At 39.5% G+C, this 72,089-nt stretch overlaps 1 protein-coding gene across 1 annotated transcript; it reads right to left on the reverse strand.

Moving 5' to 3' along the window:
• Nucleotides 1-9,794: 9,794 nt before the first annotated feature.
• On the reverse strand, nucleotides 9,795-28,416 carry TRHR (thyrotropin releasing hormone receptor). The gene is made up of 2 exons (XM_065752986.1): nucleotides 27,622-28,416; nucleotides 9,795-10,202 (listed from the first exon to the last, which is right to left on the reverse strand). The coding sequence occupies exons 1-2, from the start codon at nucleotides 28,414-28,416 to the stop codon at nucleotides 9,795-9,797; spliced, it is 1,203 nt and encodes a 400-aa protein (XP_065609058.1).
• Nucleotides 28,417-72,089: the final 43,673 nt, after the last annotated feature.

Genomic DNA, 72,089 nt, shown 5'->3' on the forward strand with positions numbered 1-72,089 from the left:
CCTGCAGAACAGCTTTCTGGAATAGAACAGAGCTCTATTATCCCAAATAGCTCACTGTATTTCCTCCAGGCTCTGGGAGCTGGCTCCTGCTACTATTTATTTGCTTTCATATAGTTATTGTCCAATTTGTTATAAGTCGAAAAAGAAATCTCTGTGTGGACAGGATAGTTGCATTTCATTGTCACAGGACCTCTTTCTTCTGTAGAGCTGTCAGGGGAACTGTATCGTTGTGTTCTAAAATTGGTATAAACTCGAGGTATGCCCATCACAGACAGGAACTATCATGCCTCATAAATCATCCTTGTTGGATGGATGACATTTATTTTAGATGCTACTTGCTTTCTGTCCTTGTTTGTTGGGTTTTGTTTTGTTTTGTTTTGTTTTTCTTCACTTATATCTATAAAACAAGTTGTAAGAACTGTAATCTTATTTCCATTATTCTCTATTTAGATGTATTCAAATTATTGGATTTAAATAGTGGCTAACAATGAGAAGGAGCATTTATGTACCACTCCAAATAAATCTATTGCATGAGATTACTACTATTTTTGTTATTCTTTGCATTCTATCTGGCCCCATGCTTTGGTCTTTGGAGCTTTTCTCATCTGCACCTCTGTGTTAGAAATGTGTACACAGCAGAAATCTCACCAGCTGATGGAATACAATGCATTCAGGATACAGAATTGCCAACACAGAAGCAGCTTAGTTTTTCCTTAGTACTTCTTCTGGTTAAAATTCAAGCACTAAATTTCAGAGTAAGCCCAAGGGTTCTTTGGATAAAGTGTGGCAGAGTTCAGTGCACCTCTTCATAACGGAAAGGGAAAAGCTTCATCAGGCAGGTTCAATCAGTGTAGGTCAGCATCTTTGCCTGAGTATATTTCCATAGAGTGTTTTGTGATATACCACAGTATCACTTTTAAAAATGATATCAAATAGTGCGTGAAAGTGCCTTTATTTCAGGAGGGAAACTCAGCAAGGTACAGTGTAAGACATGGGGTTACCTGTGTCTGAAGGATGCTGAGGCCTTTGGGAACCTGTCTGCAGCTGATGCTCAGTGCCCTGCCCTGCACTGCTGAGCACTTGCTCCCTCGATTCAGTGTGGGACCCTCAATCCAAGTTATGGTCACCTCTCTGTGCTGTCATCAGGCCAAGGTACCTCAAGGTTTCAGTAGTCTGTAGCTCTGCCTGTATCTTAGTTCCAAATATCTAATGATTCACTGTTTTCATGTAAGTGGTGTAAAAGTGTGCATCTTTCAGTGCCTGTAGGCGCTGTTTCTAAATGAGCTTGAAGTTCTGGCTCCCTGTCCCATGAATGATTTAAAGATAATAATACGCTTTATAAATTACATTAAGGACAAACCACAATTCATGTCACAAATAGAAATGAAGTCAAAGAGAGAAGGCAGGCTGTACTCTGAACAGTATTTGGCACTTATGACTTCATATCCTCTTTCTGAAGTACCACTCGTTTTAATTAAAGTGCTTCTCATCTTATGTACATTCTTTTGTTTTCATGATGTGAAAACATCATTTAGTGACTGCACTCACCTCTCTGCGCTGTCATCAGTAACTGCAACTGAAGCTAAGTGCTGTTAATAACTTTTACTTGCCTTTATTTGTATTGATGTCTGCCCAGATGTTCCATCCAGCAACATTTTTCTAACACTGACCATTTCCAACCGAGCAGGAAGACTATTAGGAACAAAGAAATCAACAAACAAATAAAAAAGAAGAAATAGCAATGACCTTATACCAAAAAATACCAAAAACCTGGCAAAAGGTACTTGATTCATAGAATCACAGAATATCCCAAGTTGGGAGGGATCCACAAGCATAATTTTGTCCAATTCTTGGCTCCACACAGGACCCCCGAAATTCAAACCCTATGTTTGTGAATGTCCAAGCACTTCTTGAACTCCAGCAGCTTGGGGCCATGACCCTAGGGCCTGTTCCAGTTCCTAACCACATTATGGTAAAAATCATTTTCCTAAAACCCCACTTGACCCTCACCTGTATTAGCTTCATGCCATTCCCTCAGGTGATCTCTGGACAGTTGATGGGCAAGGTCCTCTTCCTTCTCTTTAAAATGTTGCCTAGATGACTCAACTACCAGTATGTCCTCTCTGATCTCATTATAGGAGACGGTTCAGAAATCCACCATTCCTCAAGACTCAGTGCTCACTCTCATAGTAAAATCAGAAAGTGATGTATATCCTAAGCAATTCGTATTCTTTATTTTCCCTGTTCTTCTTCCTAAACCTGTACTGTTGTACTTCCCTTTCTCTTTTCCCCAAGACTAAATGTTTCCCTCTCGTTATAGTTCATTCCTCTTTGTCCAACCTTTTCATGCTTTTCTTTTAATCACATTCCTCCACCTGTTGCATACAACACTAGAAAACATGCATGCTTTTTGTTAAAAAAATCTTGAGTACTAGCCAGATTTTATGCTCACAATATAACAATTTTGCAAAACAAGCAAGCACTAATTACACAGAGGCAAATTGTGGTGCAAATTCTTTCCCCCATCTTGTGTCAAGTATCATTTGTAAATGAATTTGTGATGCATGGAGTCTAGTTTTCCTGGTAGCTCCATTTCCCCTTCAGCAATTCAACAGATCTGAAAACAAATTGGCCAGAAATTCCTTCAGCTTCTCAGGCTGTTGATGCGCATTGCGACCCAGTTTATTTTATGAGGTTTAGAAATACACCATTACTTTTGCATCCTGTTCCAAGCTCTCTCTCCAGAGGTGCAGTAGATGGCCAGCAGTGCAACCAGGAGCAGTGCCAGAGTATAAAATAAACAATTCTGAAATCCGCAGAGAGTTTATCTGCATTTCAGGATGTACTGCCTTGAGTGGTTTGAGAAACCAGTACTTCAAAGCTGTTCTGTACTGCCATGGACCACACCAAAGTCCAGGGCATACAAAGTAGTCAGAATAGAAGTTAGAAAAGTAGTTAGCAGATGTTGCAAAGTTATAATAATGTCTAATATATAGTCTCTATTAGGTTGTTATTTCATTTCATTATTTTATTTCATTTCATTCATTTTTTATTTGGAAGTTGTAGTATTTTTTTACTAGGTGACAAAGACCTTTAATTACTATTATTTAATGCTATTTATTATTTTAGACAAGAACAGCAAAGAAGCTATAGGGGAGCTCTCCTCTGTGTACAAAGGCACAAAGCTAATTCTAAGTCTAAGGAACTTCAGATATGAGTGATAAATGGAGAGAGAAGATAGCCAGAAGTAAGGGCACACCTGGCTGAGGCTGGGTGCAGTAGATGAGATGCTTCTGTACACCATGAGGAAACAGTTTCCTTGAGTCTGATTGGGGTCAGGTTTACTTTCTTTATGGAAACCCATATGGTGCTGTGTTTTGGATTTGTCATTGTAACTGCATTGATGGCACACCAGTGTTAGGCTACTGCTTCCACTGGGACAGATGACCTGAACTGGCCAAAGGGACATCTGATATCTCATAACATCCTGCTCCGCAATACAAACTGAGGGTAGAAAAGGAGAGGGTTGCACTTTTGGCATCCAAAGTGTCTGCTTCTCATCAGTCTGCTTTTGGGATTTGGAGAGTGGTTGGCCGCATTACATGCCTTTTCACCTTCCTGTTCCTTCACCTGTCAAAATGTCTTTACCTCAACCCTCAAATTTTCTCATTTTGGTCCTCCTATACTCTCCCCAGTCCCACTGGGGCTGTGGGATAGAGTGAGCAATAGTCTAGATTGGCTTAAATGCTGGCTGGGGTGAACCCACAACGCTGTACCACAAAACACACAGAGCATATGTAATAATGCATTAGGTATTTGATTCATCTTTATATTCAATCCAGAGAAACTTGCTATGTTAGCGAGAAGTTTACTTTGCCTGTTTAATATCTGTTTTGGGTAAAATTATTTTTTTGATGTCTGCCAATCTCCACAGATAAGCGTAGTCTAGTCCAGCTCTAAAACCATTTTCTGCATCTCCAAATTTCCTCAGAAGAACATCATTCATATCTTCACTGAAATGATCTTGATCACTGTAGTCTTACTCACTATGTGGTATACACATAGCGTACACAGAGATCCCTGTATCCTTTACAAGCCCATCCATGCTCAGCGATTTGTCTGCTCTGAAAAAAAATGTATCTGACTTTTTCATGAGATTACTTGAGAAAGACATATCTGTGACTTGAGGAGATTGAAGGGAGCTGCCCATAGTGTATAGAGACACATCTTGAAACTTATTTCTGTATCTGTTTGGGCAGGAGTGATTGCAGTATTTGGATTTTTCTCTCAGTCAAATTTATGATGAGAAATGGGTTGGAGATGGGGCTGTGCAAAGCTTATCCTGGTGTTGGATCTTGCAACCCAAATCTGTATTACTGTACTTGTTTCACTTTCTTGAAGAAAAAAATTTCTTGAGATTTCAAGTCTATTGGAATCTCTTCAGCTTCCTGCACTTCTATCTACTGCATAGCACACAAACATTTTTCTACAAACGACACTTGGCTTAAGACAAGTGACTGGCAGGCAGTTTTATAAGCAAACCCCATTTCTTAGATATGGAATGTCTTTTTTTGATGTTTTTTTTTTTTTGTGTGTGTTTTGTTTTTATTTATTTGCTGTTCTTAGATCTTGTTCTGTGTCTGTTTCATTCTTTTTGTCAGTTTTCCTACTTCATGTGCTTTTATTAAGTTTTGAAGAAATCCATCTGGCTAGCTGGCCTGTTATCACTCTTTTGAGATCTTTCTGATCATCCTTTGGGAGATTTACTCAGATGTTATAAAACACTAGAGTTTCCCATTTGAGCCCATTGTGTTGTCAAAGCAATCCACTTGCTCCATGTAGCAACAGTAGCATGGTGTGTAGAGGGGACCTGAGCTTTAAACAACCAATTTAGTGCTTGTAGTCAAGGTGCTAGAAGAAGTTGTGCTTCAGTACCAGTCACTTCCAAAGCAGCCTGAACCCCACTGTACACTGCTTACATTTTTCAGTTGGAGTGCAGCAGTCTTTGGATCCCCTGTATCCTCCACTCCAAAATGCAAGGGGTCAACCTCATGTCTCCCCTGATGTTCTTTGCCAAAGACTCTTAAGTGGAGCCCTTCTCCCCAGCTGCAGTGTAAGGCAAGTTTTCTACATCTTGTCTTGTCTAGCCTGGTCCCCGGGCTATTGCATAGACTTGATTAATTTGTTCAAAGTCTTGCTGTTGCTCAAGGCCCCACAAAATCTCATTCTTTTGTATTACCTGATGGAGAGGTCTTACAATGAGACTATAATCTGGGATATGCATTCTACAGAAACTCATAACACCTAGGAAACATTGGGCTTCCTTCTTACAGTTTGGTGGGGACATAGCAGAGGATTTCTGACTGTGCTTCTTGCTGCACTGCCTGGAAACAGAAAAGAGTTCTCTCCAAATACCTGGAGTTGGAAACCACGTGGGGAGTACTGGAGGCTTCTGGGATTTGTAGTCTGTCTATTCTCAGTGTACCTTCTTCTCAGAGAGCCAGAACCCATTTAAGAATAGCTGAGACTGCCAGCAGCCAGGTGTCAGGAGGTACAGCCTCCCAGCACAGTACTCCACTACTAACAGCTGACTGCATGATGTCATGATATGGAATGCCAATGAAAAAAGGGCAAAAGTGAACAAAAAAAGTATGTACTCAACTGCTTGATAAAAATCAAAGTTGCAATATAATAACCTTGCTTGCTATTTTATTAGAATAACAAAAAAATCCACACAAATTAATCTCCACAGCTGCATGCATCAAATAATTACAAAATGTTTGTTTTGAACAACAATTGTTCTTCCTGTTTTGGAGGACTATATTTATCAGCAGTACACTTCTCAAAATCTGCAAGGAACAATTTCATGATCATATTAGTAATAACTTTATAAGCCATACGTAGTAACAGAAAGAGATCAGAATTACACTGGGTAGGTGAAAAAGAAAATCCTACTAGATCAACTGATCTTCCATAGGTTGCGTGAATACAAACTTACACAATTCAGTACAATAATAAAGAGATTCTGGTGTCTGAGTCACATAGGCTGAACATACTCATTACTACCTCGTGTTTCCCTGCAGCTGAGTTAACAACAGAAGTATCAAAACTATCTTGTATTGAAAACAACAAAACGTCAAATAAAACTCCGTCTCAAAAAGTGAAAACTAAATACTGCAAGGTCATTTTGAAATTTAACTGCAGTTTGTAACAGAACAATTGTACACAACAGATTTCATACAGTGATTGAAAAATAAATAAGTATATACAGCTGTGTTGAAAGAACAATTTAGCTTCACACACTCTCAAAATAATATGCTTCTTTTTTTTTCCATACTGACAGTGCTCAAATCTGTTTCTTGTTTGTTTGCTTGTTTGTTTGTTTGTTTTTACAATGGATATTGAAAAACAATTCAGGAAGGTATTTCTTGCAAAAGCTGAGTGGTTGATTCTGTGTAGTACAAGAGCTTGGCAACAGCTTCTGGAGTATCAGGCTCTCAGTCATATCAGGTAAAACTTATGTGAAGTGAAGCTAGTAAGAACATTGGCATTTGATTTGTGCCATTCATTTCTACAGCAGTATCATAAAACCCTCCACAATGTTATTGGAGCTGCTTTAATTTATCCCCTTAACTCTTTCCTTCAGGAGGCTGTGTACTAATTTTAACTACAATGTGTTTTAAATACTTCAAAACTCTCTCAACCACACAAGTTACCAGCACTGAAGCTGGCAACCTCTCAGCATTTCACAATAGCTCCAAAATAAAATACTAGAGCAGTATTTCTTCTGTCAGTTATTGAGTGAAATTCCAAATAACAATGCAGTAAGAACTCTTTCCCTTACATCAAAGCCATGAAATGAGGATACAGACATGGATTTCAATATAGCTGTAGTTCAGACAATTGTTTCAAGCTAAATGTTACAGAGCAACATAAATAATTATATTATTTCAATCAGTAGTTGATATCTAGTCACTTTCACATCTAGCAAAAAAGTCTGCTATAATATTAATAAACTTAAAAGCACATAAGTTTTTAAATACAGTCTCACTTATCTAATCTACTATGTAGATACAAGAAAAATGTTGATTACTGTTATAATCAGAAGAACAAACAGAACTAGATCTAAAATCACACCAGTATCTCTATCGAAGTGTTCTAGCATTAGCTGTAGGGGTTAAGTGTAAAATTGGAATGTATTTTATGAATAACATCTATAAAGTCACAACCAATTATGAACTAAAACTCCACCTGAACTTGCACCTACAATTCGTCTTTATGCACACACTTCTGTGTGCGTATTTCTTTATTTTTGTACAAATAAATATCAGCATGCAATCATTCAATTTTTTTGCTATCGCGAGTGAAGCTGAATACATAATTGTATATGTGAATTCTAGACTTCTGTTGAAATCTTACTAAGAATATGGTCTTTAAAAAGAAGTATGGAGGCACAGGCTGAGAAAGCAGAGATACTCTTGGAACAAGAGGGTAAATGGAGGATAAAATTTAAATCTGACATTGTCAACCTGTAAGAGTTCCAGTTCAACCTGATCTACTCTGAAAATGGTGCTGACAAATATATTCGTTTCCATTACTATTATTACACAACTACTTGGCTGACTAGCCTCCCTGGTAACCCTCCACTGATGCTACCGAGGGTACTCCTTTTAGCCCACACTGGATAGATTTTGAGTAGAATCAAGTTTTTTCATAGATTCTTAAATGTTGTGCACAAAAGCCGTGCAAGAAGTTCATAACAAACAACAATACACAGGCATCTTCTTGAGTTTCTGTTCTCAAAATTTTAGCACAAACACAAACAGGTCCGCAGTGATGAGAAGAGTATGCAAGTAGCTAAGCTGGCAACAGGGAAGCAGTGGTGGCTTCTCACAGGGAACTGGGATAAGCCATGGAGATCAGCACTCTCTGTAGCTGAATCAATCGTAGCCAGAGCCCAGCAGGTGAGCGCAGCCTAGAAACTCATTACCCATAACATCAGTTTCTGTTTCTGGCTCTAGATGACCAAAAAAAGTGCAAAAGGTGATAATGAAATAAAACATAACAAAGAACTTGAAATATTGAGAAAAAGTAGCAATGCTATTTGCTAAAAGTAGCAAATAGTGTTTTCTCTTAGATACCATCTGAAAAGAAAAATGAAATAAAAACCTGAATTTTTTTAGTGTTTTCCTCTTTTCCCCAGATACTGTCAAAGCTATAGACCCCTAGCAACAGCCTGAGAGTCTACTACTGAACTAAGAAAAAAGTAATGAGTAAAAGACTGTTGAATACTCTTCAATAGATATTAAGTTCAGACAAGATTTAGTAATAGCTGAAACTTATGTTTCAAGTGCTCCATCTCTAAACTAGCTTGCTGAAGAATTCTGAAAGCTTCCTACTGGCATTTTAACTTGTTTATCCCCTGCTGTTAATTGATTGAAAAGCCTTCCTATTTCATGCTGTTCAAGGTAAAAGAAAAAAATAAAGATTTAATGCTCTTTGCCATCAGATATCTGTTTCTTTGAAGTGTGCTATGATGCCTACAATTAGATCTGCACTTCTGAGGGAGGATAGAGTCAATGGAGAGCAACTACTGTCATAAGTAGTGGCTCTGGCTGTTCTCAGACATGGCCCTGATGATGGCATCCAGTGTGGTGTGAGTCTTTTCAGGACGCATAGCAGCATGTAGGAGGGCAGTTCTTCTCAGTTTCACTCTCTCTTCATCTGCAGAGCAGCCTTGCTGTTCTGAAGAATACAGTAAGAGGTGAAGTACTTGCATATTCCACTGAAGTCCACTCACCTCTTAAAGTTTTGTTCAGCGTTTCATTCAATTAGATCCAGCAGCATATTGTTTTAACACCCCAAGGAACTGTGTTTTCTTGCAGGATGCTAACAGATGCGTTATATGGTAAATTCTGCTATTTGGTGAGCAGAAATGCCTTTATATATCATACAGGTTGGTGCAGAGATCATCTGAAGGATTTGTATGACTTCATACTCAGAACAAGCTGGGTCTCAGGCCTGAAAATTAGAGAGATGAAACAAACTGAGAAATAAATAACTTTCATATCCATAACATCTGCAAGCAGAAATTAAGAAGTAAGTCTTCCAGTGAATTATATGTATTGTAAGATCTTATATATATGGACTTATGAACAGCTAAGTAATGTTGCATAAAAAAGTATCTTGAAAACAGCAACATGCATCATCATATGAAGAGCTGAGTTAGAGAGATGTGCCACATATGGGGTTGGTGCATCTAGCTGGGAAATGGGTGAGCTTTTTCAGAACAAGAGTGCTGCTGTGTGAGACATCTGTGTCTTCTCTTTGTGCCAGCTGCATGGTGCCACCAGGTTAGTTAACCCTGAAATGGAGCCAGAAGGTGACACACAAGAAAATAATGCCCCACTGCCCTCCTGCAGGCAGTCAGAGCACAGTCCCAGAGGAACCAATGAGCTCAGACACCTCCTGCCAGATGTGTACATGACCCATTGTTCCCAGGGGAGGGTATCACCACTGCCTCTGCTTGTCAGGGAGTAAGGCTATGTGTTCTCATTGTTCACTATGTCCCAGGTTCTCCTGGTTACACCATGCCCAGCACATAGAACTTTGAAACCATCAGTTTCCAGACCTTGGAAGGACAGATGAAGTAATGACATTGTCCTGTTTGATGGTATGCCAGTCATCACCACCAACCTTACCCTGTCCCTCACTGCTCTGCCCCACCTGAAAGCTATCCCAGAACCACCCAGTGCACGTCAGCATGCTGTTTTCTGAGGAATACACTGCAAATATTAAAAAGCACTAACTGTTACCTCAGATGACAAGCACGTGTCACCAATGGATGTTTTTGTAGAGGACAGATAGGTATTGGTGACAGTAATATCTTCTAGTTCACTGCTGAAGTGATCAGACTCTTTGATGACATTGTAATTTAGGGCCACACTGTAATTGGCAGGTTTCTTATCCCGTTTCAGATGGCAGTTGCAGAGTTTCCTGAAGGCTGCTCTGAATTTCTGGGACATGAGATTGTAAATCACAGGATTGATGGCACTATTTAAATAAATGCAGATTCTGCAAAATAGCAGGAACCAGTTTTCTTGGAAGGGAGTGGAGAGAAAGGAATTGACAACCACCAGTGTTCGATAGGGCATCCACAGAAACGCAAAGAGGACTACCACCACAGCCAACATCTTGGTAACCTGGAGGGACACAGAGAGACACAAGGTGAGCAGGCTCATACGCACAGCTTGAAAGGATAAACTATGTTCCTAAATCTCTAGGGCCAAAGCTATTACTCACAGACTTTTCAGCTGTGAATTTCAGAACAATATTTGATTCAAAAAGTTCTATTGTAGAAAGAAAAAACAAACAAACAAAATCCAAACACAACAGCATGTGGTTTCAATTTCCTCCTAGTTTTTGTTAAATAACTGTAGATTTTGCAGCTCCTCAAGCTGGAAGATCTCCTTTAGAATAACTCTCTGTAAACTAATTCAGTCTGAAGCCTATTTACATGATCTTATGGGTTTTCAAAAGCCAAAAATATTTTTAAAGGAATAGTTTAATTCCTAACACTAAAATCCTAATATTTAATTAGATTCTCATTATTTGATCTTCATTGTCAAATGTCCATTATCATTTACACACATAGGAATATAAGGGATTATCAGAAGACATGATTATTATATCAGTTTCATCTACCGTGTAAAACAAAAAAAAAACATCCCTGGAGAGTACTCAGGATATCTGAGATGAACAAGAATTGACTTCTTAAGATTTATAAAAAAATTCAAACCTGTAAAAGGATTCTTCCCTTATATTATAATTTACTTTCAACAATTATTGGAAATATATTGCTATATATACAGACAGTAATTGAAATCCTGATATATTTTAATACATATTGTAGATTTTAAACTCTAGTCTTCACACTAAATTATGTTTGAAAATAATTAAAACAAGATAGAAAGTACAGTGAAATGTGACTACGTGGGAAATACATTAAGATAATACAGTGGGATGACCTCACGTACATCAGGAGATGATTTCCTTAACTGTGTGTGCATGAACTGGAAAGAAGCAGCACAGGTTCTGGTGATCTATACCTGCTACTTTTGTTGTTTTTATGATTCTGTGATTCTTTTACTATTTGCCTTTCTTCTTCACATAAAGCAGTTGCTGCCTATTGACAGAACAGTTCAAAGAACTTGTTTTTACTTTTGATTCATTTATGTTATCCTTTTTCCTTTGAATCTGGGTATGTGAAGATATGCATAATGAAGCAACAACTACTGTTGCCACAGGAAACATTTTTTATATGGGCTTTGATTCACTGCTTGCAGAACTGATAGATGTAGATCGGTAAAAGATGAGTTTCAGCTGACTCCTTGGAGACAAATAATTCCACTAAAATTACTCATACAGAGATGCTACGTTTAGTTGTGCCTCTTTGAGGTTAGAATATCTAATTTGCTTTTATTTCGATGAGATAGTTCATTATACACAAAACATGCCATGTCATCACCTGAGTTATGTTTTTTTTTCTGACTACCCATACAGATACATACAAATATAATTAAATTTGTCAGTTTTGTTACAGTTATTAAAATAAAGAATGGGATGAAAAGTCAACATAGTCTACATATTAATATATATAATCTCTTTAAAAGCACAAATACAAGAGCTATAGTTTGATACTATAATTCTTGTTCTTTCTCCTCGTTTTGATTTCTGCTGAACAATTCTGTTCAGCAGGAGTAAAAAAGCAGACTGAGGAATATTATCTCCCTATTTTCTCACTTGACCAATACATCACTTTTTAACTTCTAGACTGCATTTCCTGATTGCTGTGCACAAATCATCACCATAACAGAGCAAACCAAAATACAAATGTCTCAGGTAGCTAAAAAGTGAATTTCTTTTTCTTATCTCCAAGTCAAATCTGAAAGGATCAGTTCTGTGAGCAAGGCTGCAAGGATTGCTGTGATTCAGTCCTGGCTTTCTCTGTCTCACAAAGACTGGGGATTCCTTATCTCTCCTTCCTTTCATCCCTCCAGTTTGAGCCCAGTGTACAGTTCTCAACTGAGCAAATCCATTTGATGAGAATAATCATTTATAAAAATAATGTGGAAAATAATCCACATTTAAAGGAAGACGGTAAGCCTTTGTAGGACTTGGGTTAACAATGGAACTAACAGATATGTTGCGATAGCTCAGGCAGTCAGAGTGAGAGTGGGTAATAGTCCACAAAGGTATTGGAGTACTTTGCAACCAGAAGATTATCAGGGAAATTTGTAATCTTATCAACTGATTAGTGACAGTTTAAGCTTCTTCTGAGTATGTCTTTAAAGAACAATTGCTCAAAATATCACTTTCCATGGTGTAGCTTTCACTTTGAATCCTAGTTTGCATTATAAATAAATTTATCATACCTACTATCAGGAAATGGAAATATATTAATTCATGAAATTTTAAGTCACATAATTGATACGGCACAGCAATGAAAACATGGCTATTATTCCGCTAGTCAAGTTTTATATGCCACAAAGACATATGCATATGAATTGCACAAACTATTAACTAAACTTACGTGTGCTTGTGCCTTTACGTGTATTTTTACTACCTTGTAACATCACTAGCTTATACTGTTGTCATGTTCAGCTTACTGAGACTGTTGTATTTTACAAAATATTAGGACTGACTCTTAGGACCAGATAAAATACATCACAGTGTCAGCAGAAAGTACACTGAGCTGAGATCAATTCCGATTGCAGATCTGAATGAATCACAGAATATTCTGAGTTGGAAGAGACACACAAGGATCATCAAATCCAAACCCTGGCTCAACTCAGGACCACCCACAACTGAAACCCTACATTTGGGAGCATTGTCCAAACACATCTTGAAATCCTATGTCCTGGGGAGCCAGTTCCCATGCCTGATTGCACTTTGGTCAGAGCCTGTCCCTGAACCACCCCCCCCTCCCTCTTCTGACTCAGCTCCATGTTGCTTCCTCGGGCCCTGTCCCTGTCAGAGAGCAGAGCTCAGTGCCCCTCCATCCCCTGGATCCCTTTCCATTGGGCTGCTGTCCAACCTGTCATCCCCCAGCCAGGGTATCCATATATGTACAAGGACAAAAAGTCTGTCAAGAAACCATTGCACTCAAAACCTATCATTCCCTAGTCATCGTGTAAACTGAAGACAAAGTAACCTGTGACTACAGCTAAAGGTTCTCATTTTCACCTCTTGAATATACCAGCACTAATGAAGAGTGTGAAGATCAGACCAGAGTGCTGAAAACTAATCGCTTTTCTATACAGCTGGTTTTCAGTTTGCTCAGGGTAATGTTCCAACTCACACTAACCCATGCTCTGCTACAGCGACTACAAAGACTGCAATAAATAAGAGCCTTAATTGCTTCAGTTGATGCAAGCCAACAAGAATTCCCCACAATTCTAAAATGTCTACAGCTTGTCCCTCTTGGAGGCAGAGTTTTCTTGTTCTTTCACTTTAGACCATAACTGTTGTGCAGATGACAGCAGCTCCTCTGCTTTGAACTGATTAGTTTGTCCCCATTGTGAAAGGAGGGCTTGTCACACCTCTGTACTCCCAGGGCTCCTGACCTAAAGCTGCTGCAACAGGCTGTGGGCTTTACTTTTTCCCCCAGTTTTGCCTATGCAGATGAGTCCAGTATCTACACGTATGATGTAAGCCAAAGCTGCTTTCTTCTCCATGTCAAAAATCTCCACTGGATGGACGGGTATGCACAGAAGTAGGGGAAAGTTTGGCCCATTTTCTTAACTGTCACAGCCATTTTGAAATTACTTCATATGAAACACAACTAAACATTTTTACTGTCAACCCTGTCTGCAGCTGAGTGGTTGGAACTAGATGATATTTAAGGTCCCTTCCAACCTAAGCCATTCAGTGATTCAGTGATTCTGTGACTATTTTTGTAGGGGTTAATTATTTTGTATCAGTGAAGTGGGACATAAAAGGGAAGGGGAAAAACTTTTTAAGGACTTTTTTAGTACCTATTCTATCAAGCCACACATTAAAGTTCTCTGTAAACAGAAGCAGAGGGTACTAGTATGTCCACTAAGTACTCAGGCAAGGGCAAGCACACTGATTGTTCTTTTCTTGTGGATATGCAAAGCCTCAGAGTACAAATTATTCACAGTTAAAGAAATTGAAAACATGATTATAAGTGAGAAAATCTGTTTTAATCCAAATTTCAAGTGTACTTTGAATGTTTTTTAAACAATCCTAGGGGCCCTTAGATAATTTGATTGGACTAAAGCAGCTAACTTTGTGAGATATGCATAACATTCTATTCCAAGTGTAAATAAATGTTTGTTATCTAAATTTGTAATAATTTTTCACTGTTCCCTTCATATCTAGGAATTCCTTTGGCGAAATTATAAAATATACTTGCAAGCAAGTAATTCAACATTTATGTTATGCATGGACAAGAAAGAAGTTGGGATCTATTGGCTAGCTGAAGTACAATGGAAGTGTAGAAGAAACCAGAACAAGATCTGATCTGGAGGAGTGGACAAATGTGGACTGAGAGAGAAAAGGAAGTGTAGATCTCAAGTTTTGATTCCATGAGCACATCAGTAACACAACACATAGGCTCTTAGCTGCTAGTAAAGGGTTTCTTCCTTGTCTTCCCAGCCACTTGCCCCATCCTCTTTGACTCTCTCTTCAGAGATAATGAGCTGCTTGCCCAGGTATTTCACAGGTCAGGTACTTGTTGAACTTAAGAGGATTTATTTTTTCATGAGTTTTCAACACCTTCCTGTGTGACAGGCACATTCCTTTTCTGTCTGTTAGTCTACTAATTATAAGTTCTTTTTTATTCCTTTCTGCAATGCCTGGGTCTTCAAAACATTTTCCCTTTACTGCTTTCTGAGCAGAACTAAATAATTCAAAGAGTCAGAAAAAGAAGTGTTAGCATTTCAGAAATGCAGAGACATCCAGGACCTGAGCTAGTACTTAAAATAAAATAAAATAAAATAAAATAAAATAAAATAAAATAAAATAAAATAAAATAAAATAAAATAGTAGAAATGAAAAGTTTTCTTTCCCTCTGGTCTTTTTAATAGTCTTGGGAATAGAATGCCTAAAATGGACAGTGTCAGTGAAACTGGAGTTGTCCTTCAGCTTTTACTGTCACATTCTGAATTCACTGTCCTATATAGTAACATAAAATAAGTTGCTAAACCTTCTGAAGTTCAAGTAACAGCCATTATCTTTTATTTCTGCAAGCAGTGGGTACTTACTGTTACTGGAATTGTGATAGTGAAAAAAAAAAAGAAAAGAAATGTTTATTTTAATATTGACAACCGTGTGTAGCATAATTGTTTTTAAACAAATAAACTGAAAGAATGGATCAGCCTTTTTTTTTCTCTTCTGTAACACTCAGAATTAATTACAAGTACATTTTTAAACATATTTTCAAGCATAAACGTCTCAGTAGCTCATCTGTCTCCTTTAATCTACATCTAGATTAAAATTTTCAGTCTTGATGATCTTTTGATATATTTCCAGAACGTGGACTCAAGGATACCCTCAAACACTCACCATGGGAAAGATGCTTTCAGTTGTTAAGTATGCTGTAAGCATTCAGCTCCTACATTATGTGGATTCCGTGGTGTGTGTGTGTGTGTGTACATGTTATAATGCAAATATGTGTATTTCACCTGCCCTTAAGATTAAATTAAGTAGAACTTCTTTATATGTTGGTGCAAAGGTAAAAGAAGGCTATGATTAAAGACTAAATAATTATTGCCTTAAATTTCAGATATGTAAAGCTAAGTTGAAATATGTATGTGAATATATTGCAAGTTGAAAATGAACTTCATGATGGAGCAATGAGCTGACTTTAATGAATCTCCCTTGCCTACAATTGCAATGCTATTTATGTGCTATAAATGCCTGTAACTTCAGTTAATAAGGTTTCTCAATTGCTGTTCATTTTGACTAGGATAGAGTTGGGTAATGTGTTTTCTGGAAGATTTAACAATATGGATGGTTTGCAAGTACCAGTAACAGGCTATTTTAGACTAACAAATATGCAGATTCATAAACCAAAGCCTGAATCAAAGATTTAATTATTGCAGCTGTCTCTGCAAAAACTAAAATCCACTGGCTATATAAATGGGCTGAGAAGCCAAAGGTCTTCAAAGACTAGGAAAGAAATAGTCCTCCTGTACTTGGCACTGGTGAGGCCCCACCTCAAGTACGTGTGTTCAGTTTTGGGCACCTCAGTACAGAAAGGACATTGAGGTGCTGGAGCAGGTCCAAAGAAGGGCAACGAGGCTTGTGAAGGGCTTGAAGAATATGTCCTACGAGAAGAGACTGAAGGAACTGGGGCTGCTTATCTGGGGAAGAGAAGACTGAGGGGAGACCTTATTGCTCTCTTCAAATACCTGAACAGACAACCTGAAATACCTGTGACAGCAGCATGAGTGGCGTTGGTCTTCTCTCACTTGAGACAGGTGACAGAACAAGGGGAAATATCCTCAACTTGCACCAGGGGAGGTTTAGGTTGGATATCAGGAAAAAAATTATTTATAGAAAAGGTTGTTAAGTACTGGAATAGGCTCCCCAGGGAGGTGATTGAGTCACCATCTCTGAATGTGTTTAAAAACCATTTGGATGTGGTGCTCAGGGACATGATTTAGCAGTGAGTTGTTAGAGTTAGGGTAGTATGGTTAGGTTGAGGTTGGACTGGATGATCTTGAAGGTCTTTTCTGAGAAATTCTATGTTTCTGTGATTCTATGACTAGGGAATGCTGAAAATTGTATTAAATATATCATGTTAAAAAAGGGAGAGTGTTTTGACCTACAACTTGATTGGTTGCTTATTGTAAAGATTAACTAACCAAAAATACCTGAATAATTCAGTAAGTGAAAAAGATTGAGTAAAATCACACTTATAATGGATTTCTCAAGTAGAAGCCTGTAGAAATCCTCTTTGAAATACATACCTAGCAGGAAGCAGAGGTAGGAATGCTTCCTTCCTAGGCAGGTTTGTTACTTGTTGTAGTGAAATCTCAAACAAATTTTTTCCTCTGGACTCTTGAAAAGTGCCTATATTTGAGACCATAAAACATCTTAAAGAATAGTGCCACTAAAATATTGTCCATATTGAAATCAATGACAGGTCACTTACTAATGAGAAGAATTAGGATGTTATACTGCCACTCGCTCATAAAATGACTTGAAATATCCACCTTCAATTGTTTTTGTGCTTAAATTTTCAAGTGGATTTAAGAATGGAGTTTGATGTGTTCTGTAAGCACATGTTGGTACTTCTTTGCCTAATAGCATTCAGTTGCAGTATAAACAAATAACTCCTAATTTAAGTAGTTGTCCAATATCAGCAGTGACATATGCTGTTTCATAAAAGAAAAAATGTGTTAGAAATTGATGAGAAAATAAAATTTAATATGTGCTTTTCCCTCTATTTTGACATTAAAAAAAAAGGACTGATTTTTTATCTATCTTGTCTTCCCCATTAAGTTTTGTCTTGCAGCGCTTTGAACAAACAACTCTTCAGGGGACCCTGAATAGTACTTCTAAGGTTTTGTCTTTAGCTGCTGTTGCTACGAGGGTACTGACCATTTAGTAAATAGATTTTGCTTCTGCTGGCTTTCCAAACACTGAACTGAAATAAATAATGTTCACTGAACCAATATAGTTCAGTGACTTGTAAATCACATGGGTGGGAGGATGAGAGCAGGGAAAGGAATGAAAGCATTTCTACCTGGAAGCTCTGACTTGCATTCATCAGATATGTCATACGGTCTGAGCTAATCCCTAGAGATCTCTCAGGAAAAAAAAAATGTTAAAATATGCTTGACTCACCATTATATAATACATTTCAGGCCTTCCTTCTAAATCATAGAACGATCTAAATTGAAATGTCTGAACTCTTTTTTCCGCCTTTTGTGGTGGCAATGTGTTTATTTGTGATAGAAACTGAAAGTACTTGTTCTAATGCATCTGAACATGGTCCACCTATTCTCCTGCAGTAGCCACCTTCTTCCTTCCTATTTGACTCAGTGTTCATCATCCATACACCCCCTGCCTCATCTCAGGCAGTTGGCCTCCAGTTGTGAGAAAACTTTTATTTTACTCTATATTTGCTTCCTCTCTGAGTTTACAGCTATCCTGGATGCCATGTAATGGTTACTACTCTCTTGTCCTTCTTCATAGAATCATCAAATCATAAAATTACTTCAGTTGGAAGGGACATAAAGGTAATCCAGTTCCTACCTGCCTGCCATGGGCAGGGTTACCATCCAATAGATGAGAGTACCCAGGGCCCCATCCAACCTGGGCTTGAACATCACTGGGGATAGGGCATCCACAGCTTCTTTAGGCAATCCTTTCTACTCACCACCCTCTGAAAAATTTCCTCCTGTTTTCTCAGGAATATCTTCCTGTTTTTAGTGCTCCCTTCCTTTAGTTTAAAGCCCTTGTAAGAAGTCAGTCTCCCTTCTAACTATAAGCTCCCTTTAAGTACTGTAAGGCCACAATGAGGTCTCCCCAGAGCCTTCTCTTCTTCAGGTTGAACAGGCCCAACTCCCTCAGCCTGTCTTTATAGGAGAGGTGCACCAGCTGTATGGGAACTGCTGAATCACGGCCTGAACCACTGATTGGTCACCTGAGGTGAGCACCAAGTCAGCCATGGGGGCACAGGTGAAGGTGATATACCTGTGTGGGTGGAAGGGGTGGAGCCTAGTTCCTCCTCTCTCAAACCCCATTTAAGGGCTGACCACCACCAGGGAAGGATCTCTTCTTGGAGATCCCTCCCATGTGGAGTCCTCTGCGAGCCTTGTCATCTTAAAGGTGAGCCATCTTCTCTTTTGTATTACCTGTATAACTGTTTGTATAGAACTACTTGAAATATACCATCTTCTATACTATTCCCTGGTGGAGTATCGTCATTAGGAGTTATTTACTCTACATTTGGCGAGCCAGGCAGCTCTAACTAAATCCATAATGTCGTTTATTTGGAGTATATTTAAATGGGCCAAGGGGGAGAACGTTACCCCCCTAGAACAGATAATCCCTGGTCTAATTCCAGGATTCATGGGGTCACCCTACTATGGATTGGCATCCGTTATTGAGAAATGGGGACCCATGCGGGTTCCAGGGACTGCCGCTCCTTCTCCATCTTATTTGACTGACTACTTTGTAGGATTAGATAAAGACATACTTATTACCAAGGAGCGGCGGTTAGCTGCCTCTGCAGTAGCCTGGCCATTAGTAATGGCCATACTCAAGTTAGATGTCGCAAATGTTAATATGGAAACTGAAAATCAGCTATTACGAGACCGTATTGAGAAACTGGAACAACAGCTGGGTACGTTAACAACCAAAAAGCCTGGCCTAAATGTCCCCACAAGACAAATAAGGAATATATTGGTAGAAGACACCCCAAAATCAGAGGAAGAAGACTCTGATATGACAGGGGAAAAGATCTCTAAGGCAGATCTCGAAACTCCATCTATGATGGACCCATTCGAGATTCGGCCTATTATAACTCAAAAAACAAAGAAGGTACAGGATAGACCAGCAGGGGTGCCTCCTGACCAATGGCCCCCTGCAGAAACCTGCCTCCATGTGACCGCTCGTCCATACACAGCTAATGAGTTGATGGACCTAGTACAACGGTTCCATCAGAAACCAAGAGAAAGCATACCATCATGGCTCCTAAGGTTATGGGATGCAGGAGCTGAAAGTGTTTTAGTAAATGGAACAGAAATGTCAAAATTAGCATCTATAACGATAAACCCGGCATTAAGACAAAGATTATATGCAGCTGTCCATTATAATGAGGAAAACCATTCTATTATAGATTGGTTGATGGCTGCATGCCGCTTAACATGGCCCAATAAAACCGATATCCCTCTTAATACTGGTTTGTGGTCCTCTATGGAGGACCTCCAGACCTATATCAGAGAACTGGGTATGAGGGAGGCTCTGTATGCGGACACTTTTGAAAGCCCCGATACGGAAAAATTTACAGCGGGCATGAGAGATCTAATACTACAGCAGGCCCCCTCCCACCTATATGGGATGTTGGTTTCCATATTAAATCCGTTGGTGGCATCAGAAGCCATCGTACAGCAGGCAGCCCAGTTAGTAGCAGACTTAGGGGAGACGGAGCGCGTAAGAACCAGGCGTAATGTTCGTATAGTGGAAGATGCTGAGGCCTTCCCTATTAGAACTAAAAAGCCTGCTCCACGGATGCCCCGATCAGGCCCCGTACGGGTATCCCGGAGGACTATGTTTAATGATCTCATACGGGCTGGGGTTGCATTTACCAAAATTGATGGGCAACCCAACCATGTTTTGTTACAGCTGTGGAAACAGCTTAGAAATGATCAGAAATTTCAGAGTGCTCCCAGAAAATCGGGAGTACGAATTATAGAAAAAACACCAACAACAACCTGGAATTTGGCTGACTTTATAATACCGAACAGAAGGAAAAAATATCCGCAGGTGTCACAGGCTACAGTGCCTGAGCCACCTGTGGCAAAAGATTTAGATCTGGCAAAATTCATGGATTAACGGAAAATTCTGGTCCCCATAGGGCCTCTAGCTGTGACCGGAGGCCCTATGTAGAACTAACAATATTCTGGTCCAGGACAAATGTGCAGAAGGTGATGGCTCTAGTGGATACTGGCGCAGAAACATCGATTATATATGGAGACCCAACGAAATTTAAGGGTAATAGAGTGATGATTGGTGGGTTTGGGGGACAGACTATTCCAGTCACCCAGACGTGGTTGAAACTGGGGGTTGGGCGTCTCCCGCCCCGGGAGTATAAGGTGTCGATTGCCCCAATTCCAGAATATATCTTGGGCATAGACATTCTATGGGGTCTGGCTCTCCAGACAACTGTGGGAGAGTTCAGACTACGGCAGAGGTACATTAGTATCCGGGCAATACGGACAATATTGAGGGGCCATGCGAAACATGAGCCCATTTGTTTGCCAAAACCACGCCGGATTACTAATGTAAGACAGTACAGACTCCCGGGTGGACAAGAAGAAATATCAAAAACAGTGCAGGAATTAGAGAAAGTAGGTATTATAAGGCCTGCACACAGCCCATATAATTCCCCCATATGGCCAGTACGGAAGTCGGATGGAACATGGAGAATGACGGTGGATTATAGGGAACTGAATAAGGTCACGCCGCCCATCCATGCGGCCGTACCCAATATTGCCTCCTTAATGGACACTCTTAGTAGGGAAATTAAAACCTACCATTGTGTCCTGGATTTAGCGAATGCGTTTTTTAGCATACCTATTGCTAAAGAATCACAAGATCAATTTGCATTTACGTGGGGAGGCAGGCAGTGGACCTTTCAGGTCTTGCCACAGGGGTACGTGCACTCACCAACATACTGTCATAATTTGGTGGCACGTGACCTGGCTGATTGGAGGAAACCAAACAGTGTGAACCTATACCACTATATTGATGACCTCCTGTTAACATCCGACTCACTGGAAGCAGTAGGGGAGGCAGCAGATTCATTAACTGCCTACCTAAGTGAAAGAGGATGGGCTATCAATCCTCAAAAAGTGCAAGGTCCAGGACTGTCCGTAAAATTTCTAGGGGTAGTCTGGTCAGGAAAGACCAAAGTATTACCTGATGCCGTCATAGATAAGGTTCAGGCATTTCCAGTCCCTACAACACCAAAGCAGCTGCAGGAATTCCTGGGTATATTGGGATATTGGCGTTCCTTTATACCTCATTTGGCGCAGCTGCTGAGACCTTTATATAGACTTACCAAAAAGGGCCAATTATGGGACTGGGGGAGAACAGAACAGGATGCTTTTCAACAGGCGAAACAGGCAGTTAAACAAGCCCAGGCACTGGGTATATTTGATCCTACCCTTCCAGCTGAGCTAGATGTTCACGTAACTCAAGATGGCTTTGGCTGGGGCCTGTGGCAACGTCAGAGTTCTGTTCGGACCCCCATTGGATTTTGGTCTCAGGTGTGGCATGGAGCAGAGGAAAGATATAGTATGATTGAAAAACAGTTATTGGCTGCCTATTCTGCATTACAAGCGGTAGAGCCAATAACCCAAACGGCCGAAGTTATAGTCAAGACTACATTGCCAATCCAGGGGTGGGTAAGAGATCTGACCCACCTTCCTAAGACGGGGGTGGCCCAGGCGCAGACGGTGGCACGATGGGTTGCCTATCTCAGTCAGAGGAGTAGTCTATCTTCCTCACCGTTGAAAGAAGAGCTTCAGAAGATTCTTGGCCCAGTAACGTATCATAGTGATGCACCAAAACAAACTTCGGTTGCTCCACCACAGAAGAGTCCCGTCCAGGAAGGAAAATATCCTATTCCTGAAGATGCCTGGTACACGGATGGGTCCAGCAAGGGCAACCCAAGTAAGTGGAGAGCAGTAGCGTACCATCCTGCCACAGACACAATCTGGTTCGAAGAGGGGGATGGTCAAAGCAGCCAGTGGGCAGAGCTGCGGGCGGTGTGGATGGTTATAACCAAAGAACCTGGTGATGGTATCCTGAATATTTGCACAGATAGTTGGGCTGTGTATCGGGGGCTCACTCTTTGGATCGCACAGTGGGCCACCCAGGATTGGACTATCCACTCCCGACCGATCTGGGGCAAAGATATGTGGTTAGACATATGGAATACAGTCAAACACAGAACTGTGTGTGTCTACCATGTTTCTGGTCATCAACCCCTACAGTCACCAGGAAATGATGAAGCCGACACACTGGCCCGAGTTAGATGGGTTGAGAACTCTCCATCTGAGAATATCGCTTACTGGCTACATCAAAAGCTGCGGCATGCTGGGCAGAAGACCATGTGGGCAGCCGCTAAAGCGTGGGGACTGCCCGTACAACTATCGGACATCGCTCAAGCATGCCGAGACTGTGACGCCTGCTCTAAGATAAGACCGAGGTCGTTGCCTGAAACTACAGCCCATCTTGCTAGAGGACACAATCCTCTACAGAGGTGGCAGGTTGATTATATTGGGCCTCTCCCTCGGTCTGAGGGGGCGAGATATGCCCTAACCTGTGTCGACACCGCGAGTGGGCTAATGCAGGCCTATCCAGTACCAAAAGCCAACCAGGCATACACTATAAAGGCACTCACAAGGTTGATGGCTGCCTACGGGACACCGCAAGTCATCGAGAGTGACCAAGGAAGTCATTTCACGGGTGCAGTGATACAACGCTGGGCAGAAGAAAATAATATTGAGTGGCGATTCCACCTGCCATATAATCCAACGGGGGCAGGCCTTATCGAACGTTACAATGGTATTCTCAAGGCTGCCCTGAAGACAGACTCTCAGTCCCTGCAGGGGTGGACAAAGAGACTCCATGAGACCCTGCGGGACCTGAATGAAAGACCTAGAGATGGCAGACCCAGTGCCTTGAAAATGTTACAAACAATATGGGCCTCCCCACTTAGGATCCAAATTACGGGCACCGATAATGAAGTGAAACCTCAGATTGGCAATGAGAACAACCTTCTGCTCCCTGCCCCTGAGGACCTAGAACCAGGTACCAATAGAATAAAATGGCCCTGGAAGGTGCAGGTAGGACCACGATGGTGCGGCCTACTTGCACCTTGGGGGAGATTATTGGAGGTGGGGGGTTCGGTAGCTCCTCCGGTTATAGGTACATGGCCTACTGAAATAATGGTTAACACTCCAGTCTTCATTGCTAAGGGGACCCCTATCATGTCTCTGTGGCAGATCAGGACACCCCCTTTGGTGCCTGATATAGTCGTACAGCCACAGACATCGGGTCAAAGGGTCTGGTACAGGCGACCAGGGCGTGCCCCTGTACAAGCTGAAGTGTTAACCCAAGACAGGAATACGGCCTGTATCTTGCCCTGGAAAGCGGATCTTCCCCTCTTGGTACCTCTAAAACACTTGTATTACTCCCCATAAGTCTATGAATCACCAGAAGGAATCAAAACAATACTGCAGTGTTCCAGAGTTGTTATAAGACCATGTGAAGCATCTGGTGATGGTCTAACCGGGACTGATGACACGTAAGATGGACCTGCACTGTATGATTACATGCTTCCAGTAGATACCACCGAGCACTGGCCCAAAGAAGAGTTCGACGGATGCGCCGATCATCACTCATATCAGATTACATCAGCATGCGTTGCGACGGGCAATTATGTAAGCGTCGCGATGTATTGGGTCTCTGTATCAAGGGGAACTCACCTTATGGTTACTTGATCAGTGGTTCATGTCGTGAAGGGGTGGAGTGTATGGGAACTGCTGAATCACGGCCTGAACCACTGATTGGTCACCTGAGGTGAGCACCAAGTCAGCCATGGGGGCACAGGTGAAGGTGATATACCTGTGTGGGTGGAAGGGGTGGAGCCTAGTTCCTCCTCTCTCAAACCCCATTTAAGGGCTGACCACCACCAGGGAAGGATCTCTTCTTGGAGATCCCTCCCATGTGGAGTCCTCTGCGAGCCTTGTCATCTTAAAGGTGAGCCATCTTCTCTTTTGTATTACCTGTATAACTGTTTGTATAGAACTACTTGAAATATACCATCTTCTATACTATTCCCTGGTGGAGTATCGTCATTAGGAGTTATTTACTCTACACCAGCCCTCGAGCATCTTTGTGGCCTGCTCCAACATCTCCATACCTTTCTCATGCAGGTGGGCCTCAGACCTGGATGCAGCACTGCAGATGGGGCTTCACAAGGGTGAAGAGTGGTGTGAGGAAGTTACTCTTCACATTTCAGAAAGACAGCTTCTAAGTCAGGGTTATATTTCATACCAGAAACCTAACTATCATTTCTGAGAAAAATAATTGAAATTGCACAACTGTATGACTCATTGTAAAAATTACTGTGGCTATATTGAAACTTGACATTGACTTGGAAGCTGACAATAGAAATACAAAGTTCATAGCATATGCTTAACACTAACACAATAATATAGGTAGAAATTGTCTAAAAACAACAGGATGATGAAATCTATTTCTGCTATAAGTTAGAAACAGATTCAGCTAGTGCTCTTCAGCTGACAGGTAGCTGCTGCATGATAAAGTAGGGGAGGGAGCCTGCTGTTATCCAGGTAATTAGCAAGCTTAATTAGGACACTTCAACAAAGGAACACTTTCAAAACATAGATGAGATAATGGGTAGAACATTAAATTAAATTGTATGACTTAACAGTCTGGGTCAAGCTAAATTCATGTTAGCCAGGCAATCCAAGACAGACTAAGCGGATGCTTCAATTCACATACTGCTATGTTGGATTAATCATTAATCATCATCAACATAAGTTCTGAATAGCCTTGGGTTAAGCCTGTGGGAAGGCAGAGGAAACCTATGTAACCTGCTGTCTCACTGTCATATATTATATAAATATGAACTCATAATTGGTGAATTAAGATAATTAATCATAAGAATGCAATGGAAGTGCCCTAGGTGTCCATGTTCCAATGGGACACTGGGAAGAGGCTGGGGCTGCCCCATGCTGGACACAGCTTATTCCAGCCAGTTCCAACTGGCTCCAGGTCCCACTTCAGGGCACAGCTGAGAGACTGAATGTAGCTTGGAGCTGTTACACGGGGCCTTACATTGGCAATAAGTGAAGTTGACTTTCCCCAGGTCAGGTCTGCTTTACCCACAGTGATAACTGATAAGGGATCTCCTGATCTCTATCTCAATCCATGAAGCTTCTTGCTCCTGTTCCTTCCATTTTGTCCCATGGTACCTGCAGGGGAAGTGAGGGAGCATCTGGATGCTTCAGTCCATTGCAGGAACATCATCTGATTTCATTTGTCAGAATATTCCTGGATAAATATAAGAACTGCCACAGAAATAGAACTGTGCACCTCATTGTCAGTTATTTTCTCTGAAGATCGTATGCTGGACATCACATGAAGATTATAGATTTTGAGGCTTTAGATTATCTGAATCTAGACTTGCATTTTGCCATTTCAAAGTGATAAAAACATTTGTGCAAAGGTTAACTAAAAAAGCAATGCTGTCCTTGCTTTGCTTCCCGCATTGCACTACAGAGAAAATGTTAGCATTACTCATAATACAGCTAGTCTCATCCAAGAGGTTGCTTGGGATTTTAGAAAATCTCTTCTGCCTTTACAAACATAAAACACATCACACTATAAACCGATTTTCTGTTTTTGTTATAATTTAACAGCAGCAATCCTTTCCAATACTCAATTCAAACGATTTGTCTGTGTTTCAAGTAATGCTAAGCACAAGTTATCAAGAATATATGCTGAAGAATATCAAGATATATAATATATATCAAGAATATAATATGCTGAAGTGATATTGAGAACTTGAAAATAAATTATCTTCTACTAATTCATGAACACAGTATAATAAAATTAAAGACTTCTGGGTTGAATATTAACTATAACTGGAGATATAATTAAATATAACCTAACCCATGTATTTTAGCTATGCATTCCAAGGCATGGCTCTCATGTTCTGTAAGCTCTTGGTGCTCTAGCAGGCAGCTCAGTTAACTTTTCAGATTAGTTCTATGTCTGTACTAAGGGAGAACCATCCCTCTCATTAAACAGTAGCAACCTTCATAAAATAACAACAACATAAAGTTCATCTTATCACCTTGGGGTGCACTCAGCTTGTTTGATAGAGCATGCAGCTCAGCCTTGCTTCCTGTGGGACTGCACAGAGCAGAGAGACAGAAGCATCACACCTGGCAGATGAGCCCTCTGCTCCATATTCCAGCAGCAGGTGCTGACAGGCACGAAGCAGGCATTCAGTGTGGAGCCACACTCCTCCATGCTCATGCCAAACTGCTGGATGCAGCTGGAGCCTGATCCTGAGAGCCAATCTGCCAAGCGATGCACCAGAATTTGTCAGAATTTGGACTAACTGTGCTAACAGCTGTGTGAGTGGGAGGTAGTAAGGTTCATTGCAAGTGGCCATAAATCATTACATTAACTAAATTCTTGCTATATAAGCATGCATGCAGAGCAATATATAAGAATCTGGTCAGACCTATGCCTCACATTTGTGCCACCAATACAACAAAACAATTTTCTGTGAGATGGAATAGCACAGATACTTAGCATTTACAAGGCATTTTTATATACAGATGTGCTTAAGTAGACTGTTCACAGAGGCAGAGGCATCTGAGACCATAAGGAAAAATAAAAACTCGACTGCATTTGCAGAGTCACACAGTGCCTTAGCAGGGACTAAACCTCAAGACTCCTCAACTCCCAGGATAGTTTATTTTCCTCAGATCTCAAAAGTAGCTTAGGAATCACTTTGTGTATTTGATTTGATTACTAATAGGCTGCAATATAAAGAAACTATCATTAAAAACGTTTCATTCTTTACTGATATTCCCTAATTGCTTTTTGTTACAATAAAAAGAATGCTATTTATTTGCTAGTCCTAGAAGTAGGTGATAAGAAACAGACAAGAAAAAATATGTATCTGAGAAGTTCCGCTTGAAAATGCTTAAAAATAGACATGTTTTACCCCCTTCCACATATTAAGATCAGTGATCTCTGAAACAAGAAGTTTTTAGATTTCAATAAGCTATTGCAAACTGTTGTTCCTACCTGCCTTCTAGAAGCAATAGTGCTATTGAAACTCTTGTTAGTCATCTTGGAATTCACAGTCTTGTTTTGGTGTGCCATGTCATTCCTCCATGTCTTAGAGTTTTCTTTTGGGTCCGAAGGGATGGGATTCAGGAACAGTATTCTAGCAATCAGGCCATAGAGGACAGTTGCAAGTACCATTGGCAAAACATAAAATATACCGAAGTCCATCATGTAGATAGGAGAGTAGTAGCTCCTGGACACCTTGTAGCCACAAGACACAACAGTAGTGTCTTTGTAGACTACTGTATTGAGATCTAGCAGGAAAAACCAGAGCATACAGTATATGGAGGTGAAAGCCCAGACAAAAATAATGATCTTTTTAGCTCTTGAAAATGTGCATAGGAATTGAGCTTTGATTGGGTGGCAGATAGCTATATATCTCTCGATGGTGAAAGCAGTGATGGAAAAAGAAGAAGCATTGATCCCTAGGTACTGGAGATAAGTGATGCAGAGGCATCCCACGTAGCCGTACACCCAGGATTTGTACAGACTTTCAGTGATATTGGGTAGTCCTGCAGCCACAAGCACCATGAGATCTGCCACAGCCAGACTCACCAGATAGCAGTTAGTGGGAGTTCTCATGTGTTTGGTTCTGAGGACCACCAAGACCACCATGATGTTGCCCACGATGCCCAGTCCACAGATGAGGAGGACCAAGAGGACGGTAACTGCTTGATATTCAGCTGTAACGATCTCCTGGCTTGACAGCAGCAGCCCAGTGTGGTTCTGCTCATCCCCTGTGCCATTCTCCATCTTCACCAGCCTGCTGCTGCTCCTGCCTGGCTCTTGGTCTCAGCACATGTTCTCCATGGTCCCTGCAAAAGGAGGAGTGGAGCAGAGGTGAGGTGCAGCCCCAGAGCGCATTCTCCATATAGTCACAGTCCCGTTCCTGTCCTGCTCTCCACTCATCCGAAAGCACCTGGACTTTCAGTCTTTGCAAACTCAATTACCGGATAGGCTAATCCCTCCGAGACTGCAGTTCATGCATAAAGGCTAAAAAACTTTTCTCATGGCTGGTTTGAGGCGTTCGTCAGAACACGGCACGTGGAGATTTCCTCTCCCTAGAGGAGGAGGAGGCAGGGAAAGCAAGCAGCGCTGCTGCACTGCCAACGAGTTGGAGCCCTGCACGGGACTGAGCGGATCCAGCCCTGGCAGCCTTCAGCATCTCTGCTTTCAGGAGGAGCCACAACGTGCCGAGGGTGGAGACAGCAGCGGGAGGTAAAGGGAGAGCGATTTGTAAAGCTCCACAGGTTTGCTGCTTCCCGCTGCTTTCCCTCCGCTCTCAGATGGCTCACGGATCGATCACATTGATCCACCCTGGAGAAAAAGGGTAGATTGACTGGCGATAAAAATACACTGATTTCTAAAACACTGGTTTCCCCCGTGTCCTTGTGGAAGTGCCGGTAATTTACACTTCCCTCCTGCTTTGCAGGGAGCTCTAAGTATCCCTTCAGAGCTGACAGAAAGAAAGAGATCACAGTTTTTGTAAGCAACAAGAAAAACTGGTTTCTTTTCTTTACTTTACATTACTTTACAGACAGTTCTCTGTGAAAGCTCTGTAGATATTACTGTCCTTGCTCCTGAGCCCCTTCTGCTCTTTGCTAGACCGTAGCACAGTCCAGTAACATTGTCAGAGCATGTATTGCTTCTTAATGAGATCACTCCCCATCCACACACAGAGTGTTAATCCACCAGCGTTTTCTCAATGAAGATTCTCCACTGGTTGAATAAACTCATCCTTGCTCAGTCATATTGTGTAAAGCCACAGACAAATAAAAAAACTGCTAGAAGTAATTGCTTTCAGATGCAAGATGAAACATCAGTGCATGCAGTAGCCTTGTACATTTCCAGACTGTATCTGGAAATGAACATAGACCTTTCCTATCCAACCTGCTGCAAATTTGGGTGCCTCAGGGAGTGAAACAGTGGGCAGACCCTTCTCCAGTGGTCTATAAAAGAGTGAAGGAACCCTTGTCAGCTCCCCCATCACAGGGCTCCAACCCTTTGTTTCTGGTTATACTGTTGTGTTAAAAGGTTGAAGATTAAATCTGCCTTAAAATACCTCTTTTTCTTTCTTTTTCTTTCTTCTTTTTCTGCAACTGTTTTTGCCTCAGAATGTGAAGATATGTATTATTTCATGCTTGCTAGCCTTCAGCATCTGCTACGAATCTGTATCTGAGATGGGAGTTGTCACTGTATGACCATAGGATATGGAAAATAGATAACTTGGTTATCACGCAATAGCAAGCATATCTTCAGGAGGTATTCAGAAGATTCTGATAGTATTAGTTAAACCCCATTTTTGGAGCACTTTCCTTTGCTTTCCCTGTAGTACTTCCATGACATATAACGTTCCTGTAAAAACTGAAGTCATTTCAGAAGGAATTTCAAGACAGTAAATATTTGTTCAGTGTAATTAAAGCATCTAGTGTCACAGACTTGGCACAGACATGTGTGATGTGCATTGCCTGTTATATTCAAATTATCTTCTTAACATAATCATCAGTCAGAGATCATATACTGAATCTGGAAATCAGTAAATGATTGGCTTTTTCTCCCGCTTAATACTGTGTGAATTTTGCCAGCAGCTGTGTTGGTGGGTGCAATATTGCAGCCTTCAAAATACACTGGCTAGTTTCAAAACAATTCAGCATTAATATATGCAAGCCTAGCAGCTGTGCCAGAGAAATTGTGAGAGCAGATGGAGCAGAGATTGCTGTGAAACTTTTATAGCACGTCTGCTGCTCCATTTTATACACATACCTGTTGGTCCAGGCATCAGTTGATACTACATGTACAAATGAGCACAGATGCTGTTGGCAATTCCAAACAACAAACAGAAAAACAAATCCTTGAAATATGCTGACTCTTGCTAATAATTTTCTTCTGGCACAACTCTTTGTGTAGGAGAGAGAGGGTATGCATTACATTGATACACCCTGTGCTGTACACTGCTTGGCTAACAACATTCTTGTACCATTTTTTTCCCAATTTGTCTCAATTAAAATGTGTCTGCTCACTCGGGGCACAAAAAGACGTAACAAACTGTTTCATAACATCAGGCACAAACTGAGATGGAACAGTGAATCACTATAACCACTTGCTCCCAATAGCTGTAAATTATTCTTAATTCTGTTTCTCTAACTCAGATCACTTCTCTGGCTGAACAGTAAAGTTCTGAAAAATGGCAAGCAAAAATGGCAATCTCATACTCTATTACATGTCTGTACTCAGAATTCATATAATTGCTTAAATAACTTGTGTTACTTACTATGTATGCACCTGTGGGGAAGTGTTGAGTGCACCTTGCAGCGCAAATGCCTCCAGGTCTGCAGTTTGTAGATAATAAAAGCCACCATCCATGATGGACCTCCAGCGTCATCCAAAGGCTGGCTTTCTACAGTTGGCAACTCGCTACTGGTATGATTAGCTCTAAATGAGTTTTGGATTTACACTTGACATGGTAAAATATTTAAATAACTTCATTTAAGTGGTCAAGTAAAATTTTTTCTCCTACATCTGCTTCACCACACAGCTGCAATTTTGTGCTAAAGCAGAGAGCCTACGGCATAGCTTGGTTCATGGGACAAATCTGCATCTGGAAAAAAACTTTTATGAATGAAAATTTGAGGGAACCAAGCACATGTTATTCAAGATAAATCTCATTACACACTGGCAATAATCTTTCTTTCTAACTTTTTTTCAAAATGATTTTCATCAAAGAACACGTCTGCTAAAGTACTGCAAAAATCCTGGACAAGTTTTTCAGACATGATCATGTGATTTAGGGCTTATTATGACTTGAGGATTCCTAAGTGCATCTCACAAATTCTATTTGTTTTGGAGGATTTGAATCTGCTTACCTGCATAAAAGTGCAAATCCTATATCAGTACTGAGTTTCACTTGTCTTCTTTGTTTACTTTTAATCTTTGTAATGGATCAGTCTTGGATGTTACATCAAAAATTTTTAACCTAATTGATCTGAAAAAACACTCATCACAAAAAGAAAAATGGGTGTAAGCAATCAGTTGGCTCAAGTAGGAAATATGGTTTAATTATTGCCTGGCAACAAGGTCACTGGATACTGTGATCTGCTGACACAGGTCTGAGATCACAGGGCAAAGAAGACTAAAGGATGTTAAAGAGGTCTACTCTTTTCTTCACTAATATCTATCAACATCAGTGGAGAGAAACTGTTACTAGAGAATGATGAAGCAGAGGGAATTTTACCAGAATAAATGCAGAGAGCTCAGACTAGGGATTAGAAAGCCATCTTTAATGAAGCTTTTTTGATTTTCTGAATCTATCCTGCATTGACTGGGACTTCACCATTCAAGAGACTATCATCTAAGTCAAAGTCTTCACAAAAAGTGATCTAAGGAATGAGGATTGTAGCTCAATAGGAATAAAAACAAAATGCTTCATGTCAAAAGGAGAAAGTAAGTACTCAAATTCAATGTGGAAAAGCTGGAAAGTGAACCTTGGAATAGACTGCCTGAAGCAAGAACTGAAGATAAGTAAACAGCCATCAGTCATAGACAGCTAGCTCAACCTTGTAGTCTTAGGAAGGCTGAATGTCTACATGAGGTCTGTTCAGACCCCTTCTTCATTCTTTTCCTTTCTTGTGCACTCTTAAAGGAAATGTGATCCAGATACTTACATTTTCTCTGGGGTTTGGAATGTCCTCAAGTGAAGACTGACAAAGACAGTACTCCATCTGTACTCCAGTAAATGGATAAAGGTACCCTGTATCTAGTGAAAGATCCAATCATAACATTTGCGCCTTAGTATTCATAGGAAGGAGAAATGCCAGAATTCTGCAAACCTTGAAAAAACAGGCCTGCACTCTGCAAACTGAAGTTCACTGTGCTAGGAATTTCAGTCTTGAGAAATTCAGTCCCTTTCCTAGACTGCTGGAAAGCATCCAAAACAGGGAAGATTGGACAAGCCTTACAAAGAGCACAGAGCCGCTGCTGAGCTCTGACACTGCACGGTGTAATGGGCATCAAGATTTCAGTGACACAGCACAGGTATAAGCATGGCAGTCGAAGAGCAGCAGAAGAAGGAGTCCAATTATGGTTACAAAATTGCCATTACCTGAATGGATTAATGCTTTTCAGGCTTTCCTACAATAATGTGTGTGCAGTGAGGTTGAATGCAAGTTGCAAATAAAGGTTATTTATATTCAAGGATAATTGACTTTTTTGGAGATCAGTATGTTATCCTGTCTTTTCCAGGCCAAACCTCTTGTCACAAGTCATTAAAATCATTAAAATAATTATTACTAAGAAAGCGGTCTCCAAAACAGTGTAAAATGTAAAGATGATAGTGAGATCATCTGCAAGTTGATTTTAATAATCATATGCTCCTTTAAGCTGCCTAAAGTTCTGAACCTCTCTGTTTTCTCATTTCATAAGTGAGAAACAAACAGAAGTTTCTTTTCTTCAAAGAGAATTATCTAAATTATATTGTGATTCTCAGTGACAAGCGCACTGGAAAAAATGAAACTGCCTTTTTATGACAATGAAAAGGAAAAAAAGAATACCTCTCCACAGGAAAACAATTACATAAAAGACTATACCTGTAAAAGTAACTTAAAACATTTTTAATATCTTCTTAATATCTTTTTTAATATCTTTTTTTAATATATCCTACTTTTAATATCTTCAATATAATGAGCACTGCATAGACCATAATTTTTCATTAGAAAAAAATATTAAAGATGACTGATAAAATTTCTACAAATGCTTTCAGATATGCTTTTTATGGAAATGAATTCCGGAATCATCTGTGGTCATTTAATGCTATTTTAGATTAAAGAGGATGCTTATAATTTCACAAATACACTCAATTTTTCCAGATGGGTTTAGAGCTATAAAATGTGTAAGGTCAGCACACTGAATGTTGATAAAAAGGTTTTTGACACTACAAAATAAGCCTTGTCCATTTGGCATTAGCATTCAGTTGACTTGAGCACTTCAAAACAATATTGACCTACAAAATGAAAGGATATTTCTGCAAGTAAAACACAATTCCAAGTATTTCGTGTACAGCTGACCATTCTACTTCCTATTTTAGTGATGTATGAAGAAAGTGTGAGAGTTCCTCATTAGTTTGGCTTTTATCATTTTTACCTTGGAAAGCATCATCTCATGTTGCTAATCAACAAATGCTTTACACAGCTATCAAGAGAAATGTCTTTATATGGAGATGACAATTTCTGCCTGAAGCAATTTGTTGAATTGAATTAGTTAGATTAATTGGAATATAATGAGCCACACTACAAACAAGATGTGACTTACAATGCCTAAAGTATACATGTGCCAAATATGATAGACAAAACACTCTAAAAGAATGCAATTTCATGCTCTTTGAGGTCTCATTTCTTCTATTAACAACTGAGATGAGATTAGCAGCCATCAATTAAATGTGAACTTAACAGAACATATACTCAGAGCATGTTATAGAGATAAGCAGCTGCTATTCTTATTGTGATAGAAATCAGAAATCAGTCAGGTCAGGTGTTGTTGGATTATCTTCCTAAAGCACAAGCAGATTTATCATAATAGTTGTTTTAAGTGATGTGTTGTCTGTTTCTAAATAATGTTTCTCTTTTTTTCCTGTATACATGAGTATCTGAGCATCCAAGGATCGGGATTCAGAGCAAGAGAATTAGTTCTTGCCCCCATTCATACAAAGCATCAGGGAATAACTACAGAGGTATTACAAATTTTAATGTACACATTTCAAGAGTATATAATAAAAAATAAAATAAATACTTTTCATTTTGGGAGCAAACTGAAAAAATGTTAAGGAAGAATTTTTAATGCTGTGCTTTGAGCACAAATGCTTATGGGAGAACCGCCCCACCCCCCCACCAAGATGACTGTGGATGAAAATCAGTGATAAGACAGTGACAGCAAAAACACTGCTGAAGAAAAATGAGAATCTGAAAATCTGATTTTTCAAAAAGAAACATAGCAAGGTGAGAGAGAGACTAGAACAGATAATCTTGCGTTAACACAATAAAGAGAATTAACAGAAACAAACAAGAATTAAATATCCCTATATTTATCTCTTTGCTAGCAGAGCACTTCTGTAGCATCCCAGGCATCACAGTGAAGATACTGCTCGGAGGGAAGCTCAAAGGATTTGCCCCACTACACAGTTCTGTCTCTATATATTACCTGGAATTATTTATTTCAAATATTGCAATAATTTCCTGGGCTTGTCCAACCTTCTTTATGGGCATCTAGCAGATACGTAATTGACTCAGGGATGTAAGTGATGCGGTATGTGTGGAAGCACTGAATCAGAAATCAAGGTTTAGTTGCAAGCTAATCATTTCTATACCCAATAAGTTCTGTGTTTCAAGTCACTATGGCATCTGCTGAAGGGAAGAGGATAAGTCAATTATACTTCAGCACACACACAGTAGTTAGGTAGACAGAGTAGTACTATTCAGAATTAGTCAAATATCAAACATTCCATGTGAGTTGTGAATGAGTCATGAATTCCTGGATATGTTGCTGATCCTCTTGTCCTAAGCATAGCTACCTGGATTTCTCTGTTTTCTGTAATCATGCATGTGGAAATGGTGAAGAAACGAGGAAGGGATGCAAATGGAGCAGCACTTTTCTTCTTGATTTCCAGATTCTTTACATGGAAAGATGGACTACTGAGCTGACTACTTAGAAAATCATAGATAGCAAACAAAAGAAAAAAAAGCAAAATTCACAGGTTGAAGCAAGGGAAATTCCATCTGAACACAGGAAGGAGTTGATCACACTTGAGAAAGCCTGAGCTGGGTGATGTAGCTCAGAGGAAGGTTTGCACCCCCATCCTTGGAGAGTTGCAAAAACTCAGCTGAGCCTCTGAGCAACCAGATCTAATTTTAAAGGTACACTCCTTTTCAGAAGCTGTTTGTACTTCACAGCATAGAAAGTTCTCTTCTGACCTAAATTTTGCATAGTAACACTGAGAGTTTTTGAAATGTCTTTCCATAGAAAAGCTGCAGTTGGAAGAGATGCATTCTATGGCAGCTTGTCCTTGAGACATTCCTGGATTACTAGAAAATTCTCATTGTATTTCAGTGAGCTTAAATGAGGACCTCCCAGCACTGAGCTTCTGGAAGATACAACTTCATCATGTCAAAATCAAATACACGACATGGACGGAAAGGCTGTAGGTGACAGCCATGCTGAGCCACACACTGCTTGTGTTCCTTGTGATTAACCAAATGGAGTCACACATCACTAATTCTGTACCCTCATGGAGTAATGTAATCTTTCAAAAGTGCTCATTACCAAAACTCATTTTGTCATAATAAAAGTCTATGAAAAAGTACAAAATCTTCTGTTTGACATGGCAAAAAAAAAAAAATAAATAAATAACAAAACCCACTAGATTACAGTAAATAAGATGCACAGTTAAAGCTCCAGTGTGCATGAATGTTTATACTTTCAGTTATGAACCATTTGGGAATATTCAGTTAGTCAGATTACTGATGTTAAGCCTTCAATTCCTTCCTTTTAAAACATTCTTACTGTATAGACAAACAACAGTAATTGTTTAAATGTTGCTATTTTACATTTTATTATATAGAAATCTTCAGCATAATTTTCTGGACTGAAAAGAATATAATTAAGGGTCTGCTTATATTAAAATATTGATTTTTTGAATATGCAAATGTAACCAGAATTTGCAAAATATGTCAACAGACTTGTGAATCTTTTTGCATGCTATAAATGTTGATTGACTTACTGGCTTAATTGTGTTTTGTTTTATATACTGTAAATATACTTTTGTGTTTTTTAAGACAACATTAGGAGAACCTTTACTAAGTCCAGAAAAAGTAGATTTCACTTCAAGGTTTTTTGTAAATACTAATTCATTTTCACATCAACATCAGAGAAGGTGTTTCAGATCCTTGTGTACCTTCACTGATTGCAATGGGATTTCAGGGATATTCTAACATGTCCTATATATATTCCCAAGGCTCAGAAATACTGTACATGCATACATCATTTAAGGATTGTTAAGTTTCTGAATAGCATAGTTATGACTGGGTTGCCAAAACATTGGCATCTGATGTTGGTTCAGCTGTAGATAGCATGTATTGCTTGCCTCTGGGTGTGAGTAGGAAAAATAATGTTTTCCAGAAATTCTGTGTCCTAGCTGCCAGCCTCTGTGGAGACTTGGATACACCAGAGTGTCTTCCATGGTGAGTGATACTTACCTCCAGTTAACTGCATCCTGTCCAGCTGAATTGTGCTTAGTTGTTACTGGGTCTATTGAGCAGCTCTCCAATGATGATGAAGGAGATTAGAAATTCAGTCAGTGTGCAGGCCCTTATCAATATAATACACACATATGTGTTTTATCTTTGAGCTCAATCCAGCCTTAAGGTCTTGATTCATTTGCCCAAATACAGGTCTCTGTCTCCATGTGATATAGCTCACACCATAACGTCTAGATGATGACATTCATATTGTTAGCTTGTGTGATCATTAACTTCTATGGGAAGTTTGAATCAAACTGTATCTATGAAAACATTTTTCTTAGAAAAAACTAAAAACTAGATTAAAAACAAAACAAAACAAAACACAGAACAAACCAAGGAAGGTGAGTGAGGTTTTTGTTCTTATTTTTATTTTGTTCTGAAAATGGGTAGAAAGGAGACTTCATTTCTCCACCTCTTTTTGTAAAAATATGAGCAAGTAAAGAAGCAAATTTTAAATCAAGAGGCTTAAAGGTGATTTGGTCATGAGTACAGCTGGAAAATGTGACACAGGATCCTAGAAGAGAAGCATGCCCTTCTTGCCAGCTAAGGCTGTCCCTCCTGGCCATCCTCAGAAACTTTTGTGATTTCCTCCTTTTCTATCTGAAATAGTTTTTATGACATATGCCAGAAACTTGATTGCGAAGTCCAGCCTTGTACCCTTTACAATCTGTCAGTCCTTTGGAGTCTCAGCAGTATTGTCATGAAGTCCAGGAAGACAATTTTCAGATATAGTTTGCATGACTGCAAAAGACAGTGAGACTTCAGAAGTCTCAATTATCACTAGCAAGCTACTTGATAAAATTCTTTTGTTTGTACAAGGAACAGTAATTTGTTCTTATACTTTCATCAATAGCTTTGGCTCAACTATTTCAGTTGTCAGTGATTCAGAGAATAGATTTAGATTTGATATAAGGAATAAATTTTTCACAAAGAAGATGGTGAGACACTAGAAAAGGTTGCTCAGAGAAGCTATGGATGCCACATCATTAGAGGTATTTGAAATCAAGTTGGACATGATTTTAAGCCAGTGAAAGATGGCCCCACCCATGATGGGTGTTTGTTTTTGTTCTCTTCTACTGATGAGACCGGGCCTCAAATACCGTGTTCAGTTTTGGACCCCTCTACAAGAAGGGTATTGAGTTGCTTTAGTGTTTGCAGAGAAAAAATCTGAAGGTGCTGAAAGGACCATAAAACAAGATTTAGAAGGAATGATAAGGAGAAGGAGTGTTATATAGGATGAAATGAGGCAGCTGTTGGAGCTTCTGCTAAATGAGTGTCAGCACCATGGGAAGCTCTGCTTAAACTCCATGGGATTTCTTGGGCCTTCATTCCAAATAACACCACAGTAGCTTAATATTATTCTGGCATATATGAAGTCCTATCATCCTTCAATGAACATTAAGTGATGTCATTTAATAAAACACAATTTCAAAGATGAAAAGTCTACTTTATTTCATCTGCATACTTCAGATTAATACAGTTACTCATATTTTGAAAAATACAGTGGAAATCCCATTGTAATTATGGAAAATAAGTAGGTTATACTATCAAATATTTAATAAAACTCCAGCTATATAATAATTAGTTAGAATCTCAGTCTTTAAGGTTTAGCTTCTATGAGCACATATTTATGTTATAAGCATCAATAATAATTTACTATAAGAGAAATCCAGAACTGGAAACAAAAGAAAAATACAATCTGAATTTTAAATGCAATCAAAATACTATCTGAATAAACAAAGCAGAATTCTTGTCTTTGGTGATTATGAGTTTTAAATCTCATGAATCTCATCATTTTACTTCAAGGCTTCAAAGTCAGAAGAACTTTCTGGTCTCTATTTAAAATGAATTTTCTCTCTGCTAAGGTCTCAGCCACAAAATGTGGAAGATTGAAAGCTGTTAGCATAAGCTTATCAACTTAGCATACTGTCCTTGGCATCGTGTTGAATTCCTTGTTTTACAAATGCAGTGGAAAACTGGTTTATACTTTTACTTCTTTCACCTGTTACTGGTAATGATGGTGTCACAGAGATAATATAGCTCTATGTTTATGAATATATTACAGAATCGCAGAATTGTAAGGAAGGGACCTCTTGAGATCATCAAGTACAATCCCCCCGGACAGCAAGAATGACTGAAACAATTTTCAAATCTATTTCAGTAATAGTAAAGTACTCTTGTTGGGAAGAAAAAGATTAGCATCTGGACAACATAATTTCAAAATGTTAAATTATTTCTAATAATTAAAAAAACTTAATTTCCACAGTGGAAAATGTGAATCTATTTTTTCAGAATTTTTAAGATTCATGTCTTCAAAACAGTAACTTAAAAGATCACCTACTAGTTTATGTTCAGTATGTAGGACAAGCAGTAGAATTAGGAATTTAGTAGAGGAGTGACAGTAAGTAGTTGTTGTTAGAAGCAGGATGAGCCCATGGCAAATGAAGCAAGAAATGACATCATGCCTTCTCTTGTCCCTCTACCAAACTAGTCCAATTCAGAATTCAGTGAACTGATTTTGACTCTGGTACAAGAAAGGAGTGAATCTTGTGCTTCTTCATCTGTTTGTTCAGTCTAAAGAACTCTTAGAAGCTTTAATGAACTTTCTGTATACTTGACAGAAAGGTTGTTAGCAGTTTTACTTATGGCTGTCACATAGTAAGACAAATGGGTAAATAAAGGGCAAAAACTTGAGGTAGAGGATTAATATAGAGTTTTGAAAAAGAACATCAGAAAGCCCATGCAGGAGAGAGCCATTATACAGTCCTTAACATAAGAGAGGAACTTTGATCAGAATTTTTGCTTTTTTAAATGCTAGAGAATTTAACCAGAAATGCATTTATGCATTGCTTTATTTCTGCTGCTCAGAGAACTGCTCACTTGATTTCATAAGTGCAGGTTTGACAAATACAGTGAGACATGCAATCTTAAGGACAATGCAGTGACATATGCGTGTGAAATAGCTCATTTAAAAAAAACGCAGTGATAACAAACAGGAACAAATCATTTATGTTTTTAATTAGAGATAAGTGAATAGGTCTGAATCAAATAAAATCTGCTCAAGCAGTAATCCTGTGGGATAAAGCTGATCTTTCCTTTTTTCTTTTATTGCTTAGACTACAGAAGTTTTAAAAAATGTCATATTTGTACTTCACACAACTATAACTGTAATGTGAAGGAGCAGTGAGGAGGTAGCTAACATCTGTAAACTGCTTTAATGCACCATATGACACTACAGCTATATTAATATCCCTCAATGATAAGAAATTCCCCATTAAGACACATACAGGACTACAATTTTCAGATGCATGAGGAAATATACTTACATGCATTATTATGAAACAAGATTTTAATTAAGAGTTGATATATTGTCTTACACAAGTGTAAAAAAACAGCATTGTTTCAGCAATGGATGGCATGGTCAGAAAGATAATTTTATAGTATGTTTAATTCACTCCATCTGCTCCTTCTTCTTCCATAATCCCATATACAACTGTGTATGATACAACACACAGCCTTCCTGTTAGCTTTCTCTCTTGTAAATTTTACAGATATTCTTCACAGCCACAGTAACTGACAAAGATCACAAGCTATGCTGACACGGATGAGCTCATAGCTGTGGATGTCAAGTCAAAGACTTGACTTCTCTGTTATGGCTGTTCACAGCATGATGGGACAGAGGGGAGAAGGAAGATATCTGTCAGCATGCCCCCTCCAACATGGCAAGGTCAAAGTTGTAGCAGTCGCATGGGGTTGTTGTCCATATCACTGGAAATATAAGGACAGTGAAAACAGTAGGAAAAAATGCCTGCTGAGCTAACTTCAGCATGGTATCACCCCCTGCAGAGGCTTTGCTGATAACACCGCTCTACCTTTTCTTAAAAGTGATCAGTAGCACAGCAGGATGATGGTGGCTCAGATATGCCTTCCTCTTATGTCAGAGAAGATAAATAAAAAGCGTAAAACATATTTAAAATTGGATGCAAAGCAAAGTAGGACTGTATGACCCAAAGCACTGATACTGAAATGAATAAGCCACTCTAAAGTCACTAGGAGTAGTTCCACTCATTTTATACTGTATGTAGATTTGAGAGTATGCTGGTGCTGTCATCATTTGTGTCTTGTAATCTTTTGGTTTTGTTTCCAAGATGAACTGCCAGAATTGGCTGTGGTGTGCTAGTAATGAATTGCTATGAGAAAAAAAATGTTAACACCACAGGCTAAAGCCAGCTCTCAGTGAACACCAGCAGAGATGTAACACAGCCATAGCTGCTGCCTCTGTCTGTACCTTGTCCTTGCAGGATGGACCACGTTATGAGAGGAGATTCACAGCAGTTTCTATTATTTTCTAGCAACATGGGAGAAAAATGGCTTTATCAAGGAAAAGCAATCAGCAAGATCAGCTCCAGAATTTGGAATGTAGTACAGAAGTGATGCTTTTGCACTGCAGCTCCTTATTTCACTTGTGTAGTCTGTGATGCTTAACAGTGTCCCTGGGGGCAATAAGAGTGGAATAAAATAAAGAAGCAGGAAAAAATAAACAGTGAGAGAAGACAAGGATGTCAATGGCAGTGGTTGCAAGAGTCTGAAAGAAATACTGATTGCATACACACAGACCTGACTGAATAGCAGCATCCCCCAAAGAGCTGGTGGAAGACCGGTATGAGTATGGGTGGCAGTAAACACCATGTGTGCTGGGCAGAGCATGGCTCTAAGAGGGAATGTGGCTATTCAGGGAAATGCTCCTTGCCTGCTGCTGAAGCCTCAGACATGGAAGAAAATGACAAATAACTGACAAGGAAATGTGAAGGGAAAAGTTTCAGGGAACAAGCAGCTAGGAATAAAATATTATGTTTGGTAGATTTTTTTTTTTGAGAGCCAGGATAGTTAAGATAGCCAGAAAATTCAATATATAAGTATTTTTTAAAAATAAAAGCTAACATGCTTGAGATTGAGTCTTGAGAGCAGCACTGGAAGGAGAATGTCAGGTAGTGGGGGAAGCATTGGAGCAAGGAAGAGTTTAGTCAGCAGTTTACTGTGCCAAGCAAAGCAGCAATGCATCCTCACCCAGTGCTGAGGACCCTGTCATCCTGCTTGTCCTTCCTGAGCTCGTGTGCAGCACAGCCTGTCCCAACCCCAACATGGGTGGTTGTGGAGAAAGCCCTAGGAGGCTTCCTTTCCTGCAGATTCATTTGTACCTGGCTGACAGCCCTCAGCATGCACCTTATGGGAGGTATGGAGGAAGGCCCAGATCCTGTTCCACCAACATCAATTGCAAGTCTGGATGAGGCTGGACCTTTTAGTCACAGCAGTGCTGTGCTGCAGGCTTCAAATTCAGAAGTGAGCAGCAAACAAGTCAGATACAACTTATATCCATCAGTGGCTAATGAAACAGAAAACAAGAAGAGCAGACACCCACACAAGCTTGGTGCTTGTCTGAAACAAAACACAGGATGTGCTCAATGGGCTGATAGCTGTATCAGGAGCTTCCTCACCTTCCTCATTCTAAGTGATACCAAAAAAAAAACCAACAAAAACAACAAAACATACCACAGAGGAAGAATGCTTTCCTGTATTTTCTTAGAAACATTACTGATGTTGCCTTTCTTCAGCACTGCTTATGGGGCCAAGCCAGCTGTGACTCACTGAACAGTAGCTGTACCTCAGCAATGCCCTTGTTGACAGGAGGGAAAGAGGATGATTATTTGCACTGCTCTGTTTGTTCTTCAGATGGATTTTATTTTTCATTTTGTTTTAACGGTTGCTTCTTGCCTTGGTCACAGTTGACATTTTCCATGCTGGATGAACTTCTGGTCAGTCCCAGGCTTCTGCAACACTTCTGAAATATGTGATTATATGACACACCATAAGTCAAGGTTGGGCTTCTGGGACCATATTCTCTGCCAATTCCAGTTCACTGAGTTGGCTCTCAATTTGGCACTCCTTGCAAACAGGAGGCGCCAAGGACATTATTTGGACACATACCATAATTGCTTTTGAGAAACAGCCCTGAAAATCTGCTTCCTGAAGATTTGGCCAGGTGTTTTATGTGTGAAAAGAAAGCCAGCTCTTAACAGACACACTCCTTCAACAAATCTCAATAAGAAATATCTGATACTCTTTGCCCATTTACACAGTTTTAGCATCCTGTCTCTTGTAGCCAAGGCTATTTCTGAAGCCATACAGTGCTCAGAGCTGTGAATTGCATTTTCAAGGTTGTTCAGATCTTTAAGAAGTGTGTTTGTAACCAAAAGGATGGGTACAAGGGTTGTTTGCTTGAAGGTGACTGTGATATGGCTTATGTTACTTTTTATGCTACCCTGACAGAGATGTAGGGCAGGTAGGAACTCGTAGCAGCTCTCCCAAGTGGGCTGCTCAATCCAGAGCCCTCAGCAAACTTTGTGGATGAAAATGTTACAGTTTCAAGTAACACAACAGACAAATCAAAGTATCATTAAACTTAGATTAGGAGAAAAACAGGGCTGGAAACTTTGGTTTTGTCTTACTGATTGTGGCAGCACTCATTATTCACACTCTAAGAATTTGTAGCAGATAATATTTTTTCTTCTTCTTCTTTTTTTTTTTTTCTTTTTTTTGGTCTAATGCATTGTTATTTTAAAAATCTACAGTGGATTTCAGTTTAGTAAAACAGGAAAACAAAGCTAGGAATTTTTCTGTGATTTCAGAGATCTTTACAATCCACTTCCTTGCACTGAAAGTAAATTTAATGCACGTACTCTTTGTAAGCATTTCTGGATCTGAAGAGGGGTTTTCTTCAAGAGCTGTGGCTTGCAGGTATCACTGGAGTGATACCTGGAGTGAAAGCACTCCAGCAGGAAAAGAAATAAAGAATCAAGCTCATGTATTGGAATAGCATTTAATTTTTCAGTTTGTAGCTGGTCAGTTTTTCAATCAGTACATTTATTGCTACAGTCATTTGTGGCCATAGAAACTGTTCAAAATGGTCTTTCTTTGCATTTCAGACCATTTCTAGGGCTATTAAGAAAAGATACATAGTCCTTCGTCATTATTATTATTTTTAATAGAATCAGCTCTTAAGCTGTTAAGTCTTGGAAAAGCTCCATGAGGTCTACACAGCATTTGAGCTTGATGAGATATTGTGCAGACAATTTTTGTTAAAGTGATGACTAGGGAAGGGTCTTACAGCCAACCAGAAGGAGGAGCACCAAAGCACAAAGAAGCCAGCAAGGTAAAATATATGAAGAGTATAAGGAGTATCAAGTGAATAACTAATGCCCAAAAGACCCAGATATTTAGAATTAAGTTTAAAATGGAAGCTGGTTTTAATGTACTCAACTCGATCTATATGTTGATGTGTGTTGCAATCAGGATATACCAAGCCAGGTTTAACAACATGCTAAGACTTATAGTTCTTTCATTTAATGTCTTGCAGATAATTTTGAGTGCTGGGGAGATTGAGTTCTCATTTTTCAGCTGTTTATGAAGAACTAGAGAGGTAGAAAGCCTCAGAGGCTGCAAACATTTCAGAAAAAGTACAGTTACCCTAGCAACAAGCCCTTTATGAGTGCTTTCAATACAAATAAGCTATTTGGCCGTGATATATGTATCAGAAAATGTCTGGAAACATTATGAATTTAGAAAGGAAGGATGGTCATTCACAATATCCAGTACTTCTTTGTGCTGCTTGTCTGTGTGAGCATATGCTGAGTGTCATTTTAGAATAATTTTTATCTGATGCTGTCTTATTAGGAATAGGTGTAGAAACTGCATGTATAGTAAAATACAGCATATATTCAACCAGATCAATTGTAAATATTTTGCATTCATTCATGGTTCACCTTTTCCTGGGGCAAATACATCAAGTCATTTACAAAGGATTTTTGTTTAAAAAAATTACCATTGGAGACCAACAACTGAAAAATATCCCTGGAAACCAAAACAAAGTCCTAGCCCTTAAAAACATTTCTGCTAATATTGGCTAGCCAGAGGAAGAGTGATTCATGCTGCAGATTGAACCTCCTGTGGATGGAAACCAACATCTGAAGATGAGAGCTAATCTCAGGGAGTGTTCCTGATGTGGCAAGATTTAGAGGTGTGTTTCTTGCTCTTCCTAGTTCTGAAAACACGCTTTTCAGTAATGATTTTTTGAAGGATGATAAATGTTATGAGTACTGAGCAAATGGAGAAATGCCTTTTGAACTGTGTGTTCTTTCTGGTCTTCATTATGCAGATGAGATGATAAGAAGAGAACAAGCAGCCACAGCTCTTTGTGTTGATAAGCACCAATTAAGCCCAACTTTGTGGTTTAATCTTGATAATGTAACGAAAGAGCGAAAAGAGTGAAAATTGAGACTGCTGGATGACATGCATAGACTGGAGATCCCTTGTATAGTTGCTAATTATTTAAATTGATTTTATATAATGCCATATAAATGTTTTTCATTCAAAATGAAAGCCTGCCTTTGATTTAAAGACAGTGGCCTTTTTAAGCCTTGTTTGTTTCTTTGAAATATCTATGCACATCCCGGATAGGACAGTCTGTAATTTCTAAGGAAGAAACAACTTGTATCCCAAAATCATTTTCACATTTTCTTAAGGATCAGTCAAAGCAAACAATGGACAGCCATGCCAAAACAGTGGCAGAGAGAGCTGACACTCACAGGTTAGTCTTCCCTGAGGGAGCCAGTATCTCCCAGCTCTGTTGCTGTGGCACTGGAAAGACACCCAGGTGTCCCACAGTGACAGCAGGGCACGTGTGGGGATCCTTGTGCACTGTCTCTGCTTCAAGGAGGCAAACTCACATCAAGTCCAGGGGAGCATCCAGAGCTTCATGCTAGCTTGTGGCAAGGCAAACCTCACTTCTTCTTCTTAGAATATAATTGTAGGGAAATAACACTGTCAATTGTATATTTTGTCACTTACTAGAAGAACACTTGATTTTGACACAATTTCTTCATGACACCATAACAATAAAGGAAACACCACTTATTGCTACTATTACATTTAGCAGTATACCTTTTTTTTTTTTTTTTGTTATTATTCTGATGTAGTATAGAAACTCCTTGAATAAGTTACCAGTTCCTCCTCAGAGGACTTGATATTTGTTAAGATGAGCATATTCTTTCCTTCACTGTCTGAAAATATGACATGACATCAATATAAAAAGTCAGTGAATTACCACTAGAAACTGATCATCTATAGATAGGGCAGAGTGTATTAAGACAGATCTCCCGGTACCTGTTTTGAAATGTTTTTCCTTTGAAAAGCATTAGTTTGAGTGTACTGCTTCTCAACTGGCTGACTTCTGCTGTTATAGAGCATGCACAATTCATGTTTTACAAAACTTCCATTGACTGCTTAAAAGGAAAAAACCTTCATGTCCATACTCACACTGAACTAGTTTTGTAAATTCACATGTAAAAACTCATGTCCTATCCAGAAATTTGAACAGGTACAATAATACAAATTGAGACCAAAGACCTATCTGAGTGTAGTCTAGTCAAAGTTTACACTCACTTTTTTTCAGTATGTAACAGCACATGCAGAAAGTGACTAGATAGCCATATACAGCTCTGTCATTTGCATTAATGATATGATCTAAGTGATCTTTGGAATTGTGTATGAGGAATACTTGTGTACTCTTTGATATTGACCCTAACTAGATTTTGTCATGTGTATCTTTGTGGGCACCTTTGATTAGAACAGGGAGAGCATTTAATAAGCACACACAAAATGCAATAGTTTAGATAAAAAATACACAATGTTTCATGCAGTCGAAAGTAAACAAGATATTTAAGAGATAAAAGTTGAGTACAATCACTGCAGAGAAAGAAAACCTTGAGCAAGTTTTGTGGTGAGACATCCTTTTCCCAGTCTGTTAATGGAGGGAAAGATGATTTTGCTGTGTGATGAAAGAATCTGTGAGAGATGGCTGTGGTGCATGGCAGTTGAGCAGGTACGCAGCCAGAGTGTCATAGAATCACCAAAGTTAGAAAAGACCTCCAGCATCATCCAGTCCAACCATCCACTTACCACTGATATTTCCCCACTAAACTATGTCCCTTACTATAACATATAAGCATTTCTTGAACACCTCCAGGGAGGAGTTCACCTTCTTTCACCCTGGGCTGTGCTTCCCAACCGTTGTGTTCCAAGAGCTCAGTGAAAGATGACAGTTCCTGCAGTGGCACAATTACTAAGTCCAAATTCTTGACACAAGCAGAATTTTGCCCTTCTGGAAGAGCTGGGAAGTGCTCAGGAACAGATCTGAGCAGTGCCTCTGGTCTGGACCTGCTCTTAACCGTATAACTGAGCATTAAATCTCAGCTTGGACCATATCCAGGGGTATGTCTCTCTCCATAAGCTAGGCCAGTGTTACAAATGACTCAGCACTAAGTTGCACTGAGAATACACACAGCCTGTTGGCTTTACAGATTTGAAAGACATTTTTTCCTGTCTGGCTTTCTTCTATTTTTCTTTTTGGCCATAGTCATGTTCCTATACAGACTGGATCTGTGTAAAAGGGAATTTTCTCCATTCATCTCAGTACACATTAGACCATATACTAATGAAATGAGAAATACTTCAAATCCCATTATTCACAGCCATCAGAATTCCTTTCTTTCTAGCTAGACTTCAGACACTGTTTTCATAAACTGATTTCTGCTACTGTAGTAATACACAGTTACAATTTGCTTCCCCATTTTTTGTTCCCTCTGAAACATAAATAATGCAAAAAAATTTGCCTCCAGACTTCATCCAGTTTGAGCACTGGAAAATGCACTGGCTAGGATTACTGCTTTTCATGAAGATAGAAGAAAGGGATTAATCCTTGCAGCTTTCTGTACAGTATCAATGATTATGCGTGGGTGCTTTTCTGTGAATTGTTATCCTAAGCTTTTTGCTTTCCACACAGTGAACTCCCTTTGAGAAAGGCCAAATAATTTCCTTGACAACACAGCATTAGCGGTCAGATCATTTTATCCCTACTAAAATTATGTTAAATACTGAAATACATATAACAAAGGCTCAGGGAGGCTGTGTGGATTTCCTAAGTACCTTTAACAATACATGGTGACATATTTCACATGCAGTCTCTGCAACTGGGATGGGCATGAAGGCAGTATATCCTTGCAGCTTTAATCCTGCTTCACAAGGCAGCTTCAACAGGGGCAGATCCACCCCATCTGCTGGGGCTGATCGAACCTGTGAAGAAGCATGTTCAAGGCTGAGACAGGAATGGGTGTGAATGGGGGTAATTGTTTTATTATATTTGAAAATAGTGCTTCCAAAAGGAGTCAAGAGCTTGGGTTTGAAATCTGTATAGTAAAGAAGGAATCATATGTAAATGTGCAACTGGGCATGATGCTGCCGTGCCACAGCCTTTGAAAAGATGCACAGAGCTGGAGTAGAGCTTGCAAAATTCACACACACATCTGAATTTCTGTGAAGCTTTAGCTTTGCTTGGAGTCTGTAGTGACAAGGTAGAAAAGGCTGCATTGTTTAGTTGGTTTTGGCCTGAGGTTGCTCCATGGTGAACAGGCAGGCTGGCACTGAGAAAGATCTTGTCCAGCAGAAGAGAAGAGGGGCCTGAACAGTCCTTCCACATGGCCTAACCAAGGACTACCTGTCTGGGAAGAAGCAGTATGAAGTAGGATCAAGTTCTCATTCTCTCCACCAGTCATGGATGCACTAAAGGAGTTTCCAGAATGCTCTAGAAGTTGCACCATGGCACGTCTGACATCCTTGTGTAGATTTCATGTTTCTGACAAGAAAAAAACTTATGAAATAAAACAAAAACTTATTTTAGCAAGGCAGTTTATGTATATGTAACATTAACTTTACAGGATCAATGATCTGAGTAGGGTAATTTCAGACCGAAACAATCAAATTGTTTCAGAGGAATTTCAACTGTTACAAAAAACTTCCTCAGCAAAATATACTTTATGCTGTGTAAAATCTGAAAATAAGTGGATTAGCGTAATGCTTTGTTGGGATGCAGAAGTGAAGTGTTAGAGTAAAATGAAAGTGAGTACAGTTAAGTCTCCAGAACATCATTTGCAGACTTTCTCTTACCCTTCTTCATCACCATCTGCTGACCAGGAAAATCAGGTACCTGGGATTCACTGGAAACAAATAAGGAAAAGACAAAAATCAGTATTGAGACTAAGTAAAAGACTGCCTTATCACACTCTACAACAACCTGAAAGGAGATTGTGGAGACATGAGGATGAGCCTCTTCTCCCAGGGAAAAGCAACAGGATGAGAGGTAATAGATTTAGGTTAAGTTCAGATTTGATATTAGGATACGTTTCTTCTTGAGTGGTGAGCCATGAGAACAGGTTACCAGGGGAGGTGATAGAGTCACAAACCTTGGTGGCTTTCAAGAAATGTGTAGATGTGGACGTGATTTATGGGCATGGTGGTGATGGGTTGATGGTTGGAGTAGATGATCATAGAGGTCTTTTCCAACTTTAATTGGTCTGTGAGTCTATGATTATATGATCTATAGCGTGCATCTCCCAGGGATTCTGGATTTTGCCCAAAAGTGTAGGATAGGAAGGAGGCAGAGCTGTGGAACACACAACAGTTCCCATGTCAAGACCAAAACTCCTAAATAACAAAACAGACTCTCAGGATATTACTGAAAAAGTTATTAAAATGAAGAAATTCCTTGTCTATTTTGAGCGCCATGCAATTTCTGGAAAGGAAAATAGAAGCTTTCTATCTGTCTTGAATCAGTTAAAATATTACTGTGAAGAATGACTCATAGTTAAAGAAATGCCCTTCTAAAGCACCTCTTCTTTTACAAGAGAAGCACAGCCTTCCCACAAAACTAAGAAACCTATGGAATTGTAATTGGTAGCTGTTATGGCTTCTTTGCTACGTATTAAAGGTGCTTAGAAACACACTTCAGTGATACTTTCATCAGTTAAAAATATTCCATGTTACACAGAGTTCTGTGTAAATGTATGGGAAGAGAGCAGTCAGAGCACTGTGTTGGAGAGCTGAACTCAGCATCCACACAGAGACTTGTGTTTCCCTATGTGACTTCTCTTCAGCAGATCTGCAACAGTTCATGTTAATAAAATAGCCCTAGGGAGACTGACCCTGCAGCTTTCTGCTGATTGACATTGCCTCCTCTTCTTAGCTCACTAATGTCAGCACTGACTGCTGCTGTTTCCATACAGTCACAGGATTGCAGTCCCTGCTCTGTATGATGTGGGGCAGCACTGGGTCTACATCATGTCCATTAGGTACTGCTCTGGGTCTGGCTATCAGTGGTCTGGTAGTACATCAACATGAAAACACTCAAAGGAACCCCTGGGTTTTTAATTGGACAGAAGTAATATATTTTTTTGTGTGGTTCTATCATGTACCAGAAATACCTTCTTCTGAATCAGCTGGAAGTCGCATTTCTACTTCGGAACATAAAGGAATTTGGCTATTAGCAGCCAATAAAGAAACACATTGATCAAGAGCTGGTGCTGACAGTTGTTATTTTCCTAAAAGAGATAAAAGATCATTCTGGCTTAAAGCCCAAAAGTGTCAGAATTGTTCTTTGTGCATCAGTAAGCCTCAGATAAATAAAATATTCCTCAAAGAAAAATATGAATGAATAAAAATCTTCAAATGAGAATAAGAAGTAATACGTGATTTTAAGCAAGTGTAGGTATTTTTCCCTACAGCATTTCAGCTTAATGGAAAAACTGAAGAAATAACTTTTTCAAATCTCTGTGGAAAACAAGAGTTTTACACACAGATTATGCTCTCCAGTTTCTTCCCAGGGCAGAAATATCTTGTGAAAATTTTGAAAATTACTCCCCTAGTGCAACTTGAGGCTATTCTCTCGTCCTCTCTCTAGTAACGCGGAGGAGGCCATCTCCCACCTTGCTACAACCTTCCTTCAGGCAGCTGTAGAGAGTGATAAGGTCTCCCCTTAGGCTCCTCTTCTCCAGACTGAACAATCCCAGCTCCCTCAGCTGCTTCCATAAGACTTGTACTCCAGACCCCTCACAGCTTTGTTGCCCCTTCTCTGGAGATACTGCAAGGCCTCAGTGTCTTTCTAGTAGGGAGGGACCCAAAACTGAAACTGAACTCAGTCCAGAAACTGAACACAGTCATGCTATGTGAGCAGATGTTAAGAAAGGGATCCAGGCTTTGTGGATGTAAATACACTGATAGCTTTGAAAGTTCATATTTTCCTAGAAATAATTGTGCAAATCAATGTATAAATGATAACTGTTTGTTTTTCAGTATTTTTAAGCACTTTTTGGTTTCTCCTCCCTTCCATTTTCCACGTTATTTTTCCCAAGAATTGTAAAACTGAACAAACAATAACTCATGTAGACTTTTTTACTATCTATTTCTTCCCTCCATATCTCCAGAAATGTGTTCCTTTGTTTTTATGCAGTGGAGCTACTTCAATCTATGACTTTTTAATCTGACTGGAAAATATTTCCTCAAACAAACGACAAAATTTGAAAAAAGAATTTGGATGTTTCATGCTGAATGAGGTTATAAATTCATGTATGATCAATCATACTAGGTCAGATCATTATGAGAGCAAAGCTGTCCTCTAGTTTGTTTTAAAAATTCTGTCTGTAAGCTTCATTTGATCTTCTTTACTTCTCTTTTCAGAGTAGGTATTGAACAACTCTTCCTTTTCATTCACCTTCTGTTCACGATTTGATAGGCTTTTTATGTCCCACGCTAACTGCTTTCTTTTTTCTTCATCAGCCAATTTGATGCACAGGAAGCATTTTGGGAAGATCTTTTCAAACCTAATTCTACATATTCCAGGGAACATACTGTTGATAGGAATAAATTTGTCCAATAAGAAGGAAAGAGAAATCCAAGCAAAAGTAATCTTTAACCTTCAAGGCTATCTGAAACAAGAAATTATCTTATTAAGAATGCATTTTCAGCATGAGCCAGTTTGTGGGCAGTAGAAATTGGCATTACCAAAATGACGACAATAATGCAAACCAATTTTTTAGCCAAGATGTTAAACCTGAAGTCACTTTAAAACTGTAAGCAGGGTGGAAAGATTCAAATGGTAATTTTATAGGCTCTTAAAAAGATAGTCTTATTCTCTTTGATTTTTGGAAGTTGAAGATAATGTGTTTCTTAAATTCTTAGGGATTTACAAAGTATTTCTGTTTGTGTTTTCTCCAAAACCCTCATCAAACAACATTTTAACTAACGCAGAAATGCTCGTATAGAACTACGGCTCTCTTCTGGCTTCAGATCTCTTATGATGGACTTTGACAATGTGTAAACAATATTGATTATCTCATGTTTGCTCAGATTCAACTACAAGTGTGGGGTTTCAGCTTCTTAATCATCATAATATGAGGAATGTTAACACCAGTACATATGTACAGAGGGAAAAAAAAAGAATAATGTGATCTATACGACCACTGACATGAATCCATCATGTTGGAATGGGAACTGAATCAAATACCAAGTCTTCATTTAATTTCCTCTAATTTCCTCTCTACTCAGTACTGGTGAGGCCATACTTGAAATACAGAGTTCAGTTCTGGGCCCCCCACTACAAGCAAGACCTGGACATGCTGGGAAAAGTCCAATGTAGGGCTATCAAGATGACGAAGGGTCTGGAGCGATTCTATGAAGAGAGGCTGAGGGAGCTGGGACTATTCTGTCTGGTAATGAGAAGGATCAGGGGATTTAATCAATGTCCTTACACACTTATAGGGTGGGTGCCAAAAAGTCAGAGCCTGCTTTTTTGCAGTAGTGCCCAGTGCCAGGACAAGAAGCAGTGGCCATAAACTGGAGCACAGTGGCTCCATCTGAGCACTGGCACAGGTTGCTCAGAGGCTGTGGAGTCTCCTCCTTGGGGATGTTCAGAAGCCACATGGCCATGGGCCTGGGCCCCCTGCTATGGGTGTCCCTGCTGGACAGGGGTGGATCAGAGGGGCACAGAGACCCCTGCCAGCCTCAGCTGTTCTGGGATTCAGAGTCTATAATTTGATAGTGTGCATATCTGAGAAGATCCAAAAGGTACCTGTCTGCACTCACAGGTCCATTGGTTATTTGTATCAAGATAAGTATAAGGAAAGACTAGAATTTTTTACTTTTAGAACTTATTGTTCACATGCAAGGTGAGCAGTTAATTTGCAATTGCTCAGGCTTATTCCATCTCTTTTCAAAAATACAAAAATGCTTTTTTGTGCCTAGGAGAGTACCCTTTCACCAGCACACTTAGATGGCTTCTAATTAGCAGAAACCTGCTATTAATTACATTTCAAAGGTCTAGTAAGAACAAACACCTATTATGAAATTAAAGAGAACATTTGACATTAAATAAGTTGGAACTCATTAAATTCACCTGCCTCTGGTTCCATGCATAGTTAACTTAGTGGTTTTATACATATATATATATATATATATATATAGTATTATTGTCTTTTAAACATATGATTGCACTAGAGTTAGAAAAAGAACAAAACCACATTTTACTCATTCCCAACCTCCACCACTTTTAAATTAATTACATAGAAACCAGTGAATAGTGCAAAGCAGACCAATTGAGAAGCCAATTGCTCACACTTCAGCCTCTTGGTTGTTCCTTCAGTGCTGTTCAGCACATGCCAGGCTGTGACCCAGGAGTGGATTTTTTCCTGTGGAGTAAGTGATCACTAAGATACAAACTTCTTTGCCATCTGATGCCTTCTCTGTCAAAGTCTAAAAAGAAGTTGAAAAAAAGGGAGAACAAATTTACTTTTGCCTGACTCTTCTATATTCAGATAAAGAAGAATTTGTTGGAGGATTTTCTACCTCTGTTTTGTACAGCATACTGTGAATGACCAGAATTTGTTTCCAGTCTTTATACCTATACAAATAAATAATAAAGTAGTTCAGAAGATGAATTATCAATATCTCAAGGACCACGGTTCTGTATTTGGAATAATTGCTTCAGCAAATATGAAGTTGTCTCCATACCCTCCTCCCTCACAACAAAGGGAAGGGACTTTTTGTTCATTTGTTTAATTAGTTTCTATCTGTTTCTTGTTTAATTTCAGTCCAGATGCTCTGAAGTTACATTTACCTCTTTGTAAAGACCTAAATTATTCTGCTTTTATAATTGTAATGGGATGGCTTACCCAGCAGCTCTGGTTCAGCAGATTTGCTGGAGTTAGAGAATACATGCATGGTGAGAAAATATAATATGGTGGCTCCCAGCTCTCTGGGGATGTTCACTATCACTGCAGAGACCTCAAGCTGTCTGATCAGTTTGTAATGAAGCTGAGCACAGTTTGATGGCAGTTTCACTTAAATTTCATTTCACTCTACTTAAAATTTCCCATTCAAGGTCCTGTATAAAATGGTCTGACCTTTGAACATTTACTCAGTACAAAGCTAATGGATCATGCTTTTTTGTTCAGCAACAGTCTTCCCTCTAAATCTGTTTGCAAGCAAGAAAAGACCCACTGGAACTTCACAAAACAGGTGTCAAAGCAACATACTTGCCTAAGAATACACCTGAAAGATTTATTTGGAATCGGTGTTAGAGCTTGTTTAGATTAATAACAGGATTTGAGGGTTTTCAGGCTGATTTATCTTTTTGAGGATGTTGGTTTGGATTGGTTGTTTTTGACCAGATGTCATTTTCCCTTTCTACTTCTTTAAGAAATGTAATTCGAGCCTGCCAAATTTCTAATTCAAATATTCTACAGCAATGTCTGCCAGGGATGTTACAAAACCAATAGAAACAGACAAAGATGTGGAGAAGGGAAACTCGCATGTGGGAGTGAGATGAAAAAAACTTCTGAAGACGTGGCTATACGAAGGTCACACGTGTTGAGATTTCTCTGAGGAGCCTTCACCATGTCTATCTGTCTGTCTGGATACTTTCCTACTGCAGCTGTGCACCAGGCAGCTCACAACAAAGGCTTGGAGGGGAAAATAACAGTTGTTCCCTTTTAAACATGGCACTAAAAGGCAAAGCCCCTGTACTCACTTTCTGCTTTGACTGTCAACAGTGCTCAGTTTGTGAAGTATTCCCCACCTTTACTGACAGATGCCCACATACTTTCTGCCTTTATTCAAATTTTAATAAAAACAATTCAATCCAGTGAAAATTCACCAAATGAGGAATATAAATCCTGCTCTGGAACTCAATTTTCATAATTCATCAACAAACAACAGGGTTTTGCTAAACATTTCAGCTTCCAGACAGAAAAATCAGAAGTCTCCTGGAGTGATAAGTCCCTTAATTTGCTCTTCTATATACTTATTTCAAGTATTTGCTCATCAGCATTTGACTCATCATCACAGCAACACTGGAAAACACATTAGAGAGGAGTTAAAAAGCATGAATCAAATAGAAAAAATTGTTTCTCAAATAAATTCTGCTCCTCTTTTTCTCTTTGCGCTCTCTCTTATGAATCAGAAGAGTCCCTGAACAGTAGTTTTGAGTCTTTATATACTTCTATCTATTTATATTTTCTTTTTCATTGATAAGGTTTCTGAAGATTCAGTAAAATAATAGGGTCTTTATCTTACGAAGTGCTTCTGACTTATACATACAACACTTTCCTACTTCGGATATCACAGATATTTCCTCAGGAGGATAGATTCATCATAATTTTCTGCTCCCCAGGAAATAATAGCTGTGGCTGAAAAATGGACTGTTCTTTGCTTTCAGGACAGAAGAGTGCTAATCACAAAAATAATATTCATAATAAAAACTGAAAAACTATGGCTGCCTAGAGCTATATCTCATTATGCCATGCCAAACAAATGGAAATGATCTGGAAATCAGAACACTTATTGTCCAAATACTTCAAATATTCACGCATCTCACTAGATGATGACTCTAAACAGAACATTTATGGTAATTTGTACATAAAACTAATCTATGACACATTGGACTAGGAGTTGAACTGAATCAAGAAGTGTTTATTCATACCATCCATCACCTAGGCAAAGGATGTAGTGGTTCTGTGTTTCTGTCCTGAGCTGTAACCGGGGTATGATGTCCTGCTTTTGGACTATGTTCCCTTTAGACCACTCTCAGGCAGGGACTGAACCATACAAGCTGTTTGGAGAGTAGCAAGAATAAGTGGGGGTTTCTCTAAGAGTTAATCTAAGGAATGAATGATAAAAGCATGAGCAATACAAGCTTGCCACTTAATTTTGTGTTTGCCAATTAAAAATATATTTTGGAGGGAAAGGAATGGAAAATATCTTTTTTTCTGCAGCTTAAAAGGAACAAAAAGATTACATAAAGATACTCTACTCATCTCTCTCTTGAAAAAATCACTTTCACTCCCATAGCCTGTTGCATATTAATGTAAGTAATTTGCGTAGCAGCTGTTGTTCTATAGCCAGTCCCTTTTAGTCCAACTCAGGAAAGCTGCTGTCAGCTCTCAGAGCTTCATATGCAATAAAAGGATTTTCATGAGGTCAAGGCAGAGACCCACATCAGGATGTTTGTGTGCTTTCTGTGGATGAGTACTCACACTGTATTCATTGCACTGCTAGTTTTTATTGCTTCAGTGAGCTTCCTCTTGCTTAAGGCACAGCTGTGTGTAAGTGATAATAAAATAAAACTTTCTCCAAAACGATTTTATGCTGCTATTTTATTTAGCAACAAAATTAAAAAAAAAGTTAAAAAGGCACATGAAAATCCTACTTCTGCCTTACAGATAGAGAAAATGTTTGTTATGTTTGTTGATCTCTCCACAAAATTGCCAGTGTCTTTCTTCGAGCTTCCTCCTTCTTTCAGTGTCCCCTTCAGTTGCAGAAAGTCGTTCAGGTATGGTACTGGACACAATATTAGGCACGGTGAGCTGTAGGTTAAAGTGGATTTATTCCAAACCTGTGGACACACCAGCAGACTGCTTTGACCAGTGCTTCCTATTCTGCAGAAAGACATCTTCCAAATTTTTTCCAGCTTCCATTTTCTTGGATATTTCCTCCTTCTTCTCATAGCTTGGAGAAGTGCATATGAAGCCCTCTCTTCCTAAAGATTCTGATCCTTCTCTTAAAAACAAATCCTTACCTCCATCACTACAACAGTCCGATGAAAGAAGTAGTCAATTTCAGCTCCCAAATGGGATGCCACTCACTGTCCCTGCAGCCATGACAGGGAGGGAGAATGGAACATACTTTTCTCGAAAATCAAAGGGAAATGATGGAATACTTCAACAACCAGAAGGAAAAGGATAGCAAGACAAAGAGGCAGGAATAATGAATGGCAAAGTACAACAGATGACCCAAACTGGCATGGCTACTTCATACTACTGGCCCAGCATGTGCTCAGTACTGCTTGTAAAATGTGAAATGTTTTGTGACCTCTTACTGGTGAAGAATCTGCCTGCTGAGGGGGAAAGACTGGTTTGCCTCTCATACCTCTGCTCATTACCTGAGTTGCCAGTTCAGAGTAAGGACTGGCCAGTTCAGGATACACTCTGCTCAGAGCTGCACAGTACCCATGTTTGAGAGGGATGCTTTTCCACTGCACATAACAAAGCCAAGCAGGAGACCAAGAGGAATGTGCAAGACATGGTGAATCAGAAATCCACATGAAGCAGGCACCATCACTACCTGTTAGTATAGGTACACATTATTCTCCTTGACTTGGTTTCCCAAGGATGAAAGAAAATATTCTGAAAACCAGAAGTTATTGAAATTACATTCAATTGATGTTTGTTTTTAATATGTAAAACACACACGAAGTCAAAATATTTGGACACTGTATTACATTTCATTACTTATTTTTAGTAGGTAAAATACAGAGTAAGAAGTTTTCTGGCTTCTCTGGGTTACATGGATCACCTTCAGTTTTGTACAAGGCCATCTGTGTCCTCAGTTTATTTGGCACTGTTGTTATCATTGCTTGCTTGACTCAGCTCTTCTATTTTTGGAGACTTGGAGTGAAAATGTTTGCTTATACAATCTACTTGAACTTGGAGCCACAGAAGGTCATCAACTCTCATGCAAGGAGATAGTACAGAAAGTTTCAGGTGTGCATGGAAAACAAGGAAATCAGTTACCAAACTGTAACTGTTCTATAAAGAAGAGAAAAACACTGTGTAATGAATTCATAATTATTACATTAATGGACCACACTTCACAAGTGTGTCTATCCAGAGGTAGCTGAAAGCATCATTTGACCCAGCACTCATATTTCCACAGGAATTAAAAGCACTGTAAAATGTTCTCTCACCCTGTACACAAAGTGTGATTGTAGAGCTCTTGGAGGCAGAGAAAGGGCACAGAGGGTCGAGAGGATGATAAGCAGATCAGCCCAAATCCTGGCTGCCAGTCTCCAACTCCCATTACAGATGCAGAACAGAGCATCCCCTACCCAATTAGCCACCTCCACAAGGCAGTTGAATTATTATTCTCCTGAGCTTAGAGGCTAGAAAAGGTGTCTACAGGTGCATCATGGGTCAGAAGCATCCTGTTATGGTTTCAAGTTCCCAGGAAAGACAGTACTCTTTGCCCTCTGAGTTCAGATTACTCTTTCCATAAACTCAGGCTCCAGCTATCAACACTGACAAGTACACTTTGGAGAAAGTATAATGGCAAAATCACTAATATTCTGGGCAGCTCCCCGTCTGGAGGAAAATATATTGCTTCTTGGCTTTTAATGTAGCCATGCTGTACCTAGAAGTGTAACAACTGATTACTCTTAATGTATTAAAATTCTGAAGCTATTTGACATCACAATTGTTTTGCCCATTTCAGAGTGTACTGTTTGAAATAACATTCTCCTCCTCAGCTGAAGGAAAAAGTTAATCATGCTTCCTTTTATTTCTAAAAATGTGGAAGTCTTCAATTTCAACACATTTTGTGGAACATAGAGGAGAGGAGTCGAGAAACAATCCGTCATCTGGGACAGAAGAAATATTAAACATTTTAAATGTTCAGGAAAATACAATATTCTGCAATATTTACTGCCTCGATACAGAAACTGAAATAATTTGAAACAAAATTAGCAACAGCATGTCTTTGTGTGGGGAAGAAGAGCGCTCCTTCTGAGGGACACACAGAGACTCGTAGGGATGCTGTATATCACCTATGTGCTGGACTATTCGGCTGCCCTATAAAAAACACACTTCCACATTTATCAGGTGAGTCAAACCTCAAGCAAAGCTTTTGTCTAAATATCAGTTGGAGACCACTGCAAAGGGCAGCCAAAAGTGGAGAAAGCAAACAAATACAACTTTTGATCATCTGATGTGATGTTTGATCTGTCTCAGCAGACTGGTCAGCCTGCTTGCAGTCGGGGAGAAACTGAAGTCCTTATTAAAAAGAATGACACATCCTACACGCAGAACTTCAACACAGTAAAAAAAAAACTGCTCCTGACCCTTCTTGTATTTTGCTTTTTTATTCAGCAGATGATGAAAACCTCCTCCTCTTTTCAACGAGCTTTGAGTGGGATACTGCAGGAGTTGCTGAACACTGCTTGACTAATGCACTCCCCACTCTCTGGGGGCAGCTGGCTGTTGATTTTTAGGTGGTATAGCTTGCTTACTTCAAAATAAGGAAAATCTCTTGAAACTGTGAAAACAAATAGTGTTAATATTTCATTTTATCATGTACCTGCTTTACCTACAGCAATGAACTATGTTAATTCATTTTTGCACCAGGATGACACTAGGCAAACCACAGTGTGTCCTGCAGACACTGAGCTCCCTGGCTGTCTGCAAAGGGGCTTCCCCCAGTCTAGCACAGCAGGCACAAAGTTGCCAGTGAGCCCTCAGGTTGAGCACACTGACTACAAGAGCCATGGGTTGTGGCTGAGAAAGGGGGAACATAAGAGTCATCAAGGATCTGTGTGTGGAGCCACTGCATTTCAAAGGAGGCTGAAATCCACCAGTTCCCCATGTTTCACCAGAAATTTGCTTTAAGTAGCATTTCCATTAAATATCTCATCTTGATTCATAGATTCATAGATACATTAGGTTGGGAAGGACCTACAAGATCATCTAGTCCAACCATCTTCCTATCACCATCCCTACCCACTAAGCTACTAAATCAAATCCCTTAGCACCTCATCTAAACAGTTCTTGAACAGCGCTAGGGACGGTGCCTCAACCACCTCCCTAGGCAGGCCATTCCAGTGCCTGACCACTCTTTCAGAGAAAAAATGTTTCCTCAAATCTAATCTAAATCTTGGAACCATCCCCCACCCAAAGTGGCACCTCCCAGTGAATGAAAGCTGGTATTTCAGTTGAGTTCTAGCCTGCTCCTGTTCACCTTTAAAAATTTCTAGGTAAATCCAGTGTCCAGCAGTCTGAATCAACAGGAATGATGTCATTACTGACCCACCCTCAATTAGCCCGACCCATTTGCTGTTTGTTTTGTTTGATTGTTACCTTTTAGCTTTTTAGCCTAATACAATCTATTCCTGAGCAGAGAAGCAGAAATCTAAATGTAGGCTAGGAAATATTATTAATTTGTTCATGAAACACTTCATCTAACAACCCTAACTACCCTAATCTGAGGCTCTGCTGTCTCCAGATCCAATCCAGCATATTTGGTTTATTTGGGAGCCCAAGCACTGCAGCTGTCCTTTGTTCCCATGTCTTTAAAGACAAGGGGTCACACATATCCCTTGGGCTTCACATTTCAGCAAAGTATTCTGCAATGTTTATCTATACAAGACCAAAGTGAAAAGAGATCTCAGAGGGAAGAGGCCCATCTATTGGCCAGAAGAGAAAATGAAAATTGGACCAAATATTTTCTGAATCATAAGAATATCCTACATACTATGAAAAATTATAAGCAAAGGAAAAATGCCAGGAATAAGTAATCACCTGAATGACAATCAAGTCCGATGGGATGTGGGGTCGGTAGAGGCCTTGCCTGTACTGATGTAATCGCAGAACTGTCATGGAGTCACAGAATTGTAGAGGTTAGAAGGGATATCGGGATCGTCAAGTCCAACTCCCTGCTAAAGCAGGTTCCCTACAATATGTTGGATGAGAGTGACATCAGTGCTGAAGTGCATCACTTCATGTCAGTGTGTACCACAGTGATTTTACATTTTAATAACCTAGGTTATTAAAACAGGGCTGTGCTCAGCCCTGGCAGTGCACAGCTGCTGAGAAATCACACTGAATTATGATTCCCTGCTCCAGCGCCCCTACCTTTCTCATCCAGAGATCTTCATGGTTAAGCTGAAGAACAAAGGAGGAAGACTTTGTGCTTGAATTTTTCATTTATATTGATTAAGGAAAATACTTTCATAGTTCAGTCATTTTTCAACTTTGTGTTTTTATATCAAGGTCAAGAAGCAAAATCTGAGTAGAAGACCGTCTTTACTGTCATTTCATTCATTGTGCATGCATCTGGGATTATTTCTACAGGAAATGCTCTTTCACAGTCACATTTTATATTCTGCTGTTTGCCTTGAGGTTTCATTTAGGAAATTTTGTTCAGAGCAGAGCCATGATCTTGTGCTTATGAGCTGTAGCAGCATCTCATCATTCCAAAACTCAAATGATCTGCTTTCAATAGCTTGGTAAGTGATACAGGTAAAATCTATTAATCCATAGTATATTCTGCGAGGCTTAGCAAAGAGAAACTTTTGTTTTCTGTGTAATTGTTTTTATTTGAGTGAGCAAAACTCTTTTGTTTAAGCAGGTTGTTGCTGGGTTTGAACCAGAGCAAGAATTCCTGGGGTGGGCTATCCTGGACACTGCTACCCTCCTCTACCTCCAACTGGCTCTCCTGAAAATTCTCTGTGTACGAACATATGAGGTCAGTCTACAGCATAAAACAGATGTCTAGAGAAAAGCACAAAACAGGGCAATCACACATTATGTCTTAGAGCTCTTCTCCACTCATTTACAGCTTGTGAACTTGGTAAAGACACGTGGTGTCTGTGCGTTTAGTAAACCCCAGTGGATTCCTTTTCCACGCAGCTGTCAAATTATATCAGGTAAACTTCTAAATAACAGCTTGTTGCAAGTGGTGTACATAAATCTCTACTTTTATGGTGACCTTTTTTTTTTTTTTGCTTCATGAGAAGAGATTATACACAGTGGTTTGGAAGTAAAAATAAGTTCTACTCCCTCTATAACCAGATGAAAGCCCTGGGGCAGAGCTGTAGTGTTCCAGTAGAGAGTTCACTGCCATTACAAAGCTCCATTCTGGCATAATCTTTGTTTCATTTCAGTCAAAAGAAGCAACCACAAACACTTGCAACCAACCAAACCAACCAACCAACCAAAAACAAACAAACAAACAAATATGGAGCAAGTACAGTAAACTGAAATGTAGAATATTGTGTGCATTGTGTGAGAGAATGGAACTAGAGGAAGAAAACCAGTGCCACTGAAACTCCATCTGGGCTGACAGCTGACCAGCCCACAATGGGAAGCAGTTAGGTCTGTGGCACTTCTGCCTAAAGATAAGAAGGGAAAAACCCTGGAGAAACCCACTGCATTCCTATCATTGTGCTGTAACATAGTCACCTTTTACAGACCATGAACATGGCTCTGCCTTGCAGAGGAGTGCCTATTGCAGGCGGTGCCAATGAGCTGCAGAATGCATCCAAAGATCCTGTTTTACACAGGAGATCTGTATTGCCAGGGAGACCAGATATGTGATATGGAGGAGAACTAAAAAAAAACTGGTTGTTATTCTCCATCCATGAGAAACACAGCAGGAAAAGTCAGATCCTCACACGTACCTGAACAGTAAACCTGGTCACAGAAACACAGTTGAAACATTTTATTTTGCAGAAATTGCTTGTTCACCAAAATCTGAACATGTCATTATGATGGTGAAGAAATCCTCCAGCTTCTAAAATGCTTTCTTTTAGAAAAAATATAAAACAGGGCCAACAACAGCCTCTGTCTAGTACAGTGATGCTCAGAACAGGAGGTTGTGAATTATGGATCTCTGACCTCTTCCTAAGCAGCAAGGAACAAAATGTTTTCAAAGGTAATGTAACAGAAATGCTTATGCAGAAGAATGCTTTTAGAGGATCTAAATATGTATGTAAACAGAGAGTTGACCTCTAGTTTTCCATGAAAATTGCCACAGCTGTTTCCTCCAGAAGGCTTATTAAAATTAAAATCTTTCTTGGAGAAAGATTACTCTTGCTCTTATCCTGATCATATGGTATCAGGTGACGTAAGTTGATACAAAATACTTGGATCAATATCATGATAATAATGCTAAGAGAACTGAAAAAAAAAAGAAAAAAAAAAAAAGGATGAAAGCATCACTCCCCACAGAAATGTTGATTCACCAACCATCTGTCTTACTTCAGTTAAGTGCTTTGCCACTGAAGTTTGGCATTACACAAGTCAGCCCATAAATTAAATAACTGAAGTCATACTATAATTTTTGGCTACCCTAGTCTATATTTTTAATCTGTCAACATATAAAATGTCACATGTATTTCTTTTTGGGTAGAGAGTGAGCATGTGCCAAATCCTGCCTACTCATCTTCAGCACGAACATACAGACATAGTAATTATAGCCTTGATTTCTATTAGGCTCAATTGAAATAAGAACTCTTCAGAATTTAAATATGTTCATTAAATAAATTTCTATTTATTTGCTTACTGGCTAATATGAACAAAGTCTGACTAAAGACACGTGCAATATTCATGTTGAAATACAAAAAGGTGTCAGTGAGAAAGAAAGTCACAAGACATGCTAGTGTACTGTGCCCACATTCTGCACTCAGGCAGCAACAAAAGCAAGAGAACCCTTTAAGTACTATAAAATATCACAATAAAAGGTTCGTTTTTACAGGCCATTAAGAAGCCATTAGCCTCATCTCTTTGTTTCCAGGCTGCCCTCAGACTGAAAAGCAAATATCTAATTGGATGCTTTCATTAGAATAGAAAAAATAACTGCAGTGTTATTTTAACAAAGAGAACACTGGGGATGGGTGCTCACTCAACTAGAAGGCTGACTAGAAGCTCACACAACCTTCAAACATGGTTCCGACAGATTCAAAGCATAAGCTGCACAAAGTAATATTTTGGATAAACAAATATTGCAGTGATGTGACCAAGGTTGTATTGTTGATTTTAGAGTAACGGTAACTGTCAACATATTTTACACTTTCACTGTCAGCATAAGAAAGCTAATTCTAAATCCAGGAGATAAAAGTTTACATTGTTTTTCTAGATGAAAACATTTCCGCGTCGATCAGCTACAAGCCACCGGAGAATGGCCTAAATCACATGCCAAAATAAAAGATTAAAAGCTTGCTGCTGGAGACACCAAAGCCTGAGGCTCCGGTCCAGCAAAGAACATAAGCAGTTGATTAAAAAGAAGGTCACGTTTAAGCCTGCTCATCTTCAGCAACCCACACAGGTCTGTGCCTGGTGGGATCCAAGTGTGCTTCTTCAGTTCAGCACGCATGTAAAACCCTCGTTTGGCAAGGCTTGGGGTGTCCCTTCCCATGAGACTTATGCAACCTGCGCAGAAGTCATTGCTGCCAAGCCTTCTGTGCTATTCTTACCCCATACTATTAGACATTAACCAGCTACCCAAGCATCACCTGCATCTTCATGTGCTTTGAACATACATTATTAGACTTAATGGTGAGCTTGTTAACAGATAGAGAAGAGATTTTGTGGGTTATCAAAGTGTGGCTGTGGCAAGATCTCAGAAACCAAGCATGAGACTAAAATAAGTTGGTGGTACACATAGGCAGCAGAAATATTAACAGCTGTATGAGCCAACACATGTTCTGGAAAGGATAGAAATGCTATGCTTCACAGCTTGATCCATCTCTTGGAAGGCTAACATGCCATCGTCTGGAAGGGAACTAATTTCCCTCTCTAGACTAGCAGGAGATGTGATCATGCCCCTGGAAGCCCTAGGACCTTGCTGCAGGCAGACAGGAGCAGCTCTGAGAGTGGGACAATTCCTCTGCTCTTCAGGATGGGCTGTATGTTTTGTTAGAGAAAGCATGGATGGGCCCAGAAGCTGAACATTGCTCTCATGCTGCAGAAATTGTGCTTATAGGAACAAAAGGTGAATACTTTTGTGGGGAAAAAAATAGAGCATGTTACTGAGTGAGTAAGAAGATGGGGGGCAAATAAACATTCAAAATGAGATAGCAAAATAACAGGAAAAAATCTAGAAACTAACTGAGCTCCCAGGAGAAAAACAGGAATTATGACTCAGCATCAGCAGCCAAACGCTTGGTGGCTTGCAAGTAAAAAACATTTAAAGCCTTACATTAATATGATGCAGTATCTTCATTTAACTGATAAAAAGTATTTCCACTTTTGATAAAGATAATAATTCATATAGAATTATTTCCATGCAAGGGTTTTCTGTATTTATCGTAGAATGTAAGTACTCCAACTCTGCCTAGAGAACAGTAAGGATGCTGAAAAGAATTAGAAACAAATAAAAAGTAAGCAGGCATCCAGAGAATAGAGAATGGATGTCTTATTTTAAGATGTGTCAGATGTTAGGAAACTGTTATCAGCACTTGCATTATGACATCTTGTGGCACACCTGGGTAACTGCAAAACTCTTTATTATATTTTTATTATTATTATTTTGTTTTGTTTTGCTTTTATTTCATTTTTTAGATGTACTTGGAAATAATGTTGATTTAAAGAAGATTTAATAACTTTATTAGAAATTCCAGAGTGGGAAAATTTAAAAATACAAGGAGATGAAAAATATAGCTGAATGTCATTCTGGGAAAGAAATATTAGGTTACTGCTCCCACGCCTGTGGTTCCTGCACAAAATATCTTCAACTGCAGTGCAAAATATTTCAAACATAACAATTGATAAATTACCACATATATAATTTTAGTTTTTCCTAAATCTACATCTTTTGATCATAAAATCTTATCTCTGCAAGTAGAGTCCATACAATATTGTGTTCAGCCTTGAAAAAGACTCAGAGGGATCTGATCCACATCTATAAATATCTAAGGAGCAGGAAGCAAAGGGATGAGGCTGGATTCTTCTCAACAGCGTGAGGTGATAGGAAGAATGGCCACACACTGAAGCATAGGAAGTTCCACACAAATGTGTGTGGGAACTTCTTCCCAGTGCAGTGACGGAGCAGTGGCACAGCTGCACAGAGAGGTGGTGGAGTCTCCTTCTCTGGAGACGTTCCAGACCCGCCTGGACGCCTACCTGTGCAACCTGGGCTAGGGAGCTGCTTTGGCAGGGGGTTGGACTCCGTGATCTCTGGAGGCCCCTTCCAACCCCTACAATTCTGTGATTCTGTGAACGCTGTTTTCAGAGCATAGTATTTTAATCCCACAGATATCGTGACTACAAGCACCACATTATATTTTGAGTTTGTAAATCACTTTCTGTCCTTGTCCATCACATCAGCCCTGTAGAGAATGACGTCAGGATTCTGGTGGATGAAAATCTGAAAGTGTGCACATGCAGCCTGGAAGGTCAACTGCATCCTGGACTGCATCAGAAGAGGGGTGGCCAGCAGAGAGAGGGAGGGGATTGTTCCCATTTGCTTGGGCCCTGTGAGGTCCCATCTGGAGTACTGCATCCAGGCCTGGGTCCCCCAGCATGAGAAGGACATGGAGCTGTTGCAGTGGATTCAGAAGAGAGCCGTGAAGATGATGAGAGAGCTGGAGCACTTCTATGAAGAAATGCTAAGGAAGCTGGGCTTGTTGAGCCTGGAGAAGGCAAGGCTCTGGGGAGATCGCATTGCAGCCTTACAGTACTTAAAATGAGCTCATAAACAGGAGGGAAATAGACTTTTTACGCTGTCTGATAGTGATAGTACAGAAGGGAATGTTTTCAGACTTAGGAGAAATTGAATTAATACATTAGGAGGATATTTTTACTCAGAGTGAGGTGATGCACTGGCACAAGCTGACCAGAGAAGCTGTGGGTGCCCTGGAGGGGTCTGAGGCCAGGCTGGATGGGGCCCTGGGCCTGATCCAGTGGGTGGCAGCCCTGTCTGTGGCAGGAGGTTGGAACTAGGTGACCTGTAATGGCCTTTCCAACTGAAGCCACTCTATGATTCTATGATTAAGGTTCTGATTCAGGCAGGACATCATGTCCGGTTTGTCACTGTCCCTGAAAACTATGACTGCCTTTCAGCTTTGAGTATACAGAACCAGTTGAAGGCTTCCAACCTTGCCAATGTCAACCACACAGCACAATTAATTTGACCACTGTCTTCCTATGTGGTCCAGCATAGCAGACATGCATCTTATTTATTTGTATTAAACCCTGAATTTGGTTATCTATAAAATATGTTACGCTTTGTGGTTATCAATCCATTCTTCTGCCTACCACCACCCAAAATTAAACGGGTGCTCCACTTTAAGATTGTGCTTAAATACTATAGTGAACTGGGAATTTGTTTCTTGCCCTTGAAAATGTGAAAAGAACATAAGTAATTATTGCTGTCAGTGTAGAATAAACATATTTGTTCACAATTACTTTAATTTCTAGGAGACTTTCAGTTTTCATTCTAATTCACTGTCTCTCCAGCTTTGTCTTTATTAGACATTCATAAAAAATACTTCATTATTATCCATAAGGCACAGCCCATTATCATAGCTGCTTTGTGAAGTCAATTGTTTCTTCATTAGCAACAGCTCCTCAGAAATTCAGGCTTTTGATGCTTTTTTGAATTACTTGTACCTTTTAATTTCTTCAGTTGTGTTTCTGAAAGATTTCTTTTTTTTTTCTACAGCTGTTTACATTTATGATTTTTTTCTATAAGCTCTGCTCTTCCAATTTGTGATGAATTTTTCTTTCAACTACACTAGCTGTTTGTAAAAATGCAATCACAGAATCACAGAATAGCCCAGGTTGGAAGGGACCTCAAGGATCATGAATCTCCAACCCAGGAGCCACAGGCAGGGCCATCAACCTCCCCATTTAATACTAGACCAGGTTGCCCAGGGCCCCATCCAATCTGGCCTTGAACACCTCCAGGGATGGGGCATCTACAACCTTCTCCTTCTTCATTGCCAGCTGTCAAGCAAGGACTTCCAGGACCTGATCTGTGCTCACTGGACCTACTCTGGCCCCTCGGCATTTTCAACATGCCCTAGGCTTGTTCTCTAACCTCCCTGACGTATTTCTTTCTTGTCATACCATTTGAGTGTTAATGAAAGTAATATTTTCCTGACTATAAATCCCATACTGGAAGCAACTTTCTTTCTAGAGCTGCTAACCTCAAGAACAGAACCTAAGAAACGTTTCAAGTGTGTTTTTTAATCCTTTTGATATTTTTAAAGGATCGTTTTCTGGAATGGAGAACATTCCTTATGGGACAGATGGTTCAAAAATTTTAGACATATATAAAACAAGGATAGATTTGTAGAACCTTTGCTCTATATATACCTCACTGCATAAAGCACAGTTACAGCTCTGTACATCCTTGGGTGCAAGGCTTCTTCTCCTTTCTGGATATAACAGTAGTATGCAGACTTGAAATATATGCTTCAAGCCAAGGACAGCCTAGGCCTCAAGATATTGCCTACTTCCATGCCTACATCAGTTACAGGGCAGCCATCCCCAGGCGAACAGCTAAGGAAGTACATAACATGAGCTTTTCACTTTCACTGCAAACTCAGGCCAAGGTGAGAAAAAAGCCAGCTGGCCAGCTTTCAAGAAGAGCTCGCTGGATTAATGGAAAGAAAGAAACTTTGTTGACATGGAAACCTATAATTTCAATATATACTTACAACCAACAGAGGAAATAGCAAGATGAGAAAGATCTCAAAAGCTGTGATCAATTATAACTGTGAGACAGCTTTTAATATCCCAATAGTAGAGGTGAGAGAGTAAAAAACGTGACAAGGGAGGTGTTAAAACAAATCATTCCAAGCTGGATTTAGAAGGGTCAATGGAAATGTGAGAAATGAATCAATGGTAATATGTTGCTGGAGTATGTTTCCGTATCAGTGGTACATTGCTGCTATAAAAAGGAGCTTCATGTGGATTTCATCTGTGCATATTCAAATGAGAGCTGCTGCCATGAAAATTTACAATCAGAATAGGTTGTGGAAAGGGTGCAAATCATGTATGGAGAGGTGCACAGAGACAAAAGATGCAATCACAATACAAATGCAGAGATTGCACATTGGCATTCACATCTGAGGATATAGGAGAGCGCTAAATATCGTCAATTGGGAAATAATCATTGGGACACAGGTTTGGTAACATTTTAGTTATCGGATAAATCCATGTATAAGATGATCCAGGCAAAGCAGGGAATGAGACTTTCTGGACATTATTGTACACTATAGAAAGAATTCCTCCACTATGACTTTTCTGTCTTTCTGGGGCTTTTCTTGGTCACCAAAGTTCCAGAGCTTCTATACATCGTGCATCTTATCAGTTTTGGTTTTGATGACACTTCAGCTCTAAATCTTATTTCCTTGTAGAGAAACCTCTAGATAAGTATGTAAGGCATGCATCAGTCCAAAAATAGATGGACTCAAATCACTAGAGCAAGCTCCTGTTTTTACAACTAGAAGTATCAAGGTCAGTTCCTCAAAAGATCAAATGCAGATTGTTGTTATACTTTGTCTGCTGTTTACTATTAAAATTATTTCTTTTCTTAAAATCTGATACTCCATTAATGGATCTGGGCATGCAACATACTTCACAGATAGGTGAGAAGCATTACATGTAAGAGGTCAAACTAAACAATCTAAGTAATTCTTCCTTGTCTCACCTGAGCTGAGGGGATGGTCTTCACAAGAGGCTTCATTTATGGTTGACAGATATTATCTGTAATGCGAAGTCACCTGTATTTGTTAACTCACTGAGACTGTGAAAGGCATTTCCATGGTACGATGGAAAGAAAAAAAAAAAAAGGAAAAAAAAAGAATCATTTCATTTTTATGAAAAGAAAGGAAATATGACAAAGACTAGCTAGAGTTGCCATCTGTTGCACAGCTTTTTCACATGGATACTGCAACCGCATGGGGCAAACACAATACAAGTCTTGGTATTCAATTGTTATTGGTCCACTCACGTTTCCAAAAGTAACGACGAATTTGGGGCACTTGAAAACTAGTAATAATCCTTTTTTTTTTTTTCTTCTTCATTATGTGGTAACATACCAGAGAGAACAAAGAAGGAGAAAAAGATACATGTTTGAGAACATTCTAAGTATAATAAAAAACAGGAGTTCAGTGACAAGCTGTATTTTATTTCTGATCTTTTCGTGCTTTAACTTCACCTTTTTAATATTCTTCCTCCCTATTCTGTAAAGTGTGAAAGGCCAGAGACTCCCTCACCAGAAAAAATGTAGATTGCTGGTCTCTTCATTATTATTTTTATGGGCCTTAGGAAATTTCAAAGAGGTAATACCATGGAAAAAAAATAACTACCTTCCTCACTGTCTGTACAGCTGTTGATCATCGGGAAAGAAAGGCATTATTAGCTACCTAGCTGATACCATTCCCCAGCTCATTTCAGACCCCCAGATGTGAATCCCTATGCAAAAATGAAGATAATTTTTTAAATGTGGAAGGTGGTTTTCATTTGAATCTTATATTAGAAGTTGTTAAACCCTGAGGTCTAAATACATCATTCTCTCACATCACTTAAGCTAGTTGAATGTGTTTTAGTGCTCAGTAAATAGCACTGCATTTTGGTGCAGTCAGAGTATGCTGCAAAGAGATATCTTGTGTCAAGCACAGATTTAAAAGTCTTTCTCTTTTGAAGAGTTCAGTATTCAGGATGCAGTATGTTTAAGCAGTAAAACTTGCATGAAACACAGTCACTTTTCTTCCTAGTCATTCACCATTTTTCACCTATGTACACATTTTCCAATTCCCCAGTTTATACTGAGGCTTCCCTCACTTGAGCGTTTAGCTCTACATACTGCAAAAGTTTATCTCCCTCAAGTGACAATGGCTGGATGAGGTCATGGAGGCGATGATGGGACCAGCAGGAGAAGAACACTGGCCCTGCACAGTCTGAAATGTCTCATTAACCTCTCACCTCCACATAGCTCAGGACAACTGAGTTGCAAAAATGGTTCATTTGAACTAAAGAGGTCTGAATATGATGAGATGCACCTATGGCTACAACCTGAGAAAGTTACAGCTTCTTTAGCCAATATCAGTTATATCTGGAATTAATGAACCATAGTGAATCACAAATCCTTGGAAATATGAAATGGTTTCCAGCTAATGTCATAACTGTGAGGAGGCATGTTCAACATCACATGACTTGTACAAAAAAGTAACTGTAATAACAATGTATAACCATTAAAACTTCATAGGCTGGAATGTGATAGAGTTCTCTAATCTGTACTGACTTTGTCTCCTTATTCTCTGACATGACAGTAATTCACTCTTTGTGCCACTGACAGTCCAACAGTTGAAAGCAGTGCAGAAAGTGAATAGATACTAGTGCCTGCACTACAGCTCATGACCAAGATAATCTATCTCAGAGGTAAAGTGAAATATCACATCACTCTTTCTCATGCTGCATTCCTCCTTATGGAAATGTCAAAATGCACAGTCTTTCCATCATTGCATCTTAAAGCACTGCTAATTATGGGAGTCTGAAAGGTTATTTGGGGAATTCCAGTGTTGAGTTTAGTCAGTGAAAGAAGTGTGTTGAAATCATTAACAAACAAACGAAGAAAAAACATAAAAACAACAACAAAGAAAACAACACTCTCCTGTTCTTCAGGACTTATGTTTCTGTATAAATATTTCAATGCAATAAATACTTTTGAGAAACATCCTTTGTATTTTCTCTCTTATAAGAATAATTTTCTTTGTCCTTCCCAGGAAAGAGTGCTGGAGAATGTATTCAAAGCCTGATCCATCTTCTGTTCTTTTTATTCTCTCTAATTAGGAAAAGTAGGATTGCAGCTGCCTTAGGAGTCAAATTCTGCTTACTGTCCCTAATTTCTGAGCCACATTACACCATCACCTTCAAAAACCAAGGACACCAGGGCCTCCCTATGCTGTGTGCTGCACAGTCTGATAACATGGGTCCTCTCCAAAGCGTGGAAACCCCTCCATCTTTGAAATCTGGTGGAGTTTTATAACTTACTGCAGTAAATCACAGACCCTCTCCATACCAATTCAAATGATCACAGGGTTTGAAAAAGGACTGCATCACCCAAGCATATTTTGAGCAAATCTATCTTAAAATCTCCTGATCTATCCACTGCCATCCTCACACTCATATGGTTTTTCACCCACAATTT

Source organism: Cyrtonyx montezumae, unplaced genomic scaffold, assembly GCF_038088225.1.
Source record: "Cyrtonyx montezumae isolate F1298 unplaced genomic scaffold, pur_monq_1.0 scaffold_8, whole genome shotgun sequence".
Taxonomy (NCBI): Eukaryota; Metazoa; Chordata; class Aves; order Galliformes; family Odontophoridae; genus Cyrtonyx; species Cyrtonyx montezumae.

What these genes read in the sequence shown, in the direction of transcription:
- TRHR (XM_065752986.1), bottom strand. Translation starts at nt 28,416, where the DNA reads ATGGAGAATGGCACAGGGGATGAGCAGAACCACACTGGGCTGCTGCTG. An exon ending in CTATTGCTTCTAGAAGGCAG is followed by an intron (nt 10,203 to 27,621) that starts GTAGGAACAACA and finishes GTGTCCCTCCAG; the next exon opens with GTTACCAAGATGTTGGCTGT.